Source organism: Jaculus jaculus, unplaced genomic scaffold (genome assembly GCF_020740685.1).
Source record: "Jaculus jaculus isolate mJacJac1 unplaced genomic scaffold, mJacJac1.mat.Y.cur mat_scaffold_140_1_98673_arrow_ctg1, whole genome shotgun sequence".
Lineage (NCBI taxonomy): Eukaryota > Metazoa > Chordata > Mammalia > Rodentia > Dipodidae > Jaculus > Jaculus jaculus.
Window position 1 is genome coordinate 9,355 of NW_025423407.1, and position 72,089 is coordinate 81,443.

Genomic DNA, 72,089 nt, shown 5'->3' on the forward strand with positions numbered 1-72,089 from the left:
TTCCAGACTTGGTCCAGGAGGTCTGAGTATCATGGAAGAAGTGCTCATCAAAAACCAGCTCCATGTGTGCAAAGGACATAAAAGCCACTCCATTCATCCCTGTATGTTTCCCCAAATAAAAAGAATTATATACCCTATGGTTAATACATATGGCTCAACACATACATACATGTACAAACACATGTCAATTTTCCCATACATTTTAACAGCCTATTCTGAAGATTTAACTTCCAGATTGGTTGGGGCAGGATAAAACACAATAACTTTTATTCAGCCTTGAATCATAAGGAAATTATGACATTATTTCTAAATAGATGAAATAGAACTTCTGGTTTTTTTTTTTTTTAAAAATAACAAGGAAGCCTCACAATGATGTTTAGCACCTTTTCTCTAATTTGCAGGATCTGCATTCTTCTTTCATAGACTCACGACATAGATGTCAGAAAGTGACACTTGGGAGAGGAAGTAGGAGAGACAGAGTAGGGACACAGTGACGTGTGAGGGATGATGCAAAGAGCACCACATTATCTCATAGTCAGAAACACGCAAATATAACCTGACATGTAAACTCGTGATACAAAAGCAGAGAAGAGACACTTGGGTTGAGGATGGGAACCAGTGGAAAGAGAGAACAGGGGTGTGGTTAATGTACAATGTGGAACACAATGTTATATGTGTATGGAAATATCCTGTGAAATCCACTATTTTGGATGCTCACTAATAAAAGAAGAAAAATAGACATATGTTCTAGGCATTATCCTAAATATTTTATCTCATGAATGATTAAATTTCTCCCTCCCACCATAATGGAACCCCCTTTTTGTTTTTCTGCCTCTGCCTCTTAATTCTCTCCAAGGACTTTATTCCCTCCCTTTAAATATATGGATGTTTTTTAGACATTAAGCTATATGCAGATAAGCACAAACGATGGAGGAAGGAAATGTTTTAGATGAATAAAGACATCGCCACAAGATAAATATCCATGGGGATTGAGCAGCAGGGAGGGACTCATGGTGTGGGAATCCATGTGAAGCTTAGTGTCTGTGTTGACATTGAGGGACTGACCAGACAGTTTGATTCACCATGAATTGGGAGTTTCATGATTGGTAATGCAAACATTGGAAAGCAGTTACAGTTGTTGGAATTCTCCACATGTGACTGGTAATTATCAGGGCATGGTTGACATAGTGATGGTGAGTTCTCTGGGTGACTGTACACTGGGCACATGCAAGCCACTGCCTGTGTTTGGCAGTTAACTATGTAGGACCCATGGTTCTGCCTGAGCTCTGACTCCCATAGACCCTTTCTGATACTTTCAATTCACATGTTTCTTGGACCCTCTGATGAAATCCACTTACATCATTTCAACTGTTCTCCAAACAAATCACTATTGGCACAGACCTGGAAAAATATTTCATCAGATTAACTCATTCCCTAGCAGGCGTCTGTGGACATGAGTGAGGTCATGGCACCTGAGGCAGAAGAGGATCTTCACAACATGTTTTTCAACCTCTATTTGTCACTCAGATGGGGACCTCAGATGCAGATGCCCAGGGCAGAGTGTCTCATATTCCTCCAGAGAGAACAAACTTTGTGGAAAGTCACATGGGAAGTTGAGCGGCCTTTCCATTCAGACACAGAGAAAAAACAGACACCCCTGGACATGCACGAACACATCTCATATATGGTGAATATCTTCATGACAGCACATGTCTTACCTCTGGTCACGTATATGTCTCAGAAAGACATGGAGAAGAGGTTCTCCCTGTTTTTTTTCTCTTTGCTCTTGAACTTTCCACACCAATTTGGCAGTTTCACTGGAAGCAGGTGCTTTTGGAGAACAAATCCCCAAAAGCACATTTTTGAAGGCATGCAGGATGACTGCATTTTTGATATTTATTTACAGAAAGAGCATATACCAGAAGGATTTTTCATGTACCTTCTTAATGAAAAGTAAGTGTCCTGTAGTTGCTTCATTTTCTGTATGTTATCATCACCTGTTGATGCATAAATTGTATGTGGCTGATTAGCTAACACTGTAGGTCTTCTGTCATATTACCTCCAATGACATCCATATAATGTGACCAAAAATTATTTTGGTCTTGTAATGAGCCACAGTGTTTTGTGTTTCTTTCCACACCTCACCTAAAATGGTAGGAGTGGAAATAAACAGTCCTCTCTGCCTGGCTTCCTCACAGGTTTCCTTCTGTTGCTAACCCCAAGGCATGTGCTCAGTGAACTTCTCAGAAATAGTTTCAGTGACTGTGTTCAGGGGTGAGCTGCTTCAGCCAGGTGTCCCTTTGTGTCTCCAGTGTTTCTTCACTGGCATTAGTTCCTAAGGCCTCAGAAGGGTCATTTACCTCTGTGCCACACATGAAAGGGAAAACCACTCAGGTAAATACCTAGTGACTCATTAGAATGATGTGGCAGCATCACGTAATGACATGTGTGCTCTGTGACCTATGGATCTGACATTAAACACAGGTACAAGACCGCCACCCACTGAGGGAGTTCATGCTCTGTGAGGTTATTGTGCATCACTGTGACATATGCATGGCCACCAATTTGAATTTTATGAATTTCAGGTATTTGCTAAACATTCTAATTAATGAAAGAAGCTGGCACTTAGTCAATTGTGAATCTGTGTTTGCCCTTCTGGTATAAATGGGATGTCAGTGAAGGCACTGAATGCTGTCCTGGTCAAAAATCCTAAAGCAGCAGTGGCTTCCAGTGCTGGCCACTAACATTTGCAAGCAGGGGTGTATTTTTCACTACAGGTTACCTTTGCAATTATGAAATAGGTCTGTATCTTACATTGTTTGATACAGCATTTTGTCTACTCCTCTATATTTCTAGGTTTTCTTACTATATATTCCCTTCTTTTCCAGTAATTTTATAAAAAGTATTTTCAAACTGTGACCAATGTGCACACAGTGATGCTGATGGTGATGCAGTGTTTTGTGATGTCAGGGGTGCAGAATCTGACCTTTCAGTAGTGGATGTTTTTGCCTCCATTCTCTTGTCATTGGCATAAGTATTCTCATTGTTTACACTTAATAGCATTGCTAATAATACTATGTTTAAGCTGGGATATATCTGCTATAGACAATTCTACTATTTAAAAAAAAAAAAGATTGTGCTCTGTACTGGATATATGATTGGCAATTGCAAATTGAGAGAAAAGGAGCAGATTTCAGATTCCCATGTCTGAAAATAATTAGTTAGAGTTAACAGAGGCATAAGGAGAGGTTCTGGTATAATGCGGATTTCTAGAGAAAGATGGTATGGGTGATCAAACAATCCTTTCTTGATTTAGTTGAATTTGGAACACAGGGATATCAAGTGATCAGACATCTATATTAGGTAGATTGTCAGAGAAATTCATAGCTAAATTTAACAATGGGATATGAAAACAAAATTCTAAGTGAGGGTTCTAGTGGTAAACGAAATCAGGGAAATCTCTAGAATTTGAACAGAGTGCATATCTTGATTTTGAATACAGCAGAGTAATTTCAGTTTGACCCAACTGCCTTATAATGCTGGATGTTGGGTAGAGATATTTTCTGTGTTCATTAGCAGTGAGACTGGGGTGCCTCCAAATCCTCTCCTGCTCTCACTTTCATCTTAGAGACCAACGTGCCTCAGTGACTGCTTCTTCCAGTCATGTGCCCTGGGCATGTTGACTATGACTGAAAGAATATAATTACAATTATACTGGCTTTTAACATTCAGGTGACACATCCTCTCAGCACTGGATTCTAGGGCTCCCAAGGCTTGTTTCAGTCATCCTAAATTCATAAGGAATAAGAGGAACACTAAACCAAGGAAAGCATTTTCCTGCATTAATTACATCTTTTGAGAATTCCTTGGTAAGTGCATTGCCGGTTATGCCTGTTTGCCTCTTGCCCATCTCTGTGGGTCACACAGCACCTCACATGCTCCATGTTCTTAGAAAGTGAATAAAACTCCTTTCTTGTTCTCCCTCTTGCTATTTCATTGCACTTCTAATTGTCAAGTATTCCAGAAATAAGTAGATATCATAATGGTGGAAATATTACCCTGTTCTGATTTTATGGGATTTCAAACATGGATCCTGTAACCATGTTCACTGATGACAAGAGGAGATCTCACAGGTCCATCTATGTATGTCCCTGTTCATAGCTTCTGATCATGTCAAGTGTAGGACACTGGAGTGGTTGGATTCACGTGTCCTCCAAAAACATAGGTGTTCTGATTGTGAAGTTACCACGTGATGGAGATTTGGGAATCAGCACTTCTTGGAGGCAGTGTACTTTTGGGGGCAGGCTGTTGGGCATTTAACAAGGTCCCCCTTGCCTGTGTTTGCATACTTTCCTGTTCCTGTTGTCCACTTCATGTTGGCTAGGGTGAGATATCTACCCTGTTCTCATCCCATTCTTTTCCCTGCCATCATGGGACATCCCCTCAAGTCTGAAAGCAAAAATAAGCCATTTATTCCCAAAAGCTGCTCTTGGTCAGGTGATATCTGCCTGCATTGCAAACCTGACTGCAACAGGCCCTACTGTGCAGGTAGCTTTGTAGTGTACTAGGATGTAGCTATTCACACCCCCACCATGTGTGAGACAAAACTGTTTGTTTTTAGAATGGAGTCTAGACAATTTTTTCTTTAATTTGAATCAATGTATTGTTGTAGGACTTATTCATATTATTTAGGTCATAATGTAATGTTTCCTTTTTAAAAATATTTATTTATTTTATTTGAGAGAGATTTAGAAAGAGGGGGAGGGAGAGATAGAAAATGAATGCAACAGTGCTTTCAGCCACTGTAAATGAATTCCAGATGCATGTGTCACCTTGTGCATCTGGCTTACATGGGTCCTAAGAATTGAATCTGGGTCCTTTGGTTTTGCTGGCAAGTACTTTAACTGATAAGCCATCTCTCCATCCCCTCTCCTTTTTTGTGAATGAGATTTTTATCGAATCCTAAGAAAAATAGTACATAAGATGTTCAGTGGATAACATACTCTAGGCTCCAGCTAGCCTACATTTCACCAATCAGAGGGGGCTAAGATGCATGATTATTTTTCCAGAATGTAATTTTATAGCTGTTAATAATGTTTGTGTTAACTTACATAGGACAGGTTACAACTGTGATGATAATTTGGGGCCCAATTTACAATTTGTTCATATAATAAAGTTCTCCCAGAAAAATGAAAGTTCCAAAGGGTAAGGATGCTTTAAATATAAGATATTTAAGAAAAGCTTTCTCTGTGTTTCTTCATCTCTTAAGTAAGAACAGTGGTACTTATGGTTGTTACAAGATTTAAAGGTGCTAACACAGATAAAGGTCCTGGCTTATAATATGCTCAATACATTGTGGTTTACACAGTTCATCTCAAAGACATTAGGCCTCCTCCTGCTTAGACTATGTCATTTCAAATGCAGTAGAGCTCTGTTAGGTGACATCTGCCTTCATCATGTTCTATTGGATCGGTCAATTAGTAGTTCTTATTTGTACAGAGAACTCACTTATGTAATATGGTATATCTGCCTCTGTTCCTTGTCATGTAGAAAATTTTCTCAATAATTTTTGTCTCTTGATCTTATTTCATAAAAGAAAGAAGCAAGCTTTTACCTAATGAACAAATTTAGCAAAACTTGTCTATTTCAAAACATACTAAATTTAACTTTTTCATTTTTACTATTAATTTTAATTTTTTATTACCTATGTACATATTCAGTGTGTAAATAGCACATGTTGGTACCATACTTCCTCTCATGCCTATGCCCCTCCAAAGGGCCCCTCCTATTTGGGGATGCCAGTTTCCCCCATGGGTATTGTGGGTCATGAATTGTGGGGGTAGCAATCAGTTATGGGGAAGAAGCAATGTCTCTGTGTACAATGTCCCAACTTGTGGATCCAACAATCTTTCTGCCCCCTTTTCCTTGAATTCCCCTGGACCATATTGGGGTATTTTTAGGTCTACTTCAGTGATGAGATCTTTGGAGCCTCTGTGTCTCTGGATCTCTGGTTTGGTAGGAGTTGATTGTTATCTGTGTCTATCTCCTTCACCCTTGTGCTGATACCAGATTCACCAAGAAAGCAGCATTCTTGCTTATCTCCCCAATTACTCTATGGTTTAAGCTGGGGCCCTGATGAGGTGTCCTGGGCTGACTCTATCCTCAGATTCTGCATCCATCTGAGAAAGAGAAGCAGACTTTCCAATGGACAGTTAAGTCAGCACTGGATAAATAGGATAATCATTATTAGTTTAGAGAGAATTTAATAGGTGTGTAAGACCTCTTGTAGTCCAAGATTTGTTGGAGCTTGAAATTGGAGAACAAAGTTGTTATTTACATCTGATTCTGACTTGTTTTCCAGTTGCAGTTAGGGTTTCACTTCCACTTAGCAGATCTGTTAGCCAATCCAAGAGGAATTGGTAAACCATGATGCCTGTGTGCCACTATTGTACTTGGGTGAGCATCACGTCAGGTAGTTTGCTGCTGAGTAGAACTGGAGTCCTTGTTGGCCATTTTCCCCCAATAGCACGTGTAGCATCTTCTGGCACTAGATGAGCTAACCATCTGGGGACTTCCAGCCCCTCTCTTCTATTTTAATTTAATTTATTTTTTATTGACAACTTCCATAACTGTAGAAAATAACCCATGGTAACTCCCTCCCTCTGCTCACTTTCCCCTTTAACACTCCACGCTCCATCATACACATTTCCCTCTCAATCAGTCTCTCTTTTATATTACGATCATCATCTTGTCCACCTGTTGTGAAGGACTTCTGTAGGTAGTGTCAGGCACTGTGAGATCATGTGTATCCAAGCCATTTTGTATCTGGAGGAGTGCATTGTAAGGATTTCTACCCTTCCTTTGACTTTTACATTCTTTCTGTCACCTCTTCTGAAATGGACCCTGAGCCTTGGAAGGTAAGATAGAGATATTTCAGCACTGAGCACTCCTCCATTACTTCTCAGCACCATGGTGTCTTCTGAGTTATCCCTAGGTAATTGCATCTGAAAAGAGAAGATTTTCTAACCAAAAGTGAGAGTAGCATTAATATATGGGTAAGAACATTAACAGAAGTGCTTGCAAGGCAGTTTGGTGAACACAGTGAACACATTTAGCCAGCCACCACACCCCTAGGGGTCATGAGTAACCCCTGTTGTAGGTTTTCAGTGTCAGCGATGCATTACCTCCCATGGAGTGGGCCTTCAGACCAATTAGAGAGTAGCTTGTTGCTCCTATAGCAGACGTGCCACTATTGAACTCACTGGATCATTTGGCCTGGCTCACCAAATTTAAGGCATGCAGTGTCCACTATTGAGTATCTTCATTGGTGATTTCTCTCTCTCTCTCACTGAACTTCATGAAGCATGACTTTTTTCTAGCTTTCTTTCAGCTGGTCTACATGGAGGAGGTTTTCAGCTCAGCTCCAGCAGGGCTTCTCAGTGACCTTGCAGCCCAAGTATGCACAGTCTTCAGCAATAGGGTCTTACCATCTATTCCTGGTGGGACACCAAGGGCCTAGGCAATGGCCTGTAATGTTTTGGGGGCATCAGGGACCTCCCTGGCCAATACCTCACTGGAAGGTATCCCATCACTAGCACCAAAAATTTTCAAGAAACAATCTATGGCTTCTGAGTGTCCCATTGTTCAAAAATGTACATTTCCATATGACTTATTTATAACCTCTTAGATTTGGATCAGCCCTCCCTTCTCCCTTCCTTCACTCAATCTCTTCCACTAACCTCACTTTGGACTTTTCGACCTCATTAGTCTGTTCTTCTGCTTACATTTATACTATACCATCCTATAAAGTCTCTCCTTCCAGTCTATTCCTTTTATATCCTCTTTCCAGCCGACTGACCTCTGTTACTGAGTTTTATTCCACATATGAGGATTCACATATGAGAGAAAACATGTGACAATTTGGCTTTCTTGGCCTGGGTTACCTCAAATAATTTGACTTCACAAATATAACATAAGTCTAACTAGCATGTCTACCATGTAGCTTAACTCTTACTACACTCGAACTAGCTTACATACACATATTATTATTCTTGGTTCATACATGTACATGATTTTGGATAGCTATGCTCCTCCCACTGTTCTGACCCATCTCACTTCTGACTTCTTTTACTTAACTACTACCCAGTCTTTACTCTTAGACTTTGATGATACTGAAGGTCACCTACCTTTCATATCTATGATCTCTTATATACTGATTTTTAATTGTTTTTAGTTTTAGGAAAGAAATGTTGACAAAATGTCCTCCCATAATACTAATATCCCATGACAAATGGATGTTAAATTTTATCAACATGTTTATGTATTTTGATAAACTATTATCTTACATACATATAAAGATGTAGATAAGTAGATAGATAGATAATAGGTAGATGGATGGATGGATAGATAGATTAATAGGTAGATAGATAGATAGATAGATAGATAGATAGATAGATAGATAGATAGATAGATAGATAGATAAATGTAACTTGTGTAAATTTAAGATATTATCTAATGTTCTAATAGTGTATTCATTTTGACTATGTTCACATTATATTTTGGGGTGGAGATAATAAGCTGTAAGATACATCATGAATGTAAAGCCGCCTCTCTCCTATATTATCTTTTTTGGAAAAAGGGAGAGAGACATTGAGATAAGAACACACCATGACCTTCAGCCATTCCAAATAACTCCAGATGCATGTGCCACCTTGTGCATATGGCTAATGTGTGACCTGCATAATGGAACCTGGGTCCTTAGGCTTTGCAGGCAAACTCCTTAACTGTTAAGCCATCCCTCCAGACCTCAGTAATGTCTTTCATTAGATTTTGTCATAAAACCCTAGTGGACTTTTCTTCTGCTCCAAGTACCTTGCTTGATTATATTGTGTCACCTATTAAATACTACATTACATTATTTGCATTCATATACATTGTATGATATTTGGGGCTCATTTGTGGAAAGAATTTGGAAGGAGTTGGAACGTTAGTCTAAGAGATACCTTGCAGTGTTGAATGCAGTTTGATGGACAATTACTTTCAGAGATGAAAGAACTGAAGGTAGTGAGAACTATGGAGTACAAGGATTGGCTCATGAAGGGAGGAGAAACTTTGTAGATACTGGGTTATGCATTGCGCTGTTAGGCAGAGGTAGGAGGAAGGTTGTGAGTTCAAGACCACCCTAAGACTACATAGTGAATTCCAGGTCAGCCTGTGTTAGAGTGATACCCTACTTTGCAAAACCAAAACCAAAATTAAACAAACAAATGAACAAAAACAGTATGTATGACATACTTGCTATGTTCTCATTGACTATACCCTGAGAATTTATTCAAGGTTGTGTTGCATGGAAATGGACTGGTCTGAGTAGATGGATATGGCACAGAAAGAAATAAAAGCTTAGGGCCAAAGAGAAAAGCTCAGTTCAGCTGCAAATGTTCGAGACATCTTAACAATTGGCACTAGTCCAGCTGTTCTCCATTGGGACATCAAGAAAAATGCTGGCTCTATTAAAAGTAAAAGGCATGAATGCTGAAAGAGTGTCCTGCCGCTGAGTCTGGCTTTATTCTCTCCTGGATTAACAAAATTGGCAGCCTGTCTAGTATTTGGTTATGCGGTATTATTAATTGAGAGAAAGGATCTTTGTATTTGCAACCTGGTTTTGGGTTTTTTTTTTTTTTTTTTTTTTTTTTTAGGGGTGGGGAATGGCCATGAGTAATGTGAGGAAGAATTATTGAAAGTGCCTGCATTGAGGTCCACAAGCTGGCTTTGGTTGGGTGTTTTGTGTCAGCAATGTGAACTTAGCTGCAGCGCTTTGCATAGTATAATAATTTCCAAATCCACTCATTTTAGAGTGAATACCATCATTGTGTTCTTCATGCTGAATGAGCTAAGCTTCATTGTGTACATGTGCCCACATTCCACATCTGCTTGTCTGTGGGTGAGCAGTTACTACGATTCCACAATACGGCTGCTGGGCAAAGTGCTGACAGGAATTGAATACCAGGTGACTCTATACTGGGTTGACTTAGATCCCTTCAGGCATGTGCACAGGAAGGTAGAGCTGGATACTGTAGGAGTTTAAAGTGCATTGTGCATAACCATTTACAGAACTTTGTATCACCATCAGAAAAATTTTGGTGGATCATTGATGATACTGATATTGATAGAGGCTTATATTCCCAGCAGGAAATGTCAGGGATTCCTCCTGGGTCCTCAACAGACTTTCTTGTACTTTGCTTGTGTGTGTCATGGTTACTTGACTGGTTTAGATGGAGTTCAGTGGTCATTAGTTAAATATTGTCCTAATGATTAAGTATTATATTCATTTGCTCTGTAATTACAGGTCATGTGTACCTCTTCTCCTATTCAGACTGACTGGTCAATGTACCCATTTATTGTTTGGTTCACTCATACATTTCTGTTTTATTGATGCATTTTAATACATTCTCTGTATGAATTCTTCTCCATTAATTGCTGCAAATTGCTCTTAGTAGGGCATTTTGTGTAGTTTGTTTCTTGTGCTGTGTGAAAGGTTGTATTTTTCATGTAATCTCATTTATCAAACCTTGTAGATTCCTGGAATTCTTGGAATAGTTTCCCAGAAATCCCAAACCTACACCTATATGTTGAAGTAATTTCCATGGTTTTATCCTAGCAAGAATCCCTTGCCTCATGTCAAGGTGCCTTATTCTTTTTGAGTTAATTTTTGTATGAAATGTGGTCTGGTGGTATTACTCCATTCCTTACCATGTGAATATTCTTTTTCCCTATATTCATTAGAACTAAAACTTTTCTCCAATATACATTTTGGTGACCTATGTACAATTTGATTGGATGTAAGAGCCTGGTTCATATTGTGACACTTCCTTTAAATCACATTGTATCCTTGTCTATTTTTCTGAGACTGCCACATTTTTCTTATCATGGCTCTGTAGTATGAAATCTATAGTGTGAAATCTGGTACAATGAAACCTTTTGTATTGTGCTTCCTTCTCCTGACGTCTAAGTATTTGTGGACATTCTGTGAAAACAGATGAATTTTACCATTTTTATCTCTATTTCCATTATAAATATCATGAACCAATATTGTAAACTTTGCTTTACATAAAACACTATTTTGAGAATTTAATGGGAGAATTTAGGATAATCATTGATCTATTTAAGAATCAGATTTGCAGTTTTTTTCCTAAAATATTTTACATGCTGTCTTTCAATATTTTTTTAGGTTTGGGTCTGTGATACAAACTATCTCAGACTCAGTCACATGTTATTTGCTCCTGTCTTCAATGGTTACAAGGTCACACTTTTCCTTTTGTTTATACTTCAGCATATCCACTCCACAGGTATTTTCTCCCAGATCAGATATAGAAATGGTTTGCATATATTTCTGCCATTGAATCTCTAGGCTTCATTTGTTACATCTTTAACCAACACAGTGATGTGATTTTAAAGGCAATCACTTATATGGACAATGATTAGTTGCACCTAGTTCTTTCATTTGTATATTTAATGGGAAATTTATATGCAATTCAAGAAATTATGTTTTATGTTCCTGCTCATCTGATGAATTTCCACTTGAGAATTTCACTAGCAAAGTAAAATGAATTTCTCTCGTGGTAACTTCAATAATACTTTATTATACTTTTTGTAATACTTGTTTGGTAAATGAACATTGTAGCTTTTTTGATATGATTTGGGAACATTAAAGCAGGGCTGTAGTTTAACAGTGTCATATTCTAAGAGCCTGTGTGGTGAGTGTTTGGATACTATGTCACATGCTGGACGCTTGTGAGATACTGAAGTGATGCACTGGGGAAATTTCACATGCAGGCAGTGACCTCCCAACATACATTGCGGAATTTCAATGTTTCTATGATTTTCTTCTTTACATCCCTAAAGTGACATGAGTGTTTTGGTACACCACTTCCCTATGATCCTCTGGTCTTCTACATTCACAAAAGCACTAGATACCAAAACCCCAAATTGTGGATTGAAATCTTCCAGCCTCTAAGGCCAATAAAACCTTTCTTCTTTTTTAAGTGATTATCTCAAGTATTGTGTTTTAGCAGATAATAGCTTAAATTCATGAAATTTTAGGTGTGCACATTGATATATATCATATTAATATGTTTGCTTCAGAAAAACTACAAATAAATTCTAACAATTTCCGTATCTAAATTTAATCTTTTCCTGAAAATCTGAGAAATGCTGATTGTTGATTGCTTTGCTTCTCACTTATTTTTGCTTTATATTTCTAACTTGTTTGTGTAATTACACCTTAGAATTTTGATTAAATTTTCATTATTATTGGTGCATGTGTGATTGTATATTTGCTCATGCTAATGCTTTTTGTGCCCTGCTTGCCTTCACCTTCCAAAATGTTCTCTTGTCTCTGTCTCATATATTGCTTCAGCCTCAGTGTGGTGGAACTACAGAAGCCTGCCACAGCTTCTGGCTTACAACATAGGGTCTGGGGACCAGAGCAATGTACCCGAGCTTCAGCAGTGAGTGCTTTATTCACTGAGCCATCACTCCAGACACTCAAATAACTTTTTAAATTTTGAATTTTTTTATTTTAAAAAATGTTACTTGAGATATGTGTGTATTGAGTACACAAAGGGTGATACTTCTTCAGTGATATACCCAGTGGTAACTTGCCCATGCTCCTATATTAACCCACATGTGTGCTGATGCAAGCAACTCTAGTAAAACTCAAGTGTCACATACACAAATACACACAAAGACATGGAAATAGAAGAGTGGTTAGTTGGAATCTTAAAGGGTCAGTTGAAGGGAGAAAGAGAATGTAAAGAGAGGTGATTATGTCCAAATATCTGTGACTGGGGAGTTGGCTCAGTGAGTGATGGTGCTTTCTTGCAAAGTCTACCAGCCCGAGTTGAATTCCCCTGTACTCATTTAAAGTCATGTGCACAAAGAAGCACATGCAAGTGAGATTTGTTTGCAGTAGCCAGAGGACCTGACACAGTCATTCTCTCTCACTCTATCTCTGCTTCTGTGTGTGTGTGTGTGTGTGTGTGTGTGTGTGTGTGTGTGTGTAGAACCGTCACTCTTTCTCTCTCTCTCCACTTGGAACTTCTGCAATTGCAACAAAATAAGTAATATTTATAAAAATTATATGTATTCTTAATATTCCTAATGAAAAATTAAAATTAAGCAGTGGTCTACAGTTGTTCTTAACAAACTATCACTATGACATAATTTGTGATGTATTTTTATATAAAATAAAGTGGACTATCAATCATAATTCAAACTTTTCTGATGTTTATAGTCAACTTCCTATAACTTCAATAGAAATACAGGACATTTTTACTATAAATATTCCATACATAAATGTGCCATCAGTCATGGAAATAATTGTATTCATTCATATGCTTCTTTTTGCCTAATATCTACATTAGGTGACACATTTATTTTTATAGTATTGTGATTCATTGAGACTTTGTGTATATACGTGTGTTGAATATGACGGTACATATCCACGACTTCTCCTTCTTACCCTGCATCTCTTCTCTGTCTCTGTTGTACTGTGATCCTGGCTTTATGGAACTTCTACTGCTGTCTGATTACATAGTATTAATATCCCACTTTCAGTATTCAGGAAGAAACTTGAAAACCTGTGCTTTTGTGTCTGACTCATTGATTTAGCCTCTGAGGTATTGACTCAATCTTTCTGCATATGACAGGAATGTATTCCTATTCATTTCTAAAGAGAAAATGTTAAGTATATGCACTATGTTTTAGTCAACCATTCATGTGAACATAAGTGCAAATGCGTACTGCTTTACCTAGCTATGAGCTGCCGGTGCTTTTGATGTGTGCTGACTTTATTTACTGTATGTTTATACTCTGTAGTGACACAGTTGCCTCAAATAATTTTCTTTTTACTTTAGTTGTAGTCATAATATAGTTACTGACAGTGACATGAACTAATTACATAAAAAATGTATAATATTTTACTTTTTCCTCATGTTCTCACTAGTGTTTATTGATAGTCATTTGGACATTGCACTCATATTCCCTTCAGTGAAATATATTATTAATTCTGCTTTGCTTTTCATTGTCAGGACTACACACACTTTAATCTTTTTTTATTTTTATTTATATATTTGAGAGAGAGAGAAAGACAATGAGAAAGAGGCAGAGAAAAAGAGAGAAAGTGGATAGAGAATAGGTGTGCCAGGACCTCCACCACTGCAAGAGAACTCCAGACACGTGGGTACTGGGAACAGAAGCAGGGCCTTTGGCTTTGTAGGCAGATGCTTTTACCACTAAGCCACTTGTACAACTCCTTGATTATTTTTATTAGCATGTTATTGTATTTCTTTTGAAATGTGTCTGCTCCTTTGATTATTCACTTATTAATTTGATTGTCTCTTTTGTGGAAAATGGTTGATTGTTTTATCTCCACCTTTCTCCTTCCACAAGATGGTTAAGAAGAAAAAACAAAAAAAAAGCTTTCTCCATCCTCTGTCTCTTTACTCTATTCATTATTATTAAGATTAATAATAAAATATAAATTAATATAATACTCTATTCATTATCTATTAATATTGCTGTGCAGGAGTTTCTACTTCAAGTATTCACATGCCAATTTTGTTTTAAATTCATATCCAGCAATATTGGGTGGGCCAACATGTTATATGTTCCCCATGTTTTTCCCTGGTAGCCACTTAAATTCAGGGATTTCTTAATCCTTTCAAATACACATGATTGATTTCTGTTTGGTTCAGGAGATACATATCTCTTTTCAGTCTTGTTAAAGTGGTTATCCAGTCTTTAGAGATCTGTTTCTGGAAGGGCTGTCTCTAATTGAATGAATGCTTTGATAAGTGATTGAATATTTCAACATTAGTATACAAATTCTATGTTATATTTGTTATCTTCATATAAGTGAAAGTATATACATTTGTTTTAGTGGACGATTTGGAGTGTAAAAATAATCACACCTCATAGTTTGCCTAGTAAATAAACTCAAAAATATGTCTAGTTGTATACTAGTATGTTTGCTATGTAATAAGGTTAACATTTTTATACTGCTGTATTTTAATTCTAGTTACCATTCAAAATAAATTTTATGTGAATATAGGGGATTGAAATCTTATTTTAATGAATGCAAGGCAAGCCCCTTTCCAACAGGGCTATTTCCATGTCCCAAAATCTATTTCCCATTTTATGAAATTATAAAAGCATGAACTGTCCAGGCAATATTGTTACATATCCTTTGACTGAATTGATTTTCTTTACTTTTTCCTACACAAATGCATCAACACTATACCATTGCATAAGAATAAAATGCAAAGGCTGTTAAACAAGAGAATTATGGGCATGCTTTCCTAGACATTCCAATACCAAACAGCATTTTACAGCCTTCTAGTTCACTCATATGCCTATGAGAGTAAAGTGTTGTCCACCACATTCTGTTCCCTCCTCTTACATACTTTATACATGTATGAATGGAGTTTCAGAGCCTGATGACTCCCCTTTTCCTTTTTAATGCAAGTGCAATATAGTGCATTTTAAATGAAAATGTTTGTTGTTGCTCAAAGAAAGAATTGTAATTAAAAGAAATCAAATGGGTACTTACAACATTCGTGTTAGTTTATTAGCCTAAGAAAATACTACCACACCAGGCAGCAAATTCTTCCATGAAATATAATTTTAATTGCATATTGAGTATGAACAAAGTAAGAAATTCCATGAAAAATGTAACTGGATGCCATCACTTAGAAAATTGAACTATCCAGTGACTGATGGCCAAGGGTAAAGCTAACTGGTAAGAATGTGCTATTGATTCACATACAAATTACCACAAGTAAATTTGTGTTTCACAGATTGACCGGGAGGAACAGAAAACCATATTTAATTTTATGTCAACTGCAATGCTTTCAGGAAAAAATAATGTATCATAAACAGGAGAAATATCCATACTAAAAGCCCCAGATATTCCTTAGATTAATACGTTGAAAGTATAAACCTCTATATAAAGCACAGTAAAACACAAGACAGCATGCCAAGTTTGATAACAAATAGACAATGATTTTTTTTTTTTTTTTTTTGGCCTGTAACCACTGTACTGTGCAGACAGCTCAGGGGTTTTCTTATTTCTCATTATACCCTAATTGGTGAGATCCAGACCAATCAGAGGCTCTGTTTTTATAAAGGGAGATGGCATCTGAGTTTGGGTTTGTCCTTTGTCCTCCATATGCCTGGACAACTATGTGCATCCACACAGATACAAACACACATGAACGCATCACACACACACACACACACACACACACACACACACACACACACACCTGTACAACAAAAAAGGCTGACAGATGAAGGGACTCTAGAAAACTGATATTTAATCTGAAAGAATCAAAAATCCATAGGACACATGTACAATATTGGAAATCTAGATGATAACAGTCATATACTTTTGTGTACATAAAAGACTTTACATATGAAAGAATAGAATAATTAATAAGAGTGAAAGTGGTTCAGGTATGAAATCCTGACAATGGAACAATAAATTCTCACTTTATGAGGTAGAAACCCAGATATTATGCTCTGGTATACTGGAAGTAGAGTGCAGTATTAATGGAAATATGTAGAAAAATCCAAAGTAAATACAAAGGACAATGCCTCAATTAACACATTCATGATGAAAACACATGAGATTCCAAAACTCCAACATACTAGAAGAGATGTGGACCATAGATTACATATGGACTACTTCAAAAAACATTAAAACCCATTCATACAAATGTAAGCTCAATATGTTGATGTATTGTTAATTAACAAGGGATAAGTATAAACAAGGATTCATTAATGAAATATTTTTCTACAGATCACAGATGCATGTAAATTATAATGTCAAATACTTGTAATCCATTACTTCATAACCTAAAATAGCAGGAATAAAATGAAGGAAAAGGAGGATGAAGAGGGAAAATAACTGTTACTGGAATTACCATTCACTTCAACAACCTTACAAGAGACAAGTATTGGCACTATTGACACATATGCTGAGATGAGGAAAACAGAATGCAATATATAAAGAAAAAGAAAAAAATTTCATCTCACATAATACATAAGACACTAAACAAGGAAAACAGAGAAAGAACACTAAGAGCTACAAAACAAAAACAGATCATCACTACAAAGGCAAGCCCATCTGAGTACATCAGATTCTGAAAATGGAATTTGGCATTGACTATTTCCAGTTTTCAAAGACCATTGATGTCAATCCAAAATTTTGTACTGGCAAATTTAGTCCTCATTATAGAAGATAAAATATCTTTCTATGGCAAATGCTGGCATTATAAGTTTTTGAGAGTTAAGCCATGCCAACAGAGGAAACTGCAATGAATACTTCATACTGCAGAGAAGAAACATACACAAAATCCTACAGGAGGGAAGAAAATCAATGATCAAAACTGCAGCAGACATAAAGCATATGAAGATAGGAAACTCAAAAGTGAAAAAGCCTTCAATTTAACTGGAATTAACTCACCTCTCAATTATAACACTGATCATTATTGGACTCAGCTCTCCAATCAAAAGACACAAGTTAACACGCTAAATCAGAAAACTGCATTCATTTATTTGCTATTTATAAGAAACTCACATTTATGATTAAAGATAGCACTAACTTAAGGAGAAAAAAATCAAAAAATAAAACTGGGAAACAATTAGGTCCAGCTCTATTATTATCTGACAAAATAGACTTTAAAAAGAGAGATAAAATTGACAATTTATACTTATTAAGGGAAAAATACAAGAGATTTTTACCATCATAAAAGTTTATGCATCAAACACAACTGCAGAAAAATTTTAGAGCAAAATTTATTTGGTATTAAACAAATAAATACAAACACAACAATAAGTTTTCATGTTAATGCCACAACATAGTCAAGAGACAAAGCATTTAGCCAAAAACATAGAAAAACAATGGAGATAAAGAACACCATACATCAAATGGACTTAACAGGCATTTATAGAATATTCCATCAAACATCAACAGCTCATGGAAATTTCTCTAAAGCAGATCCTACATTATGGCATAAAGCATGCCTCTAAAAGACCAGGAAAATTGGCATAACACCCTGTATTATATCTGACTGAATTAATGAAAGTAGAAGTCAACAATAAGAGAAACAAAAACAAAATATACCAACTCCTGGAGATTTAACAATGCACTATTAAACAATGATATTAAAAAATCAATGATTTAAAAATAAATGATTTAAAAAACAATTATTTTAAAAAATCCTGAACAAAATGACAATGAAACACGACCTACCAAAACTTTTGGACTATAGTGAGGACAGTCTGAAGAGGAAAACTGATACTTCTAAATGCCATAATTTAAAATAGAGAAATCTAAATTAAATAATTTAACCATTCACATGAGTACTTTTGAAAAACAAGAACAATTCAAACCCAAAATGCCAGACAAAAGGAAAAAATCATAAGCACAGAAACCTTTGAACTCATTTTTTAAAATATTTATTTATTTGAGAGCAGCAGAGAAAATGAGGGAGAGAGAGAGACATAGAGGGAGAGAATGGGCTTGCCAGACCCTCCAGCCACTGCACTCAAACTCCAGATGTGTGCACCTCTTTGTGCAACTGGCTAACGTGGATCCCGGGGAACCGAGCCTCAAACTGGGGTCCTTAGGATTCACAGGCAAGCACTTAACCACTAAGCCACCTCTCAAGCCCTGAAAAATTGTGGAAACTACTAGATACTTTTATAAAATATAAACAAGATTAATAAACTAATGGCCAAATTTATCAAAACAAAAATAAAGAACATTATGAAAACGGTATTACAATAAATACTAATGAAATAGGGAGACGTGTTAAAGCATACTTCAAAAACACGTATTCCAAGGTCATGGAAAGATATGGAATATAAATAAATTTCTTGATTCCTATCACCTACCTTATCTGAGTTTAGAAGAGAGAAAATGCATGAATGTAGGTATAACATGTAATAAGATTAAAAAAGTAATTAAAACCCTCTAAAGAAAAAAAGTTCAGGCCCAGATGTACTCTCCACTGAATTCTACCACATCCTCATTGAAGAATAAAAACCACTTCTTCTCAGATTATTTCCCACAATTAAAAAGGAAGGAAGGGCTGGAGAGTTAGCTTAGTGTTTAAGTGCTTACCTGTGAAGTCTAAGAACCCTGGTTCAAGGTTCAATTCCCCAGTACTCATGTAAGCCAGATACACAAAGGTGGCACATGCATCTGGCGTTTGCATGGAGGTTCTGATGTGCCCATTCTCTCCTTCTCTCTCTCAAGTAAATAAAATTAAAATTTAAAAAGGAGGGAATATTCCTTTACATCCTTTATGAAGCCAATATTATACTAAAACCCAAACAGACAGAAACACAAGAAAAGTAAATTATAAACAATATCCCTCATGAAATTAGATGTGAAAATTATGAATAAAATTCTTGAGCCAGGCATGGTGGCACATTCCTTTAATCCCAGCACTTGGGAGGCAGAGGTAGGAAGATTGCCGTGAGTGCGAGGCCACCCTGAGACTACATAGTGCATTCCAGGTCAGCCTGGGCTACAGTGAGACACTACCTGAAAAACCAAAAAAAAAAAAAAAAAAAAAAATCTTGAAAATTGAATCCAACAACATATCAAATGTATCATCCAATTGATCAAGTTGGTTTTATCCCAAGGATGCAGTAATTGTTAAACATATAGATAAACATAATAAATCACATAAATAGAGATAAGACCAGAAATCACATGATTATTTCAATAGATGCAAAGAAAGCCTTTGACAAAATGCAAAGAGCCAATAAACATCTAACAAGGGTCTTCAGCACCTTTAGCCATCAGAAAAATGAGAATTAAAACTACTCTGATATTTTTCTCATACCCTTCAGAATAACAACTACCAAAAAAAAACAAAGAGCAAAGTACTGGCAAAGGCATCAGAAAAGTACTCTCATTCACTGTTGATAGGAGTGTAAACTTGTACAATTCTAGAAATCAGGGTGGAAGTGCCTCAAAAGTCTGAAAATAGGGCTGGAGAGATGGCTTAACAGTTAAGCGCTTGCCTGTGAAGCCTAAAGACCCTGGTTCAAGGATCAATTCCCCAGGACCCACGTAAGCCAGATCATGTGGAGTTTGTTTTCAGTAGCTGGAGGCCCTAGTGCTCCCATTCTCTCTCTATCTCTCTCTCTCTCCCTCTCCCTCTCTGTCTCCCTCTTTCTCTCTATGTCTGTCTGTCACTCTCAAATAAATACAAAAAATAAACAAAATGTCTGAAAATATATCCACCATTTGATCCAGGGATACCACTCCTGGGTACATACCCTAAAGACTGTGCTCTTTACCACAGTGATACTTGCTGAGCAATGTATTTTGCTGCTCTTTTCACAATTGCTAAGAATTGGAATCTTCCGAGATGCCTACCTGTCGGTGTCCAGCCCTGGCTTGAAGGAGGGTCCCCAAAGACAGGTGTGAAAGGGAGCAGTGCAATAAAGACTTGGAGTCAAGTTCTGGTGCAAGCTGACAGGCTAATGCTGAAGGCAGCTGAGTTTCTCCATCTCTTTTTCTCTGTTTCTATTTTCCTCTGCTTTTCCCCTTGCTTTCTCTCTTTTATTCTTTTTCTCTTGTTTTTTTTTTTTCTTTTTCTCTGCTGTCATAGCTCTTAGCTTCAGTTGTTTATTTTCTGATAATGTCATTTAAAAGCAAACTTCAGGAAAGGTACAGTTCCACAGAATTCATAGAAATTTTTGCTATTTCTTTACATCAAACAATCCCATAAATTATTTACCTCAAGTATAGTCACCAGACCCCTATAATCATGAACTATTTTCACACTTTCTTCATGTATTTGTGGTTAAGCACTTGTGGTTTCCTGAGCTCCTACTTTCAATTAATACATTAAACGTGAGAGACAGAACAACCACAAAATTGGGGTTCCCACTATTGACCCAATAAACCCATTTATCCCCCATACATTTCTTTTGAATTTTCTTTTGATGTCTCTCGAACACTTAGACTTTGGTCCCCGGATTGAACTCTTTCTGACCTTGGTTGCTTTTCCTGTAGGGATTCTTGGTAGAGTCATAGTTTGCTGCAATTGCCACCATTCAGAAAAATTAGTCATAGAACAAGTTTTGCATTGCTCCAGGAGGTTCACTGTTTCCTCCTCAGTGTACTACACTCCATGCCTGAATTTCCTTTAGGCTTAGGGAAAATGATTATTTCTGACCCATTTTCTTGTTTTTCCAATTCTATGCCAGAGCTTCTTTCAGACACATAGACCAACACCTCCCTAGCATCATTTTTTGCTGGAAAAGTAAATTTAGAAATTAGTGCATCAAGCAAAACACAGAAAAAGACAAACATTATACAGAAAACTATAGATATCTGTAGCACAGACAGCCAAAGATGTTTCTATAGAGGGGCCACATTGGACTCCAAGGAAGAGAAAGCTGGGCTGGAACTGTGTCATGCAGCTCTTCAGCACTCAATTCCTCGTTATCCTGAAGTGGCATGCTTGCCATCTCTGGCACCTATAGGCTGATGAATGGATAATGAAAATGTATTACATAATCACAATGGAATGCTACCCAGCAGTAAGGAAAAATTCAACAGTGAAAATTGCAGGAAAATGCATGAACAAAATCATACTAAGCAAGGTTATAGGCTCAGAAAGAAAACCACACATTCTCTCCTAACATGGAACAAATTGAATTGTGTATAAGTTGTAATAAGCATAAGAATTATTGGCAAGGAATTAGTGACACCAGGAGAACAGGGAAGGAGGGAGGGATGAATGGAGGGGATACTAGAGAGAGAAGTGGAACAACAGAATCCAGGGGGTTAAAATCTTCAGAACATTTGGGTAATGGATGTTTGGAATGTGGAAATATACAAAACTAATGATGTCATGAACAAGTACTGTAGAAAGCATTCTCTTGTTTAGTTAATTAAAAGATATAATACTTAGTAAGAGGGGCAAGAGTAGTATGGGCTGATGTACCATGGAGGGTGTGGAGAAAGCTTAACTCTAAATCTGTAAGTTTTGCTCATAAATCCCATATGGAGAACTGGGTTGCCCCACACAGTGAGCTGTTTGTCAGTGCAACCCACAGGCCCCAAGCCAAAAAAAAAAAAAAATTAAGCTATTGCCAAACCACTTGTTTATACACCATATCTTATAATGCTGGAAGGTTCTTTGTGAGCTGCTGGGTGATAATGGTCACCAACAGCATGAACAAGCAGATCCTACCATAGACAAAACCATAGCTAGCCAATACAAGATGTACACACCAGTGCAGCAGTTGCACACAGCCTATGGGGGTAAACAAATGCTCTCTGGCTGGATCTGAGGTCTGTCCTGTGGAAGGGAGTTCATTCCTGCTTCTGAGAACCTAGTGAAAGGCCTATGAGTAGAGAGGTGTTACATTCTAGAGATGATAGGCCTCTATTCTCTGGATATTGTGAGACAGTACACCTGTCAAAAATGTTTTAAATAGGGCTGGAGAGATGGCTTAGCGGTTAAGCGCTTGCCTGTGAAGCCTAAGGACCCCGGTTCGAGGCTCGGTTCCCCAGGTCCCACGTTAGCCAGATGCACGAGGGGGCGCACGAGTCTGGAGTTCGTTTGCAGAGGCTGGAAGCCTTGCGCGTCCATTCTCTCTCTCTCCCTCTATCTGTCTTTCTCCCTGTGTCTGTCGCTCTCAAATAAATAAATAAATAAAATTTATTAAAAAAATGTTTTAAATAACTATGCTTATGCCTTTTGACCCTTCCTAGTCTCATCCTTGGTTAGAAACTTGCTTTATACATATGGAACAGATAGTAGGAAAACTTAAAATTCATCAGTAGGTCATGGGGAAAAAGCCAACTGTAGCACACAAGACAAGTCATCTGTATTGTATCTGCCAGGTACAGGAGATAATACAGAGGAAAGTTAAAGGTATCTTAATTGGAAAATAAACATCACAATTTTTTTAATTAATTAAATTATCTATTTGAGAGCAAGAGAGAGAAAAAGGGAGAGAGAGAGAGAGAAAATGTGCACACCAGGGCCTCCAGCCACTGCAAATGAACTCCAGATGAATGCACCTCCTTGTGTGTCTGGCTAATATGGGACCTGGGGAATTGAGCCTTGAACTGGAGTCCTTAGGCTTCACAGGCAAGCAGTTAACTACTATGCCATCTCTCTAGCCCACATCACAAGTTTTTATACAGTAATCATTAATTCCGTCCTGATTTTCCTGTAGTTTGCTATTAAGAAAACAGCATCAACATGGTAGCTGGCATGTTTATCTATATGTATAACAATTAGTGCATCGTTGGGATGAAACCTACTTGATGAAGTGGATGACACATTTAATATGTTAGTTGATTCGATTGTCAAGAATTTTATTCATAATTTCACATCTAAGTTCATGAGGGATATTGTTTATAATTTTCTTTTCTTGTGTTTCTGTCTGTTTTGGGTATTAGTATAATTTTGGCTTCATAAAGATGTAAAGGGATATTATCTCCGTGTTTAATTTTAAGTTTATTTACATCAGAGAGACAGGGAGAGAAAGAGAGAGCGAGTGAACGAGCGAGAGAGAGAGAGAGAATGGACACATCAGAACCTCCGGCCACTGCAAACAAGTCCAGATGTATGTGCCACCTTTGTGTATCTGACTTACATGGGCACTGGAGAATTGAGCCTTGAACCAGGGTTCTTAGACTTCACAGGCAAGCACTTAAACACTAAGTTAACTCTCCAGCCCTTCCTTCATTTCTTCATTTGTGGGAAATAATCTGAGAAGAAGTGGTTGTAATTCTTCAATGAGGATGTGGTAGAATTTAGTAGATAATACATCTGGGCCTGAACTTTTTTTCTTGAGAGGGTTTTAATTACTTTTTCAATCTCATTACATGTTATACCTACATTCATGCATTTTGTCTCTTTTAAACTCAGATTAGGTAGGTGATATGAATCAAGAAATTTACCTGTTTTCCATATCTTTCCATTTTTTGGAATATGTGTTTTTGAAGTATGTTTTAACGTCTCTCCCTATTTCATTAATATTTATTGTAATACCATTTTCATAATGTTCTCTATTTTTGTTTTGATAAATTTGGCCATTAGTTTATTAATCTTGTTTAAATTTTAAAAAATCATCTACTAGTATCAACAATTTTTCAGTTCAAAAAAATGAGTTCAAAGGTTTCTGTACTTACCATGATTATTTATTTTTGTCTGGTATTTTGGGTTGGAATTGTTCATATTTTTCAAAAGTATTCATGTGAATGGTTAAATTATTTATTTTTGATTTCTCTATTTTAAAATATGGGCATTTAGAAGTATCATTTTTCCTCTTCAGACTGTCTTCATTATAGTCCAAAAGTTTTTGTAGGTCATGATTCATTGACATTTTGTTCAGGATATTTTAAAATCATTGTTTTTTAAACATTGATTTTTTTAAATCATTGATTTTTTTAAATATCATTGTTTAATACTGTGTTGTTAAAAGTCCAGGAATTGATATATTTTATTTTGGTTCACTTGTTGATTTCTAGTTTCATTGATTTCTGTCAGATATAATACAGGGTGTTATGTCAATTTTCCTGAACTTGTAGAGGCATGCTTTATGCCATAATGTAGGATCTGCTTTAGAGACGTTTCCATGAGCTGCAGAGAAGAATGTGTATACTATCATGATTGATGGAATATTCTATAAATGCCTGTTAAATCCATTTGATCTATGGTGTTCTTTATCTCCATTGTTTCTCTATGTTTTTGGCTAAATGCTTTGTCTCTTGACTATGTTGTGGCATTAAGATGACATATTATTGTTGTGTTTATATTTATTTGTTTAATATCAAATAAATTTTGCTCTAAAATTCTGATGCAGTTGTGTTTGGCACATAAAAGTTTATGATGGTAAAAATCTCTTGTATGTTTCCCTTAATAAGTATAAATTGTCAATTTTACCTGTCTTTATTAAAGTCTATTTTGTCAGATTGTAGAATAGCTGGAACTAATTGTTTCCCATTTTCATTTTTTTGGAATGTATTTTGATTTTTTTCTCCTTAAGTTAGTGTCTATCTTTAATCATAAATGTGAATTTCTTATAGATAGAAAATAGATGAATTCAGTTTTCTGATTCAACCTTTTAACCTGCGTCTTTTGATTGGGGAGCTGAGTCCAATAATGATCAGAGTTATATTTGAGAGGTATGAGTTAATCCCAGTTAAACTGAAGGTTTTTTGACTTTTGAGTTTCCTGTCTTCATATGCTTTATGTCTGCTGAAATTTTGATCATTGATTTTTTTTTTCTCTCCAGTAGGATTTTGTGTATGTTTGTTCTCTTCAGTATGAAATATTCATTGCAGTTTTCTCTGTAGGGCTGGTTTAGCTCTCAAAAACTTATAAAGCCAGCATTTGCCATGGAAAGATATTTTATCTTCTATAACGAGGACTAATTTTGCTAGTATAATATTTTGGATTGACATCAACAGTGTTTGAAAATTTGAGATAGTCAATGCCAAACTCTTCTGGCTTTTAGTTTCCATTTGCAGAATCTGATGTACTGAGATGGGTTATCTTTGTTAGTTATGATCTGTTGTTCTCCTATAGCTCTTAGTATTCTTTCTTTGTTTTCTATGTTTACTGTCTTAAGCATTACTTGACATGAAAGTTTTTTCTCTGTTTCTTTATATATTGTATTCTGGTTTCCTCTTGTCAGCATATGTGTCAATAGTAAAAACACTTGTCTCTTGTAAGGTTCTCGAAGTGAATTCAAGTAGCAGTTATTTTCCCTCTTCATCCTTCTCTTATTTCATTTTATTCTTGCTGTCTTAGGCATGAAGTAATGGACTATAAGTATTTGGCATTACAATTTACATGCATGTGATCTGTAGAAAAATATTTCATTAATGAATCCTTGCTAATACTTATCCCTTGTTAGTTAACATTACATCAACATATTGAGCTTTCATTTGTTTGAATGGGTTTTAATAATGTGTCTTTGATTTGTCCATAAGTAATTTATGCCCCGCATCTCTTCTGGTAACTTGGAGGTTTGGAATCTGATGTATTTTCATCGTTAATGTGTTAATTGAGGCATGAACCTTTGCATTTTTCTACATATTTCCATTAATACTGTACTCTACTTCCAGTATACCAGACCACATTTATCTGGGTTTTATGCATTATCTCAAAAAGTGAGAATTTATTGTTCCATGGTCAGGATTTCATACCTGAACCCCTTTAACTCTTATCAATTATTCGATTGTTTCGTATGTTAAGTCTGTCATGTACTCAAAACTATATGACTGTTATCATCTAGATTTCCAATAGTGTACATGTGTACTATGGATTTTTGATTCTTTCAGATTAAATTTCAGTTTCTAGAGTCCCTTCATCTGTCAGGCTTTTTTGTTGTGCAGATGTGTGTGTGTGTGTGTGTGTGTGTGTGTGTGTGTGTGTGTGTGTGTGATGTGTTCATCTGTGTTTGTATCTGTGTGGATGCACATAGTTGTTCAGGCAAATGGAGGACAATGGTCAAACTCAAACTCAGTTGCTATCCACCTTTATTGAAACAGAACCACTAATGGTCTGGATCTCACCAATTAGGCAAGAATGAGAAGTCAGAAAACCCCTGAGCTCTCTGCCTCTGTCTGCACAGTACTCTGATTAAAGGCCAAAAAACCCAAAAATCATTAGCTGTTTCTCCTCAAACAAGGGCAGGGTGTCTTGCATTTTACTATGCTTTATATAGAGGTTTTTACTTTTAATGTACTAATCTAAGGAACATCTGGGGCTTTGGGTATGGATATTTTTCCTGTTTATGGGACATTATTTTTTCCTGAATGTATTGCAGTTGACATAAAATTAAATATGATTTCCTATTCCTCTTGTCAATCTGTGAAACACAAATTTACTTGTGGTAATTTGCATGTGAATCAATAGCAAATTCTTACACTTGGCCACCAGTCACTGTATAGTCCAGTTTTCTAACTGATGGCATCCTATTACGTTTTTCATGGCATTTCTTCCTTTGTTCATGCTCAATGTATGATTAAAATTATAGTTCATGGAAGAACTTTCTGCATGGTGTGGTAAAATTATCCTAGGCTAATAAACTACCACTAATGTTGTAAGTACCCATTTGATTTCTTTTAATGATAATTCTTTCTTTGAGCAACAACAAACATTTTCATTTAAAATGTACTATATTGCACTTGCATTAAAAAGGAAAAGGGGAGTCATCAGGCTCTGAAACTCCATTCATATTTGTATAATGTATGTAAGAGTAGGTAACAGAATGTGGTGGACAACACGTTACTCTGATAGGCACATTAGTAAACTAAAAGGCTGTAAAATTTGTTTGGGATTGGAATGTCTAGGAAAGCATACCCATAATTCTCTTCCTTAATCAGCTTTGCATATTATTCTTATGCAGTAGTATAGCATTAATGCAATTGTGTAGGAAAGAGTAAAGAAAATTAATTCAGTCAAAGAATATGAAATAAAATTGCCTGGATAGTTCATGCTATTAAAATTTAATAAAATAGGAAAGAGATTTTGGGTCATGTAAATAGCCCAGTTGGTAAGGTGCCGGCCTTGCATTTATGAAAACAAGAATTCAATCCCCTATATCCACATAAAATTTATTTTGAATGGGATCTGGAATTAAAATCCATCAGTATAAAAATGTTAAGCTTATTACATAGCAAGCAGATTAGTATACAACTAGACATATTCTTGAGTCTATTTACTAGACAAACTATGAGGTGTGATTATTTTTACATTACAAATCTTCCACTGAAATAAATTTATATACTTTCACATATATGAAGATAATTAAATGATCAGTTATTATTTCTTATATAACAACAAACATAACATAGAAGTTGTATACAAATGTCAAAATATTCAATCACTTGTCAAAGCATTCGTTCCAGTAGAGACAATCTCTTCCAGAAGTAAATCTTTGAAGACTGCATAGCCACTTGAACAAGATTGAAAAGGGATATATATCTCCTGAACCAAACAGAAATCAATCATGTGTTTTGAAAGGCTTAAGAAATCCTGGACTTTATGTAGCTACCAGGGAAAATCATTGAGAACATATTACATATTGGCCACCCCCATATTGCTGGATATGAATGTAAAGCAAAATTCACATGTGAATACTTGAAATAGAAACTCCTGCACAGCAATATTAACATTGAATAGAGTAAAGAGACAGAGGATGGGGAAACCTGTTTTTTTTTTTTTTCTTTTTCTTAACTATCTTGCAATGGATAAAGCTGGAGATAAAACAACTATCAACTATTTGCCATGAAGGAGACAATGAAATCAACAAATGGGTAATCAAAGGAGCAGACACATTTCAAGAGAAATACAATAATATGCTAATAAAAGTAATCAAGGTGCTGTACAGATGACTTAGTGGTAAAGGCATCTGCCTGCAAAGCCAAAGACCCAGTTTCTATTCCCCAGTCCCAAGCGTCTGGAGTTCTCTTGCAGTGGTGGAGGTCCTGGTACACCCATTTTCCATCCACCTTCTCTCTTTTTCTCTGCCTCTTTCTCATTGTCTTTCTATCTCTCTCAAATATGTAAATAAAAATAAAAAAGATTAAAGTGCTGAGTAGTCATGAAAATGCAAAGCAGAGAAGAATTAAAAATCTTATTTCACTGAAGGGAATATGAGTGCAATGTCCAAATGACAATCAATAAACACTAGTGAGAACATGAGGAAAAAGTAAAACATTATACTTCTTTGTGTCATTAGTTTATGTCATTGTCAGTACCTTTATTGTGACTACAACTAAAGTAAAAAGAATATTATTTGAGGCAACTGTGTCAATGCTGAGTATAAACATACAGTAAATAAAGTCAGCACACATCAAAAGCACCCGCATGCTCATAGCTAGGTAAAGCAGTACGCATTTGCACCTATGTTCACATGAATGGTTGACTAAAATATAGTGCATATACGTAACATTTTCTCTTTTGAAATGAATAGGAATACATTCCTGTCATATGGAGGAAGACTGAGTCAGCACTTCAGAGGCTAAGTCAATGAGCCAGACACAAAAGCACAGGTTTTCAAGTATCTTCCTGAATACTGAAAGTGGGATATTAATAGTATGTAATCAGACAGCAGTAGAAGTTCCATAAATCCAGGGTCACAGTACAACAGAGACAGAGAAGAGATGCAGGGTAAGAAGGAGAAGTCGTGGATATGTACCGTCATATTCAACACACGTATATACACAAAGTCTCAATGAATCACAATACTATAAAAATAAATGTGTCACCTAATGTAGATATTAGGCAAAAAGAAGCATATGAATGAATACAATTATTTCCATGACTGATGGCACATTTATGTATGGAATATTTATAGTAAAAATGTCCTGTATTTCTATTGAAGTTATAGGAAGTTGACTATAAACATCAGAAAAGTTTGAATTATGATTGATAGTCCACTTTATTTTATATAAAAATACATCACAAATTATGTCATAGTGATAGTTTGTTAAGAACAACTGTAGACCACTGCTTAATTTTAATTTTTCATTAGTAATATGTAGAGTGCACATAATTTTTATAAATATTATTTATTTTGTTGCAATGACAGAAGTCCCAAATGGAGTGAAAGAGTGACAGCAACACACACACACACACACACACACAGAGACAGAGAGACAATGATGGTGCCAGGTCCTCTGGCTACTGCAAATTCCACGTGCATGTGCTTCTTTGTGCACATGACTTTAAATGGGTACAGGGGAATTCAACTCAGGCTGGCAGACTTTGCAAGAAATCACTATCACTCACTGAGCCAACTCCCCAGTCACAGATACTTGGACATAATCACCTCTCTTTACATTCTCTTTCTCCCTTCAACTGACCCTTTTTTACATTAAAACTAACCACTCTTCTATTTCCATGTCTTTGTGTGTATTTGTGTATGTGACACTCGAGTTTTACTAGAGTTACTTGCATGAGCAAACATGTGGGTTAATATAGGAGCATGGGCAAGTTACCTGTGGGTATATCGGTGAAGAAGTATCACCTTTGTGTACTCAATACACACATATCTCAAGTAACATTTGTTAAAATAAAAAATTCAAAATTTAAAAAGTTATTTGAGTGTCTGGAGAGATGGCTCAGTGAATAAAGCACTCACTGCTGAAGCTCAGGTACATGGCTTTGATCCCCTGACCCTATCTAGTAAGTCAGAAGCTGTGGCAGGCTTCTGTAGTTCGACCACACCGAGGCTGATGCAATATATGAGACAGAGACAAGAGAATATTCTGGAACCTGAAGGCAACTAGAGGACATAAAGCATTAGTATGAGCAAATATACAATCACACATGCACAAATAATAATAAAAATTTAATCAAAACTCTAAAGTGTCATTTCACAAAAAAAGTTAAAAATAGGGCTGGAGAGATGGTTTAGCCATTAAACGCTTGACTGTGCAGCCTGAGGACCCCAGTTTGAGGATTGATTCTTCAGGACCCACATTAGCCTGATGCACAAGGTGACACACGCATTTGAAGTTTGGTTTGCAGTGGCTGGAGGCCCTGGTGGGCCCATTTTCTCTCTCCATCTGCCTCTTTCTCTCTCTCTCCATCGCTCTCAAATAAGTAAAAATAAACAATTTTTTTTTAAGTTAGAAGTATATAGCAAAATAAGTGAGAAGCAAAGCCATCAATAATCAGCATTTCTCAGCCTTTTAGGAAAAGATTAAATTTAGACATGGAAATTGTTAAAATTCATTTGCTGTTTTCTGAAGCAAACATCTGAATATGATATATGTCAATGTGAACACCTAAAATTTTATGAATTTAAGCATTTGTCTACTAAAACACAATACTTGAGATAATCACCTTAAGAAGAGGAAAGTTTTTGTTGGCCTCAGAGCCTGGGAGATTTCAACCCACAATTTGAGGTTTTGGTATCTAGTGCTTTTGTGAATGTAGAAAACCAGAGTATCATAGGGAAGTAGTGTAACAAAACACTCATGTCACTATAGGGATGTAAAGAAGAAAATGATGGAAACATTGAGATTCCACAATGTATGTTGGGAGGTCACTGTCTGAGTGTGAAATTTCCCCAGTGCATCACTTCAGTACCTCACAAGATTCCAGCATGTGACAAACATACTATCCAATCGCTCTTAGAATATGATACAGTTAAACTACAGCCCTAATTTAATGTTCAAAATTATATCAAAGAAGCTACAATGTTCATTCACCAAACAAGTATTATAAAAAGTATAATAAAGTATTATTGAAGCTACCACGAGAGAGATTCATATTGCTTAGGTACTGAAATTCTTATGGGTAAATTCATCAGATGAACAGGAACATAAAACATAATTTCTTGAATTGCATATAAAATTCCCATTAAATATACAAATGAAATAGCTAGGTGTAACTAATAATTGTTCATATAACTGATTGCCTTTAAAATTACATCACTGTATTGGTTAAAGATGTAAAATCAACGCCTAGAGATGCAATGGCAGAAATATATGCAAATCATTTTTATATCTCATCTGGGAGAAAATACCTGTGGTGTGGATATGCTGAAGTATAAACAAAAGGAAGAGTGTGACCTTGTAACCATTTAAGACAGGAGCAAATAAGACGTGACTGAGTCTGAGATAGTTTGTATCACAGACCCAAACCTAAAAAAATGTTGAAAAACAGCATGGAAAATATTTTAGGAAAAAAAGCAGCAAATCTGGTTCTTAAATAGATCAATGATTACCCTAAATACTCCCATAAAATTCTCAAAACAGTCAAAGTTTACCACATTGTCATGATATTTATAATGGAAATAGAAATAAATATAACAATTTATTAAAAATTTATTTATTTATTTATTTAATTGAGAACAACAGACAGAGAAAAAGAGTTAGAGCAAATAGCCAAACAAGGGCCTACATTCAGTGCAATTGAACTCCAGAAGAATGCACCACCTTGTGAATCTGGCTAGCGTGGGCCCTAGGGAATTGAGCCTTGAACCGGGATCCTTAGGCTTCACAGGCAAGCGCCTAACTATTATGCCATCTCTCCATCCCACATCACAAATTTTTATACAGTAATCATTAATTTGGTCCTGATTTTCCTGTAGTTTGCTATTAAGAAAACACAATCAACATGGTAGCTGGCATGCCAATATTTTGCCATGTTTCTCAAGAATGATAACTCCAGGATCAATCCATTGACAAACTAATTATTTGTTCAGAACAATGTTCATGTTTATTATTAAAATAATAAAGAATCCCCTACACCATCATATGGTAAATGTAATAATCTCATAAATGATTATAAGAATGGTAGCATTTACTATCACATTGCTGGGACAAAACATGAACTGGAACAAGCTTATGAAAGGAAAGTGTTTATTTTGGCACAAAGTTTTTACAGGAAGCTTCAGTATGGTAGAGAAGCATATTTAGTATTGATAGCCAGGTATCACATCAGCTGGGAGGAAGCAAGAGTGATGCAGATAATACAAGCAAGAGAGGCTGGATGATAAATCCCATGGCCCACACAAGTCTCACACCTCCTCCAGCAAGACTTTCTCTGAAGGCCACACCAGTAGGATATAAGTGTTAGGCAGAATCACAAACACTTAAGGCAATGAGGACCACTCCACATTCAAACCAGTACATTCAGCCACTTGCCCCATAGACTCATGGCCTTCTCCTGACTCCAAATGCATTCAGTCCAACATTAAGAGTCCTCATAGTCTTTACAAGTGCCCACACTGTTCAAAAGTCCAAAGTCTCATCAGGGACACAAGACCTTATCTTAACTGTGAACTCAGTAAAATCAAAACAAAAGTCACTTAGGCCTTCACCACATCATGGCACCAAGGAAACATTCCCATTCAAAAAAAAAAAAAAAAAAAAAAAAAAGAGAGAAAGAAAAGAAAATGAGGGAAGAGTAAGTAAAGACTAGAGCAATGCTAGATCACAAATAAGCATAGATGGATTGGAGAGATGGCTTAGCAGCTAAGGCCCTTGCCTTCACAGCCTAAGGACCCATGTTCAGCTCTCCACATCCCTCATAGGCCAGATGCACAGAGGTGAGGCAAGTGCAAGGTCGTATATGCCCACTAGGTGGCGAAAGCATCTAGAGTTTGATTGCTATGGCAGACGCTCTAGTGTTACACTTTTCTCTCTCTCACTCTCTCAAATGAAAAAAATATGCTTAAAAAATAAGCATAGAACTGTGTAGGGATGGATTAGAGGTTCAGGAATTTGCCTACAAAAACAAAGGACCCAAGTTTGAGTCCCCAGAACCCATTTTAGCTAGATACACAGGGTATGCATGCATCTGGAGTTCATTTGCATTGGCTAGAGGCACTGGCATGCCCATTCTCTCTCTCTCTATCTTTTTCTCTCTCTTTCTCTCTCTCCCTCTTTCTCTGTCAAATATATATATTTGGCATATATATGTATATATGGCATTAAAATCTAAATTTTCCTCTCTGTCATCTGAGTCATAAGATGAAATCCTCTGGGCTCCAAAATACTTCAGCCTCTATGTCCCTCCATCTCTGTTGCTTGTAGCCAGGACAGGGTCTTCTTAAGCAAGAAGATTCCTTTGTTGTTGCCTGGCATCTTCAAAATTATGTAGTATCAATTGTAACCCATATCATGGGCTCAGGGGTCTCCCTACAGGGTCCTTTATTTTTACTCATATTTTCTACCCTCTATGACTTCTGAAATAATGGTATAAATTAATGCCGCAAACTTCCGGCATCCTAATGCTTCCAAAACCACTACCTGTTAAGGAATACCAACATAGTTGTAAATCCAATATGATTTTTAAGAACATTCATCTCCTTCAGGATTCTTCCTTCCGTTCTTCCTTTGAAATGAACCAGCACTTCTCCTACTATCAAGAAGAGAACAACTTGCATATCCTCAATGATGTTAACCTTTTAAAAATATTTCAGCTAAAGGAGCCTAAGAGAGCCCACACAATAATCTATGACAAACTCTATATCCTTCATATCTTTCTACTCTGTGATTTCCTCCATCAAACAATTGTCCATTACTCTTAAGTTCAACATTGCTCAAATTTCTTGCACATGTGTAGACTTCAGCCAGCCTCTCTACCATAATATCACACAAACTGCTTCTAGCCAATTTCGCAAAAAACATTCTCTTTTCACTCTGAAACCTCAAATGGCAAGCCTTCCCAGTTCACACCTCAATCTGCATTTAGGTTTTTCAAACACTTACTAGAATATTCTACCAAGCAATGCTTCTAGCACTGCTTGTGTAGTCCAAGTTACATATGCTTCCATCTTCCTCTAGAAACCCAGTTCTAAAAGGCAAGAACCAGGTAGTCAGGATTATTTCACCAAAATCACTGCAATTCTCATTACCAATTTTAGTAGCAGTTAACTTCTCCTTGCTGGGACAAAATGCTTGACAGGAAGTAGACTAGGAGAGTAAAGTGTTTATTTCAGCTCCCTGGAACTTAAGAGAAATTATAAGGGGAAATTTCATAACAGTGTGGGCACATACCGAGAATAGACAGCATGAACTCACATCTTTCGACCTCAGCTGAAAGAAACAGCAAGAGTAAGCTAGTATGTAATGTCAAGGGGGTGGACTATAAAAGCCAGACCCACCCATGGTGACACACCTCCTCCAGCAAAGCTCCTCCTGCCAATGGTTTCACTACTTAGGGATTGAGTCTAAAACTTAGTAATAAACACATGGGGTACAGAGAACATTTCACATTCACACCACCACAACAATGAGAATAAACTTATTTATAATTGTTTTACTCTTAAGAGTTTTCAATTACTAGCTTCTAAAGATGCCATGTCCCCCCATCCTCATAATAGAAGGAACATGATCAATAAGAGAAGTTCAGGGAGAATGTCATTTGGTACATAATGTTCAGTGTGCTTGATATGAAGCTTATGAATGACACGTCATCCATGATGATGATTGTGCTCCCCTTTCAGATTGCCAATCAGAAGGTTCCAGCATGTGCTGGCATTGATTTTTGCCTTGGAAGATATTAACCATAACTCCCAGCTACTACACAATGTGTCGTTGCAATTGCATTCCATTTCTAAGATTTGTAAGAGTTTTTCTGTGTTTGGTATTGAAGATGAAATTCCAAATCTCATGAAGGATGCTCCGAATTATATGTGTGAGCAGAAAGCATGTCAGATAGCACTTACAGGACCCTCATGGGCAGGATCTGCCAGACTAGCACCACTCATGCAGCTCTATGCAAGGCCACAGGTGAGTCTGAGTCTACAGAGGGAGTTGAAACTCAGTCTCCTAGTGGCATTTTCTAGTAACTGGACAAGGTTCATGCCTATGTTGATCATGATTTTAACTGAACTGGTAAACACTCAGAGTTGGTGGATTATTAACCTTTACTTGCTTGAAATAGAAAAGAAGAACAAGGTAAGAGAAAATGAGATTCACTAGAGGATGCACTGGTCAGCAATTTCCTATCAGGTTCTGGGAAATAAGATATTACTGTGGTAATAGCATGAACAAGATTTTCTTCCATTTTCTGCTGGTTTAAAAGGTCAGTCAGAAGTTACCTTGTGCCTGACAAAATCCTTCTCCTTTTGTAGAGTCCAATGTTCTGTTTTCTTTAGATTTCCTACGGACCATTTCATCCTACACTAAGTGACCGGGAGAAGTTTCCTTATCTTTATCAGGTGGCTCCCAAGGATACAAACCTGCCCCTTGCCATGGTTTCCTTGATGCTTCATTTCAGCTGGACATGGGTGGAGCTGTTCATCTCAGAAGATGACCAAGGCTTTCAATTTCTCTCTAACCTGAGAGTAGAAATGCAAAGATATGGCATCTGTCTAGCATATGTGAATATGATCCCTATGAACGCAGATATAACATTGACATTTTTTATAAATATGCGTTATCCAATCTTCACATCATCGGCAAATGCTGTTGTCATTTATGGTGACATTAACCCTATTATGGAAATGAGCTTTAGAAAATGGGAATGTTTAGGCACATGGAGAATCTGGGTCACCACCTCACAGTGGGATCTCCTCCCATGTAAAGGAAACTTCATCCGTTTCTCATTCCGTTGGTCTTTCACTTTCGTACACCACCATGGTGAGATTTCTAGTTTAAAACCTTTTATCCAGACAATGAACTTTTCCAAATATACAGAAAACATTAATTCTGTAGGATCAAGGTGGATAGGTTTTAATTGTTCTCTCTACAAATCGTACTATGAAAAACTGAACAACTATTCTTCCAACCCTTCACTGGAGTGGTTTTCAAGGCACAGCTTTGACATGGACATGGATGAAGAATTTTACAACATCTACAATGCTGTGTATGCTGTGGCCCATGCCCTCCATGAAATGATTCTTCAACAAGTAGATTCTCAGAGGATAGGAAATGAGTTTATGAAATATGGTTCATGCACTCAGGTATAGTGTCTTAAAATCACTGGTACTTACTTTCAACCAATATGTCATCCTCAATGTTGTCAAGACATGCTCACGCCTATTCCTCTAGGATTCTTTGTTTCAGTTACAAGGTTTTCTGTATTTTGTCACGTCCAAGCAAGTAAAACTCTATGTGTGTATACGTCATGAAAAAGACTATGACTGAGCTTTGCTAACAGACATCTCCTCTAGGGAAGCTAAGACAGAAATATTACTGTGGGTTGAGGCAAGGCTAGGCTACAAAGGATGAGTTCCAGTTCACACTTGGCTAGTGAGAAACACTGCCCCAAAATTAAAATAAGTAAATAAATAAATTTAGTGTAAATCAAGGAAACTTTTAGTGACCTTCAATGATTTTGGAGAAAGATGACCTCCATATAATGCTTAAGTTTGGTGGTGTTGACCTGGAATTCAGTATGTTGTCTCAGGGTAGCCACAACACGTAGTGATCCATGTCATGGGTTTAAAGGCATACATTACCAGGTCTGGCAACTTTTTCTTTACTTGAAATATAAACACAGATTTTACCATATAAACTATAAATGAAGAGCTGGTAAAATCCTGCTCCTCAAGTAACAAGAACAAGGTGGATTGCGGGGGCGAGGGTTGTTTGTTTATCTAAAGCAGGGTCTACACTGGAAATAACTCTGTAACCCTAGACTGGGCTGGATCTCACAGTGATCCTACTAACTCAGCCTCCCAAAATGAGGTGTTAAGGGCCCAGAAGGTCCTTGAACCCCATACCGTGGGTTCATGTCTACTATTAACCAAAAGTAATGAATAAAATAAGACTTAGAAGAGTAATTAATAAATTATTATATTTATTTAATGAAGTACAGAGACAAGAGAAGGAAAATGACTGCTTGCACATAGCTTGAGAGCCCACATGATGGTCCTGAAGAAAACACAGAAAGGAATGAAAGGAAAGTACAAAGAGCTCTTGCCATGTGGAGAGCGGGAGGGGGTAAAGAGTCCATGTGGAAAGTAGGTGTTAGGGGGACCCGCCTCAGCTCAGCCCAGCCAGGCCAACGCAAGGAGAAATTCAACATAAGTTTGAATGGATTACCAAGAAAAAGAGGTTTGTAACCTCACATGCATCTCTTTATAAGCTTATAGTGGTGGGCCCTACCTTCTGGCTAAGGTGAGCCAGAGAGACAATAAGTGGTCTGGGGTAGGGGCTGTCTCAGGAAGAGGCGACTCATGACACCAAGTTTCAGGGGCTGAACTTCAGAAACTACAATGATAGGACTAGATTTAAATCCCAGGAGAAACTCCCTCCCAGTAGGGGTCCAGGCTTTGTGTGGAAAAACAGACCTAAGGAAGAGATGAGAAATCAGATCATGTTTTGATCTCTAGCAAAGTAGAAACTAGAAGGATAGGTCCAAAGAGATTCCAGCTTCTAACTTTCAGGTGCCCAGGTAACCTAGCTGCCTAACAAAGCTGCCTGACTCTCTCTCACTGGGACTAAAGATATGTACTGACATGCCTGCTTCTAAAAACTGTTTTCAGGAATCTGGGAGAGAGTTTCCATAGTTGGCATAAAGTAGTTCCTCCAAAACTAACCATGTACCCAATCTCCTTTTCATGTCTGAAGCTCTAAAAGCAACCAGAGACGATTTAGATGTTGATACTGATATTTTTCACAGTGTATAGTCTACCTATTATTTCTTTAGCAACTGTTTTGTCATTTTTTGTAAGACAAACTATTATCATTTTCTATTTTCCTTTGATTTTCAAGGTAGGGTTTCACTCCAGCCCCAGCTGACTTAGAATTTATGCTGTAATCTCAGGGTGGCCTTGAACTCACAGTCATCCTCCTACTTCAGCTTCCTGAGTGCTCAGATTGAAGACATGTACTTCCACACCCATCTAAGAAAGTAATATTATAAAAACCATAACGCTATTTTTAAATGATCTGTGTAAAGTCACGTATTTTACCAGTTTGTTTTCAGCAGTGAATGTGCATAGCAAGGAAGAAGTATAAAATAAAGGGCATTCCCTACATCATGCATTCAGTCATGGCATGTGGGCCTTTCTAGTCATGGAATAATGTGTATTTTTTAGGTACATGCTTTTCTGAAGAATGTTCTCTTTATTAACCCTATTGGAGATGTAGTGAATATGAACCCCAAAGGACAAGTAAGTGATGAGTATGATGTTCTCAACATTTGGAATTTCCCCCATGGAATTGATTTAAAGGTGAAATTAGGACAGTTTTCCCCACATTTTCCACATGGTCAGCAGTTGTATTTACCTGAAGACACGGCAGTGTGGGACACAGGAAGTAGACAGGTGGGTTGTCCTGTGGTGTTGCTTTACGCTAGACATTAATGACCACACTCTTTTGGAATATGTGTTTCCTCATCATATATTGATTCCTAGATATACTTTATAAAATTTTTAAATATTAGATAACAACTGTAATTTTTCGTGATTTTGTTTCTATATGATTATATAAAGACATTATACAACATAGCAAAATTACTATGATCATCAAGCACTAAAAATATATTTTTCATGGTCCAATCATCTAACATTGTCTAGTTTGAGAGGAGGATCTTAGATTTCTTTCCCTGACACATATCTAAATTTCCTCAGATCCTGCCTTCAGTGTGCAGTGTGCCATGCCGTCCTGGGTTCAAGAAATACCATCAAGAGGGACAAGCAGCCTGCTGCTTCAATTGCTATCGGTGCCCAAAAAATGAGATTTCCAATGAGACAGGTAACTTCATGTGAGAAAGGAAAATGTGCCTCAGATTGATTATCTTCTATAATACACAGGAGGATTTCAAGGGTCCAGGAAGGAAATTCAAAAGAATAAAATCAGAGAGGCCTCATGGCATGTTCCTATAATCCCAGCACTTGGGAGATAGAGGTAGGAGGATCTCTGCATGTTGGAGGCCACTCTGATATTCTATCGTGAATTCCGGGTCGGCATGAGGTACAGTGAAAACATACTTTGATAAAAAGAAAAAAGAAAAGAAAAGAAAAGAAAAGAATCTCTTCTGTCTTACTAATCACTGAGTTTATGTATCAACATTGCCCCTTAAAATATGTACACCCTATTACTCAACTCATTGTTGTAAAAAAATGTCCTATATACTTCTGTTTCAAAGTCTATGTAAGATTTCCCTTAAGTATGCATTATTTTACCCCCTAGATTTGTACAGAAATAACCTGAAATGTACAAGCCCTGGATTTGCTACACAGTGAGAAGTTCATTTGTTTAATTTTTAGTTTTGGAAATTCTGGAGAAAACAGAACTTTTACCATGCCATAATCTAAAAGTGAGAAAAAGAAATGGGAGAAGGTAGAATTGTCTGACATACTACTGTGTATATTTCAGATTCTTTATTTAAGTAGGATCTGTACATTCTTGAAAATTTTGAATTTCATTTTCCAATGAGCATTTTGCAGTGAACTTCTCTTATATATAGCAAACAATGTGTAAGAGTACAAATGTATGTGAGATTCATGTAAAACTACAGTATTGCTCTGGTACAGAAAATTAAAATCTTTGAAAGAAAAAACGAAAATGGAAGGTTTCCACTGAATGTCATTCATATATACCTTGTGGATGAGACCTATATACATTTATATACTTTTAAAAGGATAAATTATTGAATTACTAAAAAAATACATACTTTATTATTTCAATCCATTGTTTTTGTCATTGTTGTTGTTGTTGTTGTTGTGTGTATCAAAGTTTTATTAGGTAAAAGAAAGAAGAAGAAAGCTTCATCCCAGAATTCAAGATCTCAAGATGCAGCTTCGATCTGTTAGGAGTGTCAGCTTTTATTGGAAATAACTACATGATGCTTATAGTTTAAAAATGAAAAACAAAAAAAAAAGGATTGTGAGTTAAATCACAAAATCACATTCTGTTAAATAAGGGAGAACTATTACAAGAAGTCACAAGGTTACATACATCACATAGGAGGAACTTAGGAAAGAAACAGTCTAGGCTTTGTCATCACAAAGTTATTTAGAAACAAAGAGATATAGGAAGGTCATGGTGCACTGCACAGAGAGATAATCCCATTCCTTAACTAACAGCAAACACCTGCATTGCACAGAGAGATCATCCCATTCCTTTCACATTCCGTTCTCCATTTCCCCCTCTGATATGACACTAACTTAAATCCTTGATTTGTGAAGAACAGTGTCTAGGGTATTTTCATCTAGGGGGTGTATTGTGTCCACAATACCATGAGTTTAATGGAATTTATTCTATTCTTTACATATCTACTTAGAGCAGTAATAATGCAGGGTCCTATGGTAAGGCCTAAGAGCAGTAGTATCAGGGGGCCAGCAATAGAAGAGACAAGGGAAGTAAGCCATGGAGACAAACGAAACATAGACTGAAACCAATTACTAGTGTCTTGTCTCTGAAGTTCTTTTTCTTTGATACTTTTCTCTAACTAAAGCCATTGTATTTTGGATTTATTCCTAACTGATTGGTATAAAATCAATAAATTTTATCTAAAGCCACACAAAGGCTTTGTTTCATAAAAAGTAAGTCTGATGCTCTTCTATTTTGTCCCCTCTACTTTCACAGCAATTGCAGTGGTTAGGATGACATTGTGGGGGCCCTTCTAATGTCCCTATATAGTGTCTCTTATATGATCTAAACTCTTTCACCAAGCTGAAAGGGATGGGGGCTAACAGAGTGAGTCTGAAAAACAGCCTTGATTGCTGGAACAATGGTTCCTGTACTCTTTGTAAGATTTGGATAGAAAGAAGCATTTCATTAGTAAAGTTAGTTATCTGTTCAAGACCCATATGGGGCAAGATTTGGGGGAGGGTTTCCATACATACTTTTAAATGGAGTAATTCATTTTACATAAGAGGTACACCTGGCCCTCCACAGGGCAAAGGGAAGGAGTACCACGCATCCTTCATCAGTCTCTAGGATTAATTCTTTCTACCTGTCCTGAACTTTGAGGATGATAGGCAAAATGTAATTTCCAATTAATCTCCAATGTCTTGGTCAATTCCCTAGTGATTGGACACAAAGGCAGGCCCTCTATCTGATCTAATCTGGAGGCACAACCCATAGCAGGGAATTATCACCTCTAACAATTCCCTAGTCACACTTTGACTATGTCTCAGATATGGTCGGGAAAGCTTCCATCATTTTGAAAAGGTGTCAATATAAACAAGAAAATATTTATATCCACAATAATCTGGCTTTACCTCAGTGTAGTCAACTACCCATTATCTACCTGGCTATGTTCCCTGATCTCTCACCTCCATTGGTGGTACCTTACCAGAGGAGGCATTTGTCTGTTGGCAGGTCTCACAGTGGGTGGTGATGTATAGTCCAATTCCTCAGCTCCAGACAAAGTAATGATGCCTGTCTCAAGAATAAGGAGAACAACAATTGAAAAGGCTACCCAGTGCTGAATTCTAGTCTCCAAATTCCCACTCACCCAGGTCCATGCACACTCAGAAAGAAACATGTAAAACACAAAGCTATTTGTACATGTGTGTGCACACATGCACACACACCACAAATGCACACACATTTATACACTTAAAAGAAATAAAGGTATTTTCTTCATTGTACATATTCAATATAAAAAGATATTCTACAAGTTTATCTAATGAGCAAACATATTTAAAATTAAATATTCACATATGTCATAACAAAACCTATCTCACAGTTAGGAGTGAAAACTTCTTCCTTTTCTCACTACACATCATCTATTCCTTGATAATTTGTTAATTGATATTTCTCATCCTGCTTTCTCAATAGGTCCTGAATAAATTACTAAGACAAAAGATTATATAGGAAGTAAAATTCAATAAAACGCATAGATGCTGACCATGTCCTCTCAAAATTAAGTTGCAAAACCTTCTCCAAGGTGATGGTATACAGCTTTTGATGATAATTATATCCTGGTGTCCAGTTTTAATCATAAGTTACTATCACTTAACCATATAATAGGGGAAGATTTGAATTTTCCTACTGTGAGTAACCACCACAGAGCTCCACCTAGATTCAGATAGTAGAATGTACTAGCTCTCACACTAAGTTTGAATGCACAGTCAGAATAATTACATATATTACATATACAATTCATGAATTGCCAAGTATAAGTTTTTTTCTGAGGCAAGAATTCACTTTAGCCAAGACTGACATGGAACTCACTCTGTAACTGAAGGCTGGTCTCAAGCTCTCAGTAGTCTTCCAACCTCAGCATTCAAAGTGAGTGATATAAGGTGTGAGACACCACACCAAGAAATTAAGACTTTTATTATAAATCTGAATGTGTTGACACAAGGAGTATTAAGATAAATAAACTACTTTGCATATGTGAGATAAGTGAAAGTAATAATGGTTCCTAAGTGTCCTTCACCATACATGTGAGAACAATTAATTTTGAGTAATTTCTTCAGGATAATACACTTATTTTTCTGTCAATGCCAAAACAGAAGGAACATGGTGGACACACTTATGTGAGACATCAGTGACACATGAAAAATGGAGCTATATTGATGAGTCTTTGCTCTCTACCTCAGACAGGGAGCAGTGTGTGAAGTGTCCAGGTAACCAGTACGCTAATGTACAGCAAACCAACTGCCTGCAGAAATCTGTGAGCTACTTGTCTTATGAAGAACCCTTGGGGATGACTCTTGCCTGCCTGTCACTAGGCTTCTCTGTACTCACAGTTCTTGTTCTTGGGGTGTTTTGGAAGCACCAAGACACTCCCATCGTGAAAGCCAATAACCGCACCCTCAGCTACATTCTGCTCATCTCCCTCAACTGCTGTTTTCTCTGCTCCTTGCTCTTCATTGGACGTCCCAACACTGTTACCTGCATCCTGCAGCAGATCACATTTGGAGTTCTCTTCACTGTGGCTGTTTCCACTGTCTTGGCCAAAACAGTTACTGTGGTCCTGGCCTTCAAGGTCACCACTCCAGGAAGAAGGATGAGGGGGCTGTTGGTATCAGGGGCACCTAACTACATCATTCCCACCTGCACCCTGGTCCAAATTACTCTCTGTGCAGTGTGGCTAGGAACATCTCCTCCCTTTATTGACACAGATGCACACTCTGAATATGAACATATCATCATCGTCTGCAACAAGGGCTCAGTCACTGGCTTCTACTGTGTCCTGGGATACCTTGGATCTGTAGCCATAGTGAGCTTCATGGTGGCTTTCTTGGCCAGGAACCTGCCTGACACCTTCAATGAAGCCAAGTTCCTGACCTTCAGCATGCTGGTGTTCTGCAGTGTGTGGGTCACCTTCCTCCCTGTCTACCAAAGCAGCCAAGGAAAATTCATGGTGGCTGTGGAAGTCTTTTCAATCCTGGCCTCCAGTGCTGGGTTATTGGGTTGCATCTTTGTCCCCAAGTGCTACATTATTTTGCTACGACGAGATAGAATTTCTCTTCCCAAGGTCACATACAAAATCAATTCTTGAATCTATATCTTTCCTTACAATTTAAACTAAGGTTGCTATAGAGACTGAAGACATGATAACATTACTTTTTTTATCCCATTTAGTTTTTTGCACCCCCACACAAGTGAGTTTCATTTGTTCTCAGCGATAGTTATGTATCATATGAGTGGTCTAACATGAATTACTTAGACAAGTCAAATCTTGTACCAGAAAGACAATGATTGATAGAGTTTTAAATAAGAAAATTACACATAGGGACATGACCTATCCATGAACATAACATTGGACTCAGTATCACTGGTTACCCATAGGATGATGAATATAATGATACCTATTGAGCAGAATTTTGTATGACATGACGTGAGGGCTCGGATTCTGCAAATCTTGTTATGGTCTTGGACTTTAGTCAATGAGAAATGTACATTGCTGAAATATTGAAACCATGGAGAAAGGAATTCCTTATTACATTGATATCATTGCTTACAATTGTTCTTTAATTGGCTGACCATCATAAATAACTTGTGCAGCTATGACACTGTTATGACGTAAATCCTTGCATCTCGCTTACATATTTGTTAACATGGGATAGTAATGGTTGTGTGTGTGTGTGTGTGTGTGTGTGTGTGTGTGTGTGTGTGTGTGTTATATAAGCATGGCCCAGTATTAGTGGCTATGGTTTTAGGTCACTTGTCTCCCAAGAGTCCTTGGGAGGAGAGAGTGTTGAAGATCAGTCATTAAGAGGTGTGCCTTACTGTGTTGTAGTAACCATCCCTCCCTCAATCTTCATTACCATCTCACCTTGAAGTTTGCACTCAAGTGCATTCCCACTGTTATGATAACCTTCATCATGAGTTCAGCATACACAGCACCATGCAACAAACTGAGAAATACTGTTGGGATACTTTGACTGCCAATCACCTTAATTGCTAAAGTAATGCAAAGTGTATTTCAAAGGTAAGAATGATGCATGTTTTCAGGGGGCTTGGAGGATCCCATAACTTTACAAACCCAAATTTGCAGACTTGATCTATTTTTAACAAAGTATTGATAAAATAAACTCAAGCCAGGTAAATTATGAATTATTAAGTTTATTTAGGGAGAAATCACAAATTTGTCTTATTTTAGGGATATTGGGATATAAGAAGAAGGTTAGAGAAGAGTCATTATCACGTGGGAAATAGGAAACACAGCATAGTTTATAATTTAACAAAAATTGGGGTTTGTAAAGAAAGACTAATATTGAGACAAAAAAAATATGTGGAGGGTAGTAGAGCCCATTTAAGTGAAACTGAGGCTTTCAAAAGACTGGAGTGGAGACACAGCACATGGAGAATAGAATGTAGAAGCTTATGCAGGGAGACTTAGGAGAAACATACATAGTATCTACCTTATGATTCCCCATGGAAGACAATTAAGAGGGAAAATAGTGGGAACCTAAGAAAGAATAACAGAGTGAAAATACCAAAGCAGAGACCAAGAAATTTAGATGAGATATCTTAATATAGACATACAGTTGTACCCATGATTATCCTAAATTTAGAGACACAGGAAACAGGCCAAGAGTTAGTAAAAGCATCTACAAGGTAGGTCTGGAGACCAGAGGAAAATGAAACACATAATTTAGGTGACAAAGTACACCACAGTAAAAAGTGGAAGCAAAATATTAATAAAAATTGAGGAAAAAAAGTAGAAGCAAGTGAAAAATACATTCCTCCAGGCCAAGAAACAGTATTGCATTCTCCGGGTTGGGTGGGGGTAGAGGCCAGGCTCACATTTGTTCCACTGGCCTGAGCAAGGAGAGGCAAGCAGAGAGAGAATCCAGAGAGAGTGACAGGAAGAAGACTGAAGCCTTTATACTATAGAAACTGTATTCCTTGTTCAGATTCAGGTTTGCAAGAAGAAGACCCAGTTGGTTTGTAGATTTGGTGGGAAGACTCCAGGGCGAGTCTACCTGACCCATCTATTTTGGTAGCATGCTGTACTGTGGGCAGCAGTAGGGACACTATAGATCAATCCAATTATACACAAGTTTCTTTTCCTCTAAGAGTTCTATTCTTTTGCTAGAGCAAATTGGCATGTGGGGTGGCATCTCCTAGTTCTCTCTGGGCCCAAATTTTTATTTCTCACAGGTCAACAAAGCCACAGCTGGAACCACTGAGGAACTGGGAAGATAGCAAGAGTGCCCTGTCTATGCTGTACCTGATCATCAGTGTCATGGTGTAGGAGATAGACTCTAAGGATACTCAATACCTACCAAAGCAGAGATCCAGAGGCTTTTAAGAACTCATTGCTGAAGTAGACTTAAAACTCAGCCACTATGGCTCAGAGAATTTAATGGAAGGGGGGATGGAGAGATTGTAAAGAGCCACAGGTTAACACATCATGCTCAGAAGCATTCCATCCAATATTAACTGACTATTGATTCCAAAATACGTAAACCACAACCCCATGGTGAATACCTTTCAACCCATGGAGGAGTGTCACCAAAAGAATGGGTACAGGGACAAAGCAAAAGAGGGTACCAATACATGATGTATCCATATGAAACATGTTAATAATAATAAAAGAATTGTATAAATCACCTGCCACTGATGATGTTATTTTGAGAAAATATGTACCATCTCTGTGGAGTGTCATGAGAGTTAATGCGTAGACAATGGTCCATGAGGAAAGAACTGATGTCAGTACTAGACTTGGAGAAATATTACAACCTGGGTTTTAAAATAAGTATTGAAGTAAAATCAAAAAGGTGAATCACCACCTCAACTTCTCACCTTAATATTGCTTCACCATTTCTGCAGGGACTCATTGGCCTTTCAGTATGATGACATATGAGTCACTGCCAAGCCTGTACTGGCTTTAGGAAGCTACATGTATAAATTAAATGTTTTGAGACAATGTCAGTGATAGTGGTGCAAAGTAGTCTGAATTCATGTCCCTCAATAAACTCAAATGTTTTATTAATGCTTGTAACATAGATTTCAATCCACATGGCTAGAAGAGGTGCAATGTAGGTTGCTCCTACAATTCAGCTCTAAGGTTTTACTGGGGGCAGACCTGAATTCCTGTCTAAGGTATGCACAATGAGTTCTACTTTGGTTCCCTGTAGTTTACCTGATGATTTTGCTCTTGTTTTTGGTGGTACTGGTGTTGGTTTTTCTCTTTCACCATTAAGGAACATTCCCTGGATCTGTCACCTGAAATAAATCACTTCTTCTCATGAACTACGTCTGGTTTGGAGGTTCATCCACCAGAGTGGAGCTGAGGAAAAAAAGACAGTAATGATATTATGTGAGAGTGCCTCCTTGCTTGGGTGAAACTCAGGATATGTCTTAAATTATGAAGAGAGGAACATAGAAGAAAGGAGAAAACAGTATTTTATATTTTCTATACTTTGGTGGAAAAGAATTTCAAATAATGCAAAACCACATAAAACCCAGTATTAACCATCTGATCCATCTTTTAAAATTAGATTTGTACTCACTGAATACAGTTAAGTTGGTACCATTGTTAGGCTCATCCATGTCCTACAACTTCTCCCTAACCCCTCCTTGTTGAGGTATATGGGCCATGCATTGTGGGATTAGCCCACATTTAGGGTAGGAGAAATGTATCTGCATATCATGACCCAATGTGTGGCTCTACCATTCTTTCCACTCCCTCTTCCACAAAATTGCCCTGAGCCATGTTGGGTTCATTTTTGGTTTGCTTCAGTGATGAGGTGTTGGGGGCCTCTGGGTCTCTGGATATCTTATTTGGTAGAAATTGATTGTTCTCTGTGTCAATCTCCTTCACCCTTGTGCTGGTACCCAGTTCACCAAGAAACCAGCACCCTTGCTTGTTACGCCAATTATTCTTAGTCTCAACTGGGGCTCTTTTGAGGTATGATAGTGTGGTTCTCTCCTCACTCTGCATCTATCTGAAAAAGAGAAGCATATTCTCCAAAGAAGAGTAAAGTTAGCACCAAACAAATGAGATAACCCATATTTTTTATAGAGAATTTAATAGTTGTAGGCACTCTTGTAGCCCACAGTTGGTGGTAGCTTAATAATGGAGGATGTGCTCATGTTTGGATATGGTTCTGAGTTGTTTCCCAGCTCCAGCTATGGGTCCCGTTCCACTGAGGGGATCAGTTAGCCAAATTAAGAGCATTTGGTTTCCTACCATGGATATGTGTCACTATTGCACTTCTGTGAGCATTATGGCAAGTTATTTGCTGCTAAGTAGGTTAGAACATGAGTTGCTTGGACAGATATTGGTCATTTTCCCCTAGTCACCCATGTAGCACTTTCCGGCACTAGACATGCTGACTGTCTGGGGACTGACTCTCTCCTGGCTTCCAGCCATGTCATTCCATTTTACGTGTCAGCTGCATATGGAGTCTTAAGCAATAGGGTCTTGCCACTAACCTTTGGTGGGTCATCAAGTACCCTGACAGAAATCTGTCTTTCTCTTAGGAAACCTTGTAGGGCTCTCTGATCAAAAGCTGGTGGTAGATGAGAGCCACATGCTGGTACTGGGAGTCATAGGTCAGCACCCACTAAGAAAAGGAAGAAAAAGTTAACTAACATAAAAGAGTTAGAAAAGAGAGAGAGAGATAGAGAGGCTGTAGAAGATTAATCAATCTTCATCAACCCTCTCTACTGTGTTGCTGCTCAGTTGTTCCATTTAAGGGCCTGGTGAAGGTTCAACCATTTGTTCTAGCTTTTAGGATGTAGAATCTTATGGTACCATTGCAATTTGGGTCTAGATTTGTGTTTTGCACCCCCTCCCTTGCCCTTCCCTTCCTTCCCACCCATCCTATTGTCTAGTCCTCAAAATGCTTGCTGAGTATGTAAGGCATCTTTGTTAGATTCAGGGTAGATGTTTAGATAAGTGAGACTATAAGGCGATTATCTTTCTGTGATTGGGTAAGGTCACTGAGAATTATCTGTTCTAGGTTCAACCATTTTTCCTCAAATTTCAATGTGTCATTTTTTTCTTAGTGCTGTATATAATTCCATTGTGTAGCTATACCACATCTTAGTTATCCATTCTTCTACTGATGGACATCTGGATTGATTCCCGCTCTTAGCTATTACGAATTGAGCCACTATAAACATGGTTGAGGAAATATCTCTGGCCTTTGGTTTAAAGGTTTTAGGGTACATACCCAGTAAGGGAATAACTGGGTCTGAAGGTAACTCTATACTCAGCTTTTTCAGGAGTCTACATATTGCTTTCCAAAGTGGTTGTACCATCTTACATTCCCACCAACAGTGGATGAGGGTTCCTAATTCTCCACATCCTCTCTAGCATTTATTTTCGTTTGATGTTTTGATGTTTGCTATCCTTACTGGGTTAAGGTGGAATCTCAAAATTGTTTTAATTTGCACTGCCCTGATGATTAGGGATGATGAATATTTTCTTAAGTGTGTGTATGCCATTTGTATTTCTTCCTTGAGAACTGCCTGTCCAGCTCTTTGCTCCATTTTGTGAGTGAGTTGTTTGACTTTTTATTGTTTAAGTTTTTGAATTCTTTGTAGATTGTAGAGATTAGGACTCTGTCAGTTGGATAATCAGTAAATATTTTCTCCCACTCTGTGGGTAATCTATTAGCCTTGCTTATTGTTTGCTTGCCTATAAAGAAACTTTGCAGCTTCATGTGATCCCATTGATCGAGTGAATGTTTAAAATCATGAGCTGCTGTGGTCTTGTCAGGAAGTCTTTTTCCATTCTTATGTTATGGAAAGTTGTTCCTATATTTTCTTCCAGTAGTGGATGAGTTTATGTTCTTATATTGAAGTCTTTGATACAGTTTGACTTGAGTGTATTGCCTGGCAAGATGTGCAGAGCAAATTTCAGTTTCCTGCATATGGTTATCCAATTTGTCCAGCACCATTTGTTGAAGATGCTGTCTTTTTCCAGCCTGTATTGTTAGGGCCTTTGGCAAATATCAAGTACCTGTACTTTATTGACCCAAAGTCTGGGTCCTCACTTCTATTCCATTGGTTTATACTTCTGTTTTTATGCCAGTACCATGCTGCATTTATTACTATGGTTTTGTAATATACCTTTAGCTCAGGTATGGTGATGCCTCCAGAGGTATTTCTTTTGCTGAGGAAATGCTAGGATATCTGAGGCCTTCTACCCTTCCATATAAAATTTGTGATCATTTTTTTTTCTACTTCTGTGAAGGACAATGTTGGGATTTTAATTGGAATTGCATTAAATCTGTATATTACCTTTGGTAGGATTGTCATCTTCACAATGTTAATTCTGCCTATCCAAGAGCATGGGAGGTCTTTCCATTTTCTCAAGTCCTCCTCAATGTATTTTTTCAGTGATTTTATGTTTTCTTTTTATATATCTTTCACTTCCTAGGTTAACATTATTACAAACGATTTTATTTTTTTGTTGTTGCTGTTATTATTATTGAAAATGGGACCATGTCCCTTTTTTTCTTTCTCTGTATTTTTGTTATTTGCATACAGAAAGGCTACTGATTTTTGTGCATTGATTCTGTGTCCTGCTACTTTGCTATAGGAGTTAATCACCTTCAGGGATTTGGGATGGAGTCTCTTGGGTATCATGTCATCATTGAATAGAGGTAACTTACCTTCTCCCTTTCCAAATTGTATCCCTTTTATTCCTTCCGCCTATCTTATTGCTTGAGCTAGGCCTTACAGTACTATATTGAAGAGCAGAGGTGAGAATGGACAACCTTGTGTTGTTCCTGATCTCAACAGTAATTCCAACACTCTCCATTAAGTATTATTTAGGCCTTAGGAGCTTTGTATATTGCCTTTATTATGTTAAGATATGAACTGACCATGTCAATTCTCTCCATTGTTTTGATCATGAAGTCATATTGTATTTTGTCAAAAGCCTTTCCTGCATCAATAGAAATGATCATGTGTTTTTTGTGTTTAGCCTTGATTATGTGGTGTAGTACATTGACAGATTTCCATATGTTGAACCACCCCTTTGTTCCTGGGATGAATCCCACTTGATCAAGGTAGATAATGCTATTGATATCGTGTTGGATTCAGTTTGCGAGGATTTTGTTCAGAATCGGTACATCTAAGTTCATAAGGGAAGTAGGCTGGTAGTTTTCTTTTCTTGTGGCATCTCTGCCTGGTTTTGGAATTAGGGTGATACTAGCTTCATAGAAGGAGTTGGGTACCTTTCCCTGTTCTCCAATTGTGTGGCACATTTTGAGGAAGACTGGTTTGAGTTCTTGCATGAAGGTTTGTTAGAATGCAGCTGAGAAGCCATCTGGACCTGGACTCTTCTTTTTGGGGAAGTTTTTTATTACTTTTTCAATTTCAATATGTGTGATAGGTTTGTTTAGGTGGTTAATCTACTCTGACTTTAGCTTTCATAGATGGTATCTGTCCAGGAATTTATCCATCTCCTCCACATTATTCAGTTTTGTGGAGTAGAGGTTATTGAAATAAGTCCTGATCATTCTCCCAGTTTCACTTATGTCTGTTGTGATCTCTCCATTTTCATTTTGAGTTTTGTTAATTTTTAGCATATCTTTTTTTTTTTTTTTTCCTTTTCGATCAAATTGGCCAGAGGTTTGTCAAGCTTATTTATTTTTTCAAAGAACCTGCTCTTTGTTTGGCCATTTTTCTTGATTGTTATCTTAGCTTCCAATTCATTAATTTCTGCTCTCACCTTAATTATTTCTTTCCTTCTGAAGCTTTTTAGGTTGAAATTTTCTTTCTTTTCCAGTGCCTTTAGGTGGATGGTTAAGTTATTGATTTGGAATTTCGTTGTCTTCATTGTGAAAGCATTTAGTGCTATGAATTTTCCCCTGAGGACCGCCTTCATTGTGTGCCATAAGTTTTGGTACAATGTGTTTTCATTATCATTCATTTCTAGAAATTTTGCAATTCCAGTTTTATTTTGTCCACTATCCATTTATTGTTTAACAGTGTGCTCTTCAGTTTCCACGCACCAGTGGTATTCTTGAAGGGTCTATTGTTGTTAATTTCTAGCAATATAGCATTGTGATCTGATATCATAGAGGGAATTATGTCCTTCTTCCTAATTTTTTGGACACAGGCCTTGGGACCCAGTGTATGATCTATTTTACACAATGTTCCATGGGCTGCTGAGAAGGATATGTAGTCTGGATTTGGGATGGAAAGTTATGTAGATGTCCGTTAGTTCTAAGTTGTCTATCCTTTTGTTGCGCTCTCTTTCTTCCCTGTTGAGTTTCTGTTTGTATGATCTGTCTATTACTGATAATGGTGTGTTGAAGTCCCCAACTCTGATGGTGTTAGTGGCCATTTCTGTTTTCTTGTCAAGTAGGTTTTGCTTTATGAACTGTGGTCCTCCTCTCTCTGGTGCATACAGATTTATGATTGTAATATCCTCTTGATGGATCCTTCCCTTGATAAGTAGGAAGTGGCCTTCTTTGTCTTTTTTGCTTATTTTTCATTCAAACTCTATTTTATCTGATATTAATATACCTACGCTTGCTTGTTTCTTATTCCCGTTTGCTTAGAATATTGTTTTCCACCCTTTTACCCAGAGGAGGTGTCTGTCTTTAGTGGTGAGGTGGGTTTCTAGAAGACAACAGATTGAGGGGTTTAATTTTATGATGCATCTGGTTAGTTTGTGTCTCTTGATGGATGAATTTGGGCCATTATTGTTTAGGCTAATGACTCTGAGGTTTGATTTGATCCCTGCCATATTGTGTTGGTATATGTGGTTTGGTGTTTTCATGGACTTTGAATTATTTTGTGCTTTCTCTGAGTTTGGTTATTGTGATATGCTTCTTATAGGCATTTGAGTTTGATTATTTGATTCTTCCATGAGGAGAATATCCTGAAATACTCTCTGGAGGATTGGTTTTGTGTTCATATAATTGTAAAGCTGAGTTTTGTCATGAGGGATACTTTTGCTGGGTACAGTAGTTTGGGTTGGAAGCCATAGGTTCTTAGACTTTGCAGTGTTTTATTCCAGACCCTTCTGGCTTTCAGGGTTTCCTCTGAGAAGTCTGATGTAATTCTGATGGGGTTACCTTGAAAAGTGATGTGCTATTTTTCCCTAGCTGCTTTTAGTATTTTCTCTTTGGTGTCAAAGTTTAGAGTTAATGACAATATGTCTTGGAGAGTTTCTCCTTTAGTCCAATCTGTTTGGAGTTCTGTTAGCTTCTTTTATCTTGATGTGCCTTTCTTTTGAGATAGTTGGAATGTTCTCTTTGTTTATTTTGCTAAATAAATTCTCCATGTCTTTGTTGAATTTCTGCTCCTTGTGGTATTCCAATGTTTTGAATATTAGGGCATTTACGGTTATCCCACAATTCCCTCATGTTCTGTTCACAGACATTTTTGAACTTATTGTTCTATGTATAGTTTCCATCCCTTTGAAAATCTCCCTTTGCACCTAATTTTCTGATTTTCTTGATGATTCTTGGAATTCATCCTTGCATTTCTTTATGTCTTTAGTTAGCATCACCAACTGATTTTTGAAATCCTCTTTTTTTCAGTCTCCTTCATATGTCTTAACTGTCTTTGAATTCCTTCCATTTTCTTATTTATCAGATCTAGTCTAGTAATGGCAGCATCCACAAGATTATTTGTCCTTTGTTGCTTTTCTACAAGTTCTAGCAGTAGCTTGGTCAGGGTTGCATTGCTCATAACTTCATTTTGATCCTAATGACTCTTCTATGTGTGTGGGCATGTAGGTGGGTGGATCAGCCTTGGCTCAAGCACAGTGGGAAGCTGAAGCAGTCTGAGGCAGTTGCCAAGCAGTCTGGGCTCTGGCTCTCACTTGCCAAAGCCTCCTTAGCTTCTGCCTGTCTGGGGTGCAAATTTGCCTGAGCACTGATGTGGTAATGCAACAAATCTGCCTGCACTGCCCCTAGGAGGGACACTGAAGTTCCAAGCACCAAAGCAGCATAAACTCAGGTGCTGCCAAACACTGGGACCTGGAAGCAGTCTGAGCTCCTCCACACCAGGACAATGGCAATCAGTTAGCACAGACAGGGAGGCCCTGGCACCTGAGCTGAGGCAGGCAAGCAGGCAGAGAGAGCCTGAGCTCACATGGGCAGTTAGAGTGGGCCTGGGCTCATGCATGAGCAGTAAGTGAGCAAATGAGCCAAGCAGGCTTAGCTTGCACAAGCAGGGATCAGCGTGGTGATGAAAGTGTGGAGGGAAAATGGGTCAAAAGATCCTGAGCTCCAATGAGCCATCAGATAGAGCCTGCCCAAGGTCACTCAAGGGCAGGGGTAGCAGGGTGATTGCCCCTGTGCAGTGAGACAAGTGGAACTATATTGACTATATTGGCCTGGGACCCTTTTCCTACAGTAAGTGTAGGAGTATCCTGAAGCTGGGACTGTGGATACAGTGACTGCATAGGGGTTGGGAAGGACTCATGGGTTACCCGGACCCAAAGGAATCAGCAATTCCCTGTTTTTCCCCTCTGTGTCCTCCCAGTATTGGAGATTGTCCCCCCCCACCACCATTAAAAGACCTAGTGAACCCTTAATGTCTTGCCTTTCTTCCCTGGGGATGTGCAGCAAAGTTAGCCGGTCTCCATCTTGCTTTATATTTTTTATTTATTTTTATTTTTTGATGAAAGACATTTTGACAGGAATAAGATAGAATCTCATAGTAGTTTTAATGTGCATTTCCCTGGTAGCTAAGGATGTAGAACATTATTTTAGATACTTACATACCATATGTATTCCTTCCTTTGAAAACTCTTTATTTAATACCATAGCCCATTTTTATTTTATTTTATTTTATTTTATTTTATTTTATTTTATTTTATTTTATTTTTTATATTTTATAATTAACAACATCTGGGCTGGAGAGATGGCTTAGTGGTTAAGTGCTCACCTGTGAAGCCTAAGGATCCTGGTTCGAGGCTCGATTCTCCAGGACCCACGTTAGCCAGATGCACAAGGGGGCGCACATGTCTGGAGTTCGTTTGCAGTGGCTGGGAGCCCTATAGCGACCATTCTCTCTCTCTCCCTCTCTGCCTCTTTCTCTCTGTGTCACTCTCAAATAAAAAAAAAAAAATTAACAACATCCATGATTGTAAACAATATGTGCTCACTTCAGCCACACATATACTAAAATTGGAATGATACAGAGAAGATTATTATGTCCCCTACATAGGGTGACACACAAATTAATGAAGCATTCCATAGCCCATTTTATATTGAATTGTTTTATTTTTTATTATTCAGTTCTTTTAGTTATTTTCTTTATTTTTTTGTTATTTATTTATTTATTTGAGATAAATGGACAGAGAGAAAAAGAGGCAGATAGAGAGAGACAGAGAATGGGCAAGCCAGGGCCTCTAGCCACTTCAAATGCACTCCAGACTTGTATGCAGCCTTTCTGTGAGTTCTTTGTATATCCATGATCTTAATTCTCTGTCATATGTACAGCTGACAATGATTTTCTCCCATTCTATAGGTTGCCTCTTTGTTCTATTCAGTGTCTTTTGGTGTACAAAAGCTTTGTAATTTCATGAATTTTCAGTGGTTGATTAGAACTTTGTTCCCTTCCTTTTATTTTTGACTGTATTCATTTAAGTAAATATTGTTAAGTTGTTAACATTATCTTAAAACAATTTTATTTATAGAATGCATTTTAAACAGGTTCAGCCACAGTACCTTTTCTACTTTCTCTCCCACTTCTTCCAGACAACTTCTTTTCCATACTGGTCTCCCTCTTATTTCATGCCTTTTCTAGTGACCCACACATTAGCATTGTTTCCATGAGCAAGGGAGGATATATTTACAGGAGCATTTACAATTTACCTGTTGGTATACCACTGGAGAAAATGTCTCCCTTCCCCCAGCAAATATTGTCTGCATTAACTCCTCAGGAATGAGCAAGCACTCTTTCCTGATGAGCCATCTCCTGAGACCTGAAATCAACTTTTAAATACAATATACAAACTAAATCATATGGTTCTTGTATTTCTCTTCCTAACTTACTTTACATATAATGATGTCTTCTGGGTTCATTCATGTTATTAAAATGCTAATAATTTTGGAAAATTAATTCCAGTGAGATTGATTTAGATTCAATACCTGAGAAAGATTTCAAAACAATGTTTATAATTATGTTCAAAGAAAATAGAGAAGATATATTTTTAATAGAGGGATTATTAAAGAATGACATTCATTAAATGGATAGATGATCTCATGTGTAAATAGGAAATTATATAAATGCATGTTGGTGATAATAGTTGCAGCCAAAAAGCATTAATTTTAGAAAGATCGGATTGATAGTCAAACGAATATGCATATTGAATGATATTTAGAAAATACAATATATTGTTGTGCATGAATCTGTCATTATATGAATAAAAATTTTAATATTTTGATCTATAATTCTGTTACTCTTTCTAAATATATTCTATGAATAAGTATTTTATATAAATTCTTACATAAGTAATTGTCCTAGAAACTCAGGGCATCTGCTTGGCATACAGGGAGGACTATGAACGCTTTCTGAACTCAAAGATCTTGGAGGACATTACAGTGTGAGAGAACAAGCTTGCCACGGACAGCTTACTTTTACAACAGAGCCACTGTGTATTAACCCACTCACCGACCAGTCTATATACATGTCTGTTGGGTTCCAAGGTCATTTAAGGGAAGGAAAAGTGGGCAGTTGAATGTGTCAATTGTTAACAGGATGGCTGCAGAGGAGGTTCAAACCTCTGGTCATGGATGGAGGGAATCCTTGGGTCTCAATCTGGGCATTATTTAGGTGAATAATTATTCAGATGACCTAGAGTGATGTACAAAAGTTGGTCAGTTTAACTCCATATTCATACCTTCTCTCTTTTCAGTTGTGTTCCTCTGTCACGATCATGCTCTATCATGATTTTACCTCAATCTCAGATTCACTTGGAACATAAGTGTTATTATATGACTGTGAAAGGTCACCCACAGCCTCATATGTTAAACCCTTGTCTCCAATCAGATAGCAGTTTGGAAAAGATAGACCACACATCATTGTGTTAGGAAGGAGATACTGAGGGTTAATATTAAAGTTCTTTATCTGTGAATACTGGTGCTTTCTCTGATCTCCCACTGTAGGTGCAATTTGACCAGCAGGCCTGAAGCTTCTCTGCCAGGCATTCTAAGCCTTGATGGGATGCATCTCCTCAGACAGTTAAGCAGAATAAACTACTTCTCCTTTATATTATGTTTCCACAGCAATGAGAAAAGTTTATCTATATCATCTATATCTATATCTATATCTATATCTATATCTATATCTATATCTATATCTATATCTATCATCTATCTATATCTATATCTATCTATATCTATATATATCTATATCTAGTGACTTTGTCAGTGTAACAATGGCCAGGAAGCAGGCTATGTCCACCAGATGACATAGTCAGTTCTCCATATAGTGTTTAGGGTGTCTCATCTATTGATATGTGGCTTTGCCCTGGCAGTCTCAGCAAGTTCTCAGTGGTGTATGACACTATACAAGCAGTGCCAATTCTTCTGCACACCACCAGTCTCTCAGGTGCCCTGGCTCCTGCCCAGTACTCATACCATCTGTGCCTTTTACTGGTGATGGGAGAGACACAATGCTCTATGGTGGGGTGGATCTGCATGGTGTGTCTCTTATTTTACTATAACGCCCTGTCCTCCTCTCTAGGAATTCCAAGAAGCCTTGGGGTGGGTATCTCTAGGATGTTTTTGTGTACCCTAGGATTGCAACAAGCTTCTTTGGGACATACAAAGAAGGGATTCAGCCATTAGCTGTCAGTAGAACATTATGCCAAAAGAGAGGAAAAAATTATATGTAATGGTGAAAGTTAAAAATTACCAAGGAGGGAAATTAGAGCAGGATTAGTTCTCAATGACAAGGGCATGTGTGTAGACTGGCTCGGCTGTTGGGGTTGGAGTGACTTAATCAGAGATTATCTGAATTCACAGGCTCTATGATCTCCTGATCATCTCAGGATAATCCATCCAGTTCTTTGGCTTGAGCCCAAACTCACTTTTGATAATCATCTCCCTGTCAACTTGTTCTTAAGTCTATAACATACAATCTCTTTACTTTTGACCTACCGTCTAACTGGGTGATGGGTATGATGCAAGAACCTTACATTTCTACTTCTCAGTGGATCCACTCTTATTCATCTAACCAATATGTAAAACAAATCTCATTTATTTTCTGAATAACTCTTCATGAAAAGATTGGCACATAACACTCATGAGTATTAATTTCTCAATCTCCTATTCACTGTAGAAACTTACCATATTTCTTGACCCAGGAAGTTTTTTTAAGGACAAGTGAGGTGTGTCCATCTTCAGAATTTCACCAATTAACCATTGATACACTCTTATTTTTTACAAATATCTACATTATAATGGCTTAGGAGATGAAAAGAAATATTTTCTTCCTTTTTTTAAAAACATTTAAAATTTTGTTTGTGTGAGAGAGAGAGAAAATGAGGGGGCATTAATGAAGGTATATAAAGAGAATAGGTGTGCCAGGACGTTCAGCCACTGAAAACCAACTCTAGATGCATGTGACACCTTATGCATCTGGTTGATATGGGTCATGGGAATCAAACCTGGGTCCTTTGGCTTTTCAGGAAAGTTCCTTAATCACTAAGCTATCTCTCCAGCCTATCATTCTTTAAGTGTATATTGATAAACATATTATGCATTATTTGTGAAAAATAGCCACATATAAATCTATCATGAAAAACGTGAAAAACACTTGAAAGCCAGACCAATGTTTGGAGATGTCTCTTCTACTCTCCTTGGGCCTAGAAAAACTGTAGTGGCCTCTTCCATCTAAGAGTCACTGGGTTACTGCATTCTTTACACTGGGTTTCTTCAATGCAATGTTGTCAAATCTCTGTAGGTATTTCCATGTTGGAGTCACTCAGTACCCCAGGGCTAATGTCAGGTTCATGAGTCACTCAGTACCATAAGCAGATACTCTCCATTCTGGGATCACCTAGGATGTCTAACAATTTCTTTTAACTTCAGATGAATTGGGTCCATGTAGAATGGTAGACATTGAGAATAGTTTCTGTTTTTTCAGACATTGATTCTGAGACCAGAGATGAAATGATTCAAAGACACTAATGTGGTACAATTTTCTGTCTTGTCTAGAAGTTTTCTTAGACAAATCACACCTGAACCTGAGTTTTCTGGGTCTCTCTATGCAATCTGGGTTCCTCAGGTCACCATCATTGGCACCAATCATGAGATTATCAGACAATCTTTTCACAATGTACAAATAAGGATTTGTTCCTCAGGAAGTTTTTTCAGAAAATACACTTGATCATTAAATGATCCAGAATGGGAGCTGTGCAGCATCTGCTGCTCAGGGTCATGGACCAAATGCTTTTGATTTGGATGACTTACAGACTCTTTGTCAATTACTTCCTTTGTCATAGTCATGAAAATTGCATCATATAAACCAATGGCTATACTTGGTATATTTCAATGTGACACTGTTGATTAAAACAAATGCGGCCAAATTTAGCCTGAGTCCCATTGATAGACCTTGATCCTGCTTGGACTGGGTCCTAGGAGTGTAACTTTTCATGCTACTGGAAAACACCTAAGATTTCACAGTTTCAAGTCATCTGGAGGCTATGGTGAAAGAATGGCCATGAGACCAGGACTGGTTCTGGGCTATTGTGTGGATTCCAGGGTAACCTGTGCTATGGTATGATCTTGCCCATAAAAAAAAAAAAAAAAAAATTAGAAGAAAAAACAAAAGGTTGGTCATCTATTTTATAACCAGTTCATACTTCTGCAGGCAAAACACTTATAAATATATTTGTGAATGATTATTTTCTCTTTAATATAATTAGTCTTACTAATAAAATTAACATCATAAATGAATTTTAATTTGACATTTTTATGTGTATGTCATGGTATTTGGCTCATACTTAGTCAATCAACCTCTATTTCCTTTTACAGCAACTGACAATCTCACCAAGAACCACTTTCAACTCCTGTTAGCCAATGGCTGTCTGTTCTTTGAGATGACATCCAATGGTAACTATGCCCATGTGGGTCAGCATAGTTCCTTGTTCTTAGTGGATTCTATACCAACCCATTCAGTAGTCTGGCCTCACTTTCTCCCTCCCTGTTGTCAAACCTTCTTGTATTATGGTGCTACAGAAAGCTGCTTTTACAATGTCAGCACAACCACATAAGGTTAACAATCTAGCTTGCCTCTGTCCACTTCAGCCAATGTATGTTCTACCTACATTTGAGTATGAATGACTCAGGGGCATGACCCTTTCCCTGTAAAATCCCAAAAATGAATGGAACATTGCACCATTTTCTTGACTCCAAAAATATATTTGCTCCTCTAGGGCCTTTTTTGTAATTCCTTCTACAAGGATGTATTTGCACAGTTCATTTAGAAGAATTATATATGAGGAAAAGTTAACTCTACTAACTACACGAAACGTGAGGGATGAAGTATTACACTAAGGATTGTAGATTTTGAGGCACAGAGAATTTAAAGAATTTCCTGTGAACCCTACTTAAATGTGATATCCTTTATTCAGGGAAAAGCCTGCTACACAGTTATAAGCAGATATACAAGTCATAACAAAGGTTTCTAGAGGCTAAATGCTCATGGAATTGGTTTATAGCATATGTACTCTGCTGATTCATTTCTTGCCGTATAACATACACAGGTCAATATGGTAAATACCACTTGTATATTTTTGCATCATATTGTCTAATATGGTTTGGCATTTTATGTTATTTTCACAATGACTAAGTATGACATCACAACACCATATTGTGACATCTCAATCCCCAAATTTAACATGAAAATTTGTGGCATCACCATTTCTTATTGTGACACAATATTGCTGCAATCTTTCATAATACTACCATAGTGTGGGTGCACCCAGCCATATTGTAATATCAAAATGCCACACAGTGAATTGAAGTGCCCCCAAATGACAACCAATAGACGACTGGGATCTCACTGTAGCACCTGTAACAACACTAGCTGACTGTGATGTGTCAGTACTATAATTTGAAATCAAAGGGCCCAATAAGAAAGATACCCACTGTGAATCACAATACCCTAGAATGACATCACAATTTTGCTTCATGAAATAATACCCCACTGTGGACTAACAATGCCATAACATGGTATCACAACATTTCATTTAATTGCATTAGGTCCTAATTAAAGCACAATACTCTTCTTTAGCATTACAATACACTATTGTCACATTAGAGTGTAATATTGATACATCACAATGGTCAATAGGACTTTAAAATGATTACTCTGGTATCACATCTGCACTATAAGATTTCAATGCCCTTTACTGACATCAGAATACCCATTATGATACCACATGCACATTCTGACATACGAACAGCTTATAATCATTTCACTTCTAAACTGTGACCTCACAATGCTCAATTTTATATAATATGCCCATAAATAGTTCATATGTATTGTTATATCACAAATTTATTTTTAATTTTTTAATGACATCTTCCATAATTGTAATCAATATCCCATGGTAATTCCTTCCCTCCCTCTCACATACTTTTTCCTTTGAAATTCCACTCTCCATCATATCCACTCTTACCATTTTGTGTCTGGTGGAGTGCATTGTAAAGAGTCCTACCCTTCCTTTGGCTCTTACATTCTTTCCACCACCTATTCTGCAATGGACACTGAACCTTGGAAGGTGTGATAGAGTTATTTTAGTGCTGAAAACTCCTCTATAATTTCTTCTCAGCACCATGATAGCTTCTGTGTTTTCCCAAGGTCACTGCAATCTGAAAAGGAAGGTTCTCTAACCAAAAGTGAAAGTATCATTAAAATATGGCTATAAATGTTAAAAGAAGTGCTTACTGGGCAATTTGGTGATCATAGTATGTCATTTATCCAGACACCAGCAGACATTATAACCCTAGGGCTCATGAATACCCCTGTTGTAGGTTTTCAGTATCAGAGATATATTCCCTCTAATGAAGTGGGTCTCCAGTAAAATTATAGAGCAGTAGGTTTCCCAAGTAACAGACATGCCACTCTTGCACCTGTTGGCTCATTTTATTTGGGTGGCCTAATTTAAGGTTTGCAGTGTCCACTGTGGTGTATCTTCACTGGTGATTTCTCTCTCTCCCATTGAAGTGTTTGCAGCATGACTTTTTCCAGCTTTCTGTTAGCTGGTCTACACGGAGGATGTTTTCACTCATCTACTAGTAGGATTCCTCAGTCATCTTGCAGCCTAAGTATGTACAGTCTTTAGCAACAGGGTCTTACCATTTATTCTTAGTTGAAAATCAAGGGGCTCAACAATGGCCTATAATATTTTGGGGCATCAGGGACCTCCCTGACCTCCATGGCCCACTACTCACTGGAAGGGATCCCATCCCTGGCACTAAAATTTTTCTAGTAACAATCTATGGCTTCTGAGTGCTCCATTGTCCAAACAAAGTAGGTTTCCATATACTTGTTTATATCCTCTTGGATTTTGATTAAACATCCCTCCACCTTTCTTTTACTCAGGCTTTTCTCCTGGCCTCATTTAGGCTTTTTCACAACCCCCATTAACATGTCTTCTACTTACATATATACAATACCATCTTATTAAGCCTCCTCCTCTCTCTGTTTCTATTCCCTTCATATCTCCTTTCTAGTACTGGACTCTGCTACTGAGTTTTATTCCTACTCACATAGAAGTCCAGTCATTTGTAGCTAAGATTCGTATATGAGAACATGTGATGTTTGGCTTTCTGGGCCAGGGATAACTCACTAAATATGATAGTTTAACACTATGACATAACAAACCTCCCCCGTGAGGTAATAGTGTCTGAACTGTTTAAAATATCCAATATTATTACAATGGATCACTGGGTCACTACAATACACCACTCTGGCATTACAAAGACCAAATACAACATCCTGGTGCTTTCGTAACATGAGAATGTGTCACCGGAAAATCAAAAATCTTAAATGTGACATTACATTGTTTCATTCTGACATCAAAATTCCTCATTGCCATCACAGGGACACAGTATGACATCATAAGGTTTTACTGTTATACCACAATTGCAGATAACTCCAGCAATTTCTATCCTTTTGGGACAAAACACTTGTCTTATGTAAGGGGACATTTTTTATATGGGTTATTCTTTTGATGGGAAGTTTCATCATAGTGGGGAAAGAATGATAGAAGCAAACAAGTGGGCCACATTTCACCATTTGGTAGGGGGAAAGTAGAGAGTGAGTGAAGAGCAGTAACCAAGCCTTTTCTGTGACAACCCAAGTCCTGCCCTGCAACACTGTACCTCAAGCCGGTCTGTACCTCCCAAATGCTCCACCAGCTGGGGACTCCATACAAGGCTTAGTGATAAGCACATATGGGGGAGATTTTACAATCAATCTGCCACACTGACATCATAAAGCCTGAATGTAACATCTCAATGGCCCTTTCTAACTGCATAATACCCTATGACTTTATATTATTAGGAGCTCCTTTGATATTCAAATTTCACTATTTTATGTTTTTTTATTTTTTTATTTTTTAAAATTAATTTATTTATATATTTGAGAGCGACAGACACAAAGAGAAAGACAGATACAGGGAGAGAGAGACAATGGGCATGCCAGGGCTTCCAGCCTCTGCAAATGAACTCCAGACGCGTGCGCCCCCTTGTGCATCTGGCTAACGTGGGACCTGGGGAACCAAGCCTCGAACCGGGGTCCTTAGGCTTCACAGGCAAGCGCTTAACCACTAAGCCATCTCTCCAGCCCAGATTTCACTATTTTATAACTATTAACCATTCTATCACAGTGACCATTTGGAGAGGTCAATATAGCAAAAATTCAAACTATAGAATCACCATTATTTCTGTGACATCATAATACTATCTTGTGAAATATTCTGACCCACTTTGAATCATCATGCCTCACTGTTGCCTTGCAATGCTTATTATTTAATCACAATACTCCACAGTGACATCACATTTCCAAATGTGTCTCTACCATACTTCACTGGAGTATTAACATCAAAATATCTCCTGTGACATAAAAATTCCATATGATTCTAATTCATCATTTTAACACCACACTGTCACATATGAACACACATTAACCTTCCAATGCCTAACTGCTACATGAAAATACTCCACAAGACATCACATTACCATACTCTGACACCACATTCTTCAATGTGACCAAACATCACCCCTATGTAAATGGGAGCACCTAGTTCAACAGCATAATACACCTATTTGATATACCAAATCCCTTCAGAAATATTTCCTCCCACTCATAATATCGCAATTCTTCACTGTGACATCACAATATCCTAATGTGACATCAGAACACCCCATGGTACAATAATAACACACAAATATTATACTATATCACAGTGCTTCATTGTAACATACCATTCTCCACTTTGCCACTGTGACAGCATAATACCGTATTTGACATCATAATGCCCTATAGAGACATGATAAGTACACAGTGTGACTTCAAAATGCCTTATTGTGACAGCACATATACATTTTATAATCATAATTCCTCACTGTAACGTCCTGTTGCCCTAGCAATGGATCTAAGGCCCTATGTGATATCACAATGCTCCACTCTTCCAGTATATGCCCCAAAGTGACCTCAGAGTACCCACTATGTTATCACATTACCCTACTGTGTCAGCACATTGCACCACTGTGACATCATGATAAGAATATGTGACATCATAAAGCACAATTTTGACATCATGATGCCTGGGCTTTGTGACATTACAATGTTCAACTGTCCCATCACAATAACTAACCACAGTGATATCATATGGTGTTTGTAGTTCACAGTATTGGGTCACAATGTGGCATTGTGATGTATCAGTGGATTATGAAATTATAGGGTCACATTTTGTGATTTTTAAAATTTTTTATTATTTAATTTTTTTTTCTTTAGTTTTTTGAGGTAAAGTCTCACTCTGGTCCAGGCTGACCTGGAATTAACTATGAGTACATACAGTTAACTAAGGGTGGCCTCAAACTCATGGTGATCCTGCTACCTCTGCCTCCTGAATGCTGGGATTAAAGGTGTGCGCCACCACGCCTGGCTCATTTTGGGATTTTTGATGTGACAATTGGGTATAATGCATCACAGTGGTGAATCAGTATGTCACAGTGGGACATTGGCATGTCATAGTGAGATATAGTGAGTTAGTGTGGGGCATTGTGACATTTTAATTTTTAGGACTTTTAAGTTATCACATTTTGGGATTGTGATGAGGCAATTGGGCAGTTGGTATCACAATTCAGAATTATGTCAAAATGGGACATTTTGAAGACACAGTGAGTCATTGTGGTGTTAAATAGGGTCAAAGTGATGTCACAGCAAGGTATTATAATTTCTCAATGTGGCTTTTTGAGGTATCAATGCCATTTTTTGGGGGGGGGGGGTTTCGAGGTAATGTCTCACTCTTACCCAGGCTGACCAAGAACTCACTATGTAGTCTCAGGGTTGCCTTGAACTCACGGCGATCCTCCTACCTCTGCCTCCCAAGTGCTGGGATTAAAGGTGTGCACCACCATGCCTGGCAGCAGCACCATTTTTGATGTCACAGTTTGATATTCTGATTACACAGCACTACATTGTGATATGAAAATTGGACATTGTGATGACCTGATGGAATATTGCCAAGTGATGATATGTTTTGTGATATCACAGTAGAGAGCTATTGTTATTTAATACTATGATATGATGTCCAAGAGTAGCATTCTGATGTCATATTTGCACATTGTGATGTTACACTGAGAAATTGTAGTGCCACTCCTGACATTTTGATGTGTCAGTGAGGCCTTGTGATATCACATAGGGTAATTGCTTGCTCACTGCGGGTATTGCAAGGAGATAAAGTGGGTGGGGATATCATAATTGTATTTGTGATGTCATAGAAGAGAAATTTGACATCCCAGTCATGCAATGTGAAATCAATTAAAGGTATTGTAATGTCACAGTATTGGGATGATACAATAGGGAATTAAGATTTTAGAGTACACGATGTTATATTAAAGTGGAGGAATGTGATTTTTAAAGTGTAGTCTTGTGATTTCACAATGCAACATTGTGATGCATTGTATGTAATCTGTGCCCCTTAACCTTGTGTACTTGAATACGTAATCAGTATTTGGTGTTGCTGTTTGGGAAGATTCTGGAGCCTTTTAGAGCGAAGAATTGCTGGAGGAAGTGTGTCAAGGGTATGAAAGTAATGTTGTATAGTCCAGGTATACTTTCTGTTTTCTTTTTATCTATTTCTTCCCTGTTGAAGTTATGTTGATCATCCTCCTATTTTCAATGTGCTTTCTTCATCATGGTGGACTCTACTCTCAGGAACTGTAAGTGGGAAATAAACTTTTTCATTATTTAAATTGCTTCTGGTCTGGTATTATATCTTAGGAACGAGAAATAACAGTGACGCTGAAGACTGGTACTGACAAGGTTGCTCCTTGTTACAGTAAAGCTAGATGTTATATTTTAGTTTTTTTGGAACTGGTATGTGGGAAGAATGTGGACCGATTTGGATCTTTTGACTAGAGTAGCCTTACAATGCTATAAAGAGGCTCATTCTGGTTACAGTCTGGAAAGCCAGAAAGCCAAGAGAATATCACACAATGGAAGTTTGGCTCATGAGTTTTTAGAGAGGAATATGGACTCTAATGGAAATGGGCTACAAGCAGTTCATGTAATATTATATATATATTATTCTATAATTCTATTATATATATATATATATATATAATATATATATTATATATATTCTATAATATATTATAGAATCTGATTCCCCCCTACCTAAATAGTGAGAACTTGAGCAAAATTTATTTTAAAAGTATTGCCTATGTTAGGCAGTTTCATGTTGCTGGGATGAACATCCTAACCAGGCACAGTTTAGGGGAGGAAGTGATTCATTTCATGTTTATAGATCTAGTGGGAGGTTCCATCAGTGGTGTAAGAACCTGCTTCCATTAATCCAAGTGGAGAAAATCCTTCACCATCCAGCAAACATCAAAAGCTTCAAACAAAATCTGGTATCAGTTGCTCAGAACGATATTGATCACTTTCCCCCAGTAGCACATGTAGTACCTTCTGGCACTAGACAGGCTAATTGTATAAGCCACTCAGAAGCCAGCAACCTGACACGATGCTCACACAACTGCAATAGTGCACATAACCTTGGTGGGTAACCAATTGCTCTCGGATTGGCTAACAGATCTTCTCAGTGGCAAGGGACCCATATCTGGAACTGAGAAACAAGTCAAAATCATATCTAGATAATGAGCTCATTTTCTAATATTAAGCTTCCACCAATCTTGGGTTACAAGAGGGCCTACCACTATTGAATTCTCTCTAACTTAACAATGGCTATCCCATTTAACCTGTGCTGACTTCATTCAGTGACATCTTAGAGTTGTACTCCAGGATCTGTCCCCATTTATACCTCTCCCAGCCAGCCTGTTGGAGATCCAAGTTATAAGCTTTAATAAAACAACTGAGTTATGGGAGACATACATTCAAAATACCACATTACCCAAGTTTCTTGACTTTAGGAAGTAATTATAATATTGTGGAATGGCCATCCTACCAAAAACAAAACAATTCCAGTCAAAATTCCAGTATGTTTTATTCAGTAATATATAAAAAAGAAAACCCTCAAAATTTACATAGAGCACAAAAGACTCTGGGTAGCCAAAAAATGCCCTCTGCAAAAAGAATCATGCTAGCTGTGTTACCCTATCAGTTTTCAAATTATACTACAAAGCCATATTAATAAAAACAACATGTTACTGGTCAAAAAATAGACACAGACATCAACTAAATACAATAGATGTTCCAAACATGCATTCTATTTTTATTTCAGAGAGAGAGAGAGAGAGAGAATTAGCACACCAGAGCCACTGCAACCAAACTCCAGACACTTGTGCCATCCAGTGGTCATGTGTGACCTTGCACTTGCCTCATCTTTGTGCATCTGGCTCACGTGGGGTATAGAGAGTTGAACATAGGTCTTTAGGCTTTGCAGGCAAGCACCTTAACTGATAATCCATCCATCTCTCCTGCTTCAAATGTATATCCTAGTAATTGCATCTCCCTGGTCTTTGACAAAGAGGCAAACTTTATGCTTGAGAAAAGACATCTCTCCAACAAACAGTGCTGGAGAAACTGGATAATCAACATGGAAGAAGTAAAACAGACAATATCTTCTTCCCTCCAAAAAAAAAATTAACCTCAAGGGTATCAAGGACCTAAAAATAAGATATAAAAGAGAAAAATGGTCAGAATGAAATGTAGGGAGAATGTTCCAAGATACATGCATTTCAAAGATATTCTGAATAAAATCTCAATATCTCAGGGAATAAGACTTTCAACCATTAGGATCACATGACAACAAAAAGCAATTGTATACCTATGCAAATCTTAAAGAGAGTAGGTGTTGCAGCCAAATTTGCAATGCTGGCAGAAGTCACCTGACCAAGAGCAGCTTGTGGGAAAAAAGGTTTACTTTGGCTTATAGACTCAAGCGGAAGCTCCATGATGTCAGGGGAAAACAATGGCATGATCAGAGGGTGGACATCACTTCCTGGCCAACATAAGGTGGGCAACAACAATAGGAAAGTGTGTCAAACACTGGCAAGGGGAAACTGGCTATAATACCATAAGCCTGCACCTAATGGTACATTGCCTCCAGGAGACATTAACTCCCAAATCTCCAGCAGCTAGGAACCTAGTATTCAGAACACCTAAGGTTTTTTGGGGACACCTGAATCAAACCACCACATTCAACCCCTGGCCCCCATAAACTTATAACCATACATGATATAACATGCAATTCATGGGCTGGAGAGATGGCTTAGTGGTTAAGCGCTTGCCTGTGAAGCCTAAGGACCCTGGTTCAAAGCTCAATTCCCCAGGACCCACGTTAGCCAGATGCAGAAGGGGGTGCACACATCTGGAGGTCATTTGCAGTGGCTGGAGGCCCTGGCGTGCCCATTTTCTCTCTCTCACTCTCACTCTCTCTCTCTCTTTATCAGCCTCATTCTCTCTTTGTCTGTCCCTCTCAAATAAATAAATAAAACATATATTTTTTAAAAAAAAAATGCAATTCACTCAGTCCAACATTAAGAGTCTCTATAATTTCTATTAATCTCAATGATATTCAAACATTCTCAGAGTCTGAGGCCTTTTAACTGAGCCATAATACCAAAAAAAATCCCCCCAAAACCCATAATGGCACAGAACAAACATTCACACTGCAAAAGATGTCACTGGGCATAGCAAAGAAATATTCGACCAATACAAGACAAACATACAACTTTGTAGCTCCAAGTCCCACAACTCTAATCAGTGACAAATCTCCAAATCTGGTAATTCTAACCAGCAACTAGTCTCTGAAGTTCCAATTCTGCCCCTCCAACTAGGCTACTCACAATTCTGGAAAACTTCATCTGGGGCTGGCAGCTTTCCTTAGCAGCCATCCTGTGATCCCAGCATCTCCATGGGATTCCCATTGTAACACAAGTTTCATCCTTACAGCTCCACTGGGTCTCCATGCAGGCATCTAGCAACCTGCTTCACACTGCCCATGGCCATTTCCAAAACACAAGACAGTGTTGCAAATTCAATGACGCTATCCTGCATTTCCTATACTCCTTAGTACCAGGTAGAATGCCAATTTGTTAATCTAGGGGACGGGGAATAAAGCAGACTTTGAATAACAGGACACTCCTTGAGCATTCAGGTCCCCTGAAAAGGGTTTACATTCTTTCTTTTGTCCCAGTGCAAGTCAGCTGTCCCAATCTCAATGGTTGTAATCTCTTACACAATGGCAGTGGAACAGGCAGCAGTTTCACCCAAATATTTATTTCTGTCCCGTATCCCTCTGCACACACCAGTCTGTTTCAATGCACTGCAACACTGTGCAAGTTTTCAGGACATAGGCAAAACAGCAAGCCTCTCACACAAACTGCTTCTAGCCCAGTCCAAGCCAACCTCTTTCTCAACCTCATAAGCCAAACCTCACAGCCCATAGTTTTTACTGCATTCATGTCTTTCACCTCTAATCATAGTAGTCCATCAATCTGTACTTACAACACTGCAAGGCATCTCTTAGGCCAAGGTTTCAATCCTTCCATATTCCTCTTGAAAATCAGTTTCAAAAGCCAAAGCCACACAGTCAGTTGTATAGCAGCAGTCCCACTCCTTGGTGCCACTTTACTGTTGCAGTAAGGTTCACTTTGCTTTTAGAAATCACCTGACCAATAGCAGTTTATAGGGAAAAAAAATGTTTATTTTTGCTTACAGATTCGAGGGAAAGCTCCATGATGTCAAGTGAAAATAATGGCATGAGCAGAGAATAGACATCACCCCTTGGCCAACATAATGTGGACAACAGCAGCAGGAGAGTGTGCCAAACACTGGCATGGGGAAATTAGCTATCATACAGATAAGCTCACTCCCAACAATACCATGCATCCAGGAGGCGTTAACTCCCAAATCTCCATCAGCTGGGAACCTAGCATTCAGAATGCCTATGTTTATGAGGGACACCTGAATCAAACCACCACAGTAGGAGAAAACCTACAAGTCTGTAGAAATTTTTCACGAGCTATAAATCTGATTGAGGTTTAAACTACAAAATGTACCAAAAATATAATAAGCAAGAAATAAAAACATCCATCTGCCTAGTCACAAAATGGCATTAAGATTGAGCTGAGAATTTTCAAAGAAATACATATGGACAATAAACATCGAAATAAAGTTCCAGCTCTTTAGCTTTCCAGGATATACAAATTATAACTATATGGAGATTCCATCTGACATGAGTCACAATGGATATAATAAAAAAAATCAAATGCAAAGTCCTGTCAAGTGTGAAAAGACAATGGTCATTCACTGTTTTGGGGGGCTAGGGGGCGAGGTTCAAGAAAGAAAGCTTGTTCTATAGAAATTAGCATGGAAGTTGCTCATTATGATTTGACCATACCAAATTTTCTTGTTAATAAAAATACATAAAAATCTAAAAATGTATGTATCATTTGATCCAGAGGCTTATGACCTAAAGTTTCAACCTTTATTATAGATAAATTTGCACAAATATAATTGTTGCTGCTTTATTCATATTAGTTTTGAAATGGAATCATCTCAGATGCTATTTAACTGATGAATGGATAAAGTAGTTATGGTATCTATACACAATCAAATTCCCTTTAGTGATAATGAACAATGAAATTAAGAAAATGCATGTGTACACAGGGTCAGGGTGTTTGCTTCTGAGTAGCTTAGACCTCTGATTTCTCAGACTTCTTTTGGCCATTTTCCCCCATAGCTCATATAGCACATTTCATCACTAGACAGCCTAACTTGATTGGCCTAATTTATAATCTGTTACATGTTCTGGGTTCCATAATCCCTCCTCATTTTCAAAGCTAGCTCTACCCTCTTGGAGGAGAATCAGAAAAAGCTCATTTCTGTGAGACATTTTCAGTTAGAAATTGAGGCCCAGAGGGACCCAGATGATGCCATCCCACATGCTACTTTTCTCTGGCAAAGCTAGTAATGTTGGCAGGAAAAAAAAACTTGTGTCTGATAAGACTGATCTATAGTGCCCTCCCTGATGCCCACAGTATAGCATGCTACCTAGATAGATAGTCTAGGTGAGCTGGCCCAGAGGTCTTCCCTCCAAATCTACAAAGCAATTGGGTCTTCTCCTCCTGAATCTGACAAAAGAATACATTCTTTGTACTATGAAGACTTTGGTCTTCTTCCTGTCCCTCTCTCTGGATTCTCTCTCTGCCTGCCTCTCCTTGCTCAGACCAGAGGAACAAATGTGAATTTGGTCTCTCCCCTCACCCAGCCATTAGAATACAATGCTGTTTCTTGGTGTGGAGGAACTTTCATACTTGCTTCTCACTTTAATCAGACTCCTGTTACCTGTGTCTCTAAATTTAGGACAATCATGGGTACAACTCTATTTCTACATTAAGATGTCTCATCTAAATTTCTTGGTCTCTGCTTTGGTATTTGTCACTCAGTTATTCTTTCTTAGGATCACACCATTTCCCCTCTTAACTTTCTTCCATGGGGAAACATAAGGTGGATACTATGTGTGTTTCTCCTAATTTTCCATGCACAAGCTGCTGCATTCTATTCTCCA

General features: G+C 37.6%; 1 protein-coding gene and 1 non-coding gene across 2 annotated transcripts; both read left to right on the forward strand.

Annotated features, from left to right (window-relative positions):
* Positions 1-1,870: 1,870 nt before the first annotated feature.
* Positions 1,871-43,934, forward strand: LOC123457249 (vomeronasal type-2 receptor 116-like). The gene is made up of 7 exons (XM_045141216.1): positions 1,871-1,953; positions 5,116-5,205; positions 35,026-35,311; positions 35,680-36,486; positions 38,569-38,796; positions 39,103-39,226; positions 43,030-43,934. The coding sequence occupies exons 1-7, from the start codon at positions 1,871-1,873 to the stop codon at positions 43,932-43,934; spliced, it is 2,523 nt and encodes an 840-aa protein (XP_044997151.1).
* An 11,029-nt stretch (positions 43,935-54,963) lies between these two features.
* On the forward strand, positions 54,964-55,074 carry LOC123457250. Its single transcript, XR_006634955.1, has one exon. It is a non-coding gene; the product is annotated as a U6 spliceosomal RNA (small nuclear RNA).
* Positions 55,075-72,089: the final 17,015 nt, after the last annotated feature.

What these genes read in the sequence shown, in the direction of transcription:
- LOC123457249 (XM_045141216.1), top strand. Translation starts at nt 1,871, where the DNA reads ATGCAGGATGACTGCATTTTTGATATTTATTTACAGAAAGAGCATATA. An exon ending in AATATGGTTCATGCACTCAG is followed by an intron (nt 36,487 to 38,568) that starts GTATAGTGTCTT and finishes TGTATTTTTTAG; the next exon opens with GTACATGCTTTTCTGAAGAA. An exon ending in GGGACACAGGAAGTAGACAG is followed by an intron (nt 38,797 to 39,102) that starts GTGGGTTGTCCT and finishes AAATTTCCTCAG; the next exon opens with ATCCTGCCTTCAGTGTGCAG.